The 69,577-nt window shown below is 54.6% G+C and overlaps 2 protein-coding genes across 5 annotated transcripts; both read right to left on the reverse strand.

The window, feature by feature from the left end:
* Positions 1-9,632: 9,632 nt before the first annotated feature.
* On the reverse strand, positions 9,633-32,102 carry CFAP45 (cilia and flagella associated protein 45). 4 transcript variants are annotated; one of them, XM_034756627.1, is made up of 12 exons: positions 31,936-32,101; positions 31,280-31,355; positions 25,375-25,517; positions 21,315-21,459; positions 18,193-18,363; positions 17,406-17,584; positions 17,067-17,196; positions 16,495-16,641; positions 15,732-15,845; positions 13,929-14,122; positions 12,976-13,200; positions 9,633-9,848 (listed from the first exon to the last, which is right to left on the reverse strand). In XM_034756627.1, exons 4-12 carry the CDS (start codon positions 21,420-21,422, stop codon positions 9,773-9,775), a joined length of 1,344 nt encoding a protein of 447 aa, XP_034612518.1. In that variant the 5' UTR covers positions 21,423-21,459; positions 25,375-25,517; positions 31,280-31,355; positions 31,936-32,101; the 3' UTR covers positions 9,633-9,772. The 4 variants fall into 4 exon arrangements, with proteins under 4 accessions (XP_034612518.1, XP_034612516.1, XP_034612517.1 ...); XM_034756625.1 differs by having other exon boundaries at positions 31,280-31,405; XM_034756626.1 differs by lacking the exon at positions 18,193-18,363 and having other exon boundaries at positions 31,280-31,405; positions 31,936-32,102.
* A 19,210-nt stretch (positions 32,103-51,312) lies between these two features.
* Positions 51,313-66,281, reverse strand: TAGLN2 (transgelin 2). The gene is made up of 5 exons (XM_034756529.1): positions 66,133-66,281; positions 54,412-54,604; positions 53,831-54,005; positions 53,048-53,150; positions 51,313-52,491 (listed from the first exon to the last, which is right to left on the reverse strand). The coding sequence occupies exons 2-5, from the start codon at positions 54,586-54,588 to the stop codon at positions 52,350-52,352; spliced, it is 597 nt and encodes a 198-aa protein (XP_034612420.1). The 5' UTR covers positions 54,589-54,604; positions 66,133-66,281; the 3' UTR covers positions 51,313-52,349.
* Between the last annotated feature and the right edge of the window lie 3,296 nt (positions 66,282-69,577).

Raw genomic sequence — 69,577 nt, forward strand, 5'->3', positions numbered from 1 at the left:
TTCTTCTTTTAGCATCTGGATCGTCCAGTGGCCCCACTGATTGTTTAGCAGGCTTCCTGCTTCTGATGTATTTAAAAAAAAAATTGCTATTACTTTTGAAGTCTTTGGCTAGCTGTTTTTCAAATTCTTGGTTTTTCTAATTATATTTTTACACTTAATTTGCCAGAGTTTATGCTCTTTTCTATTTTCCTCATTAGGATTTATCTTCCACTTTTTAAAGGATGCCATTTTGCCTCTCACTGCTTCTTTTACTTTGTTGTTTAGCCACGGTGGCTCTTTTTTGGTTCTCTTACTGTGTTTTTTTAATTTGGGGTATACATTTAAGTTGAGCCTCTATTATGGTGTCTTTAAAAAGTTTCCACGCAGCTTGCAGGGATTTTACTTTTGATGCTGTACCTTTTAATTTCTCTTTCACTAATCACCTCATTTTTGTGTAGTTCCCCTTTCTGAAATTAAATGCTACAGTGTAGGGCCGCTGTGGAAATTTCCCCATTACAGGGATGTTAAATTTAATTATATTGTGGTCACTATTACCAAGTGGTCCAGCTATATTCACCTCTTGGACCTGATCCTGTGCTCCACTTAGGACTAAATCAAGAATTGCCTCTCCTCTGGTGGGTTCCAGGACTAGCTGCTCCAAGAAGCAGTCATTTAAGGTGTCAAACCAGATTCTCGAACCAGGCAACCCCTCCCCCGCACATCTCACCTGTAGGCCGGCTCTGAGCACACCTGACCCACACAAAAGACAGCCATGGGCAGCAGAATGGGAATGTTTCAGGCAAGCAGCCTGGGGTATAGCAGAATAGCCGGATACCCAGGGGTCAGGGCACTCCCATTTCAAATCCCCACCCCTCCAGGAGAGGGTTCACAGCTGAGAATCCCAAGAGAGCTCCGAACTCCTGTTGAGGGGAGGGGCTTAGGCCTCTCGCTATTGGCAAGCTTGAGCAGCTCCCTGCTCTCGTGTTGGTTTCTGTGAGCCCCAGCCTGTACAGGGAGCCTGGCGCTCAGGCAGGCAGGCACCTGAACGCCAGGCACTGCAACACCTACGTCCCTCTTTGGATTTAGCCCTGAGTGACTCAGGTCTGGTCTATACTACCCGCCTGAATCGGCGGGTAGAAATCGACCTCTCGGGGATCGATTTATCGCATCCCGTCGGGATGCGACAATCGATCCCCGAATCGGCGCTCTAACTCCACCAGCGGAGGTGGTAGTAAGCGCCGCCGACAAAAAGCGGCAGAAGTCGATTTTGCCGCCGTCCTCACAACGGGGTAAGTAGGCTGCGATACGTCGAATTCAGCTACGCTATTCATGTAGCTGAATTTGCGTATCTTAAATCGACTCCCCGCTGTAGTGTAGATGTACCCTCAGTGCCGGTGGTGCAGTGCGGCTGTGGCTGTGCAGAGCAGGGATGCGAACGCAGCTCTCCCCATAGCAAGGGCCCTCTAACCACTGCACCCTCCTGCCTCCCCAGTGAGGGCTGCAACTGACAAGATGGACTCATGCTTGGAGGTCTCTCCCTATCACCCCAGTCTGTCTCCCCCCATCCCTGCTGCATGTGGGAGGCTGGTGGCTGCTGGGGGAGTAGGAGGGGTCTGGGCTGTAGTGCTGCTGCTACCTGGATGACGCTCAGCTCTGCAGACCCCAGTGTCTGGGGCCTGGGCAGCCTCCCTCTCCCCGGCCTGGCTGAGTCAGGGATGGATGGCGTGAGCTGGCTGAGCTGGTGTTGGGAGTGTTGGTTGGTTGGCTCCCTCAGGCACCCAGTGGCTATCTCAGATGGGGATCTGCACCCAGCCACAGGTAGCGGCAGAGGTTTGGGAGGCTGCGTGTCTCCTCTCCTGAGGCTCTGATGGGAACCTCAGAACTTGCCTATGCTTTGGCTCGTGGAGGCAGGACTCCTGTCACGTGCAAGCACATGGATAAATAAATCTAAGCTCAGTGGTGGAGGCAAGAATAGAACCCCAAAGCCTTGGGGCCCAGTCCCCTCTTCGCACCACTCAGCAACATGTCCCATGTCATGGGATCTGCGGAGAGGCGCAGCGTCCTTTAGGCTGCCTGGATCCAGTGGCCCAGCGTCCCTGTAAACCCTAAACCAAGATTCAGCATCTTTGTCCCTTAGGTCTGTTCTCACCCACAGACAGCGGCACTATTCCCCCAGCTCAGCGCTCTCCTTGGGACCTGGGCTGGCAGAGCCATCTCATTTCAGCCAGGAGTGTCCCTTCACTGAGCTGCCGGATCCCGTTCCCAGGGCGACGGGAGCAGGAGTGGGTGCGAAATGCTCTTGACTCAGCGTGGGGACGCTGCAGCCAGTGCACTGGTATAATTGGCTGGGCTAGGTGCAGAGAATTGGCACCAGCATGACAGGTGCCTTAGGAGCACCAGAGAAAGGCAGCAATGACTCAGAGCAAGCTGCCGAGCAGCAGATTCACTGCTTTTCTCTCTCCCGCCTGGGCAGGTCAGCAGGGGTGGGGGAGCAGACCCTCGGCTCTCCTGGGCTGCAGTAGGATAAGGCTAAGGATGGGGTTCTCTGCGCCCCAGCAGCAGGAGAGGACTGGAGCTGCAGCAGTAGGACACAGGCTGGCTGGCCAGCAGGCAAGGCACAGAGCCTGTGGGGAGCAGAGACTGGACAGCTGAACAGAAGGGCCAGGAGCATGGGCTGGCAACTCCCCAAAGGGCAGGGCCTGAGAATCAGCTGTTGCACCCCTGGTGCTGCAGCCTGGGAATGTGGCAGGCGCAGAGTACACATAATGGGGCTGGGGGGTGGAAGTTGCAGCCTAAGGGTGGCTCACAGTACAAACAGCCTGGGCAAGGGCTCCGGGAGAGTCCCTGTGAGGCAGCAGTGTGGGAACAGACCCCGCCCAGGGGAACCTGCAGGCCAGGACGTAGGGGAACGGGGGGCGCAGAAATGGGACAGGGGGCTCCCTACGGGGCAGGGCTGGACATATGGATGATTATGGGGGTGTGCGTAGGGGCGAGAACACAGTGTGCGCACTGTGGGGGCGCACACGAGTGAAGCAAGAAGTGGTGTCCACCCTAGAGGCCTCTGAGAACAATGGTGGAGCCCCCCGTCACGGAGTATGGGGGACTCAGGGCCCTGCACCCCCGGCTTCCTGCGATTCACCATGACTCTCAGCCAGCCAGTAAAGCAGAAGGTTTATTTAGACGACAGGAATACAGTCCAAGACAGATCTTGCAGGCACAAACAACAGAACCCCCCTCAGTTAGGTCCATCTTGGGGTCCCAGGGCACCCCAGCCCCCTTGCGAGGTCAGAGCCCCGTCTGCCTCCCAGCCATATCACCAGCCAGCTCCTGAAAAAACTCTCTCTTCAGCGACCCCTCCCACAGCCTTTGTTCAGTTTACCAGGCAAAGGTGTCACCTGGCCTCTAACCCCTTCCTGGGTTCTCATGTTACATGCTCAGGTATTCTCCATCGGTCAGTCTCCCATCCCCCAATGCAGACTATCCTAGCCACACTCCCCTGTCAGCATTTAAAGACCACAGTAAGAACAGTCCCAGTTCGTCACACCCCCCTTCCCTTTGCTGCCTGAGCTGGGCCTGCTGCCACAAGCCGGTGCTTGTTTCCGGCTGGGGTTGCCAGTGCTGGTTTAATTAATTAATTAAAGGTTCATCTTTACTCCTGGAGACTCCAGGATGATCCTGAAGACTGGCAGTCCTATTTCCGGATGGCGCTGTCTGCCTCCCCTAGGCCATGGCAGATACCATGGGACATGTGCCCAAAGGCCCCAGCCAATTTGACAGCAACCCGCAAAATCACCGAAACTCTGGCCCCTATCCCTGCTCCTCCTCTTCCCCTGAGGCCCCACACCCTGGCCAGGCCAGAAACAGGAGCCCGGCTGTGGTAGGATGACCATATTCGCTCCCCTCTCCCACCGTGAGGAGCTGGCCCAAGCTACTCACCCAAGCCCCTCCCCACCCCCTGAGCAGAGCTGGTCCACTGGGGTGACCAGATGTCTCGATTTTATAGGGACAATCCCAATTTTTGGGTCTTTTTCTTATATAGGCTCCTATTACCTCCCACCCCCTGTCCCAATTTTTCACATTTGCTGTCTGGTCACCCTATGGCCCAAGCCCCCTTGCTTCCCTATGTGGGGTTGGCCCAAGCCCCACTGCTTGCCCCCCTTCAATCCCCACCACTCACCCCCACCACCACCAAGCCCTGCCACTCATCCCCCCGAACCCCTTTTTGGCAAAACTGGGCATTTGTCCCATTTGCTCTTGCCAACTGATTATCTAGTTGGCAAGAGGCCCAACTGGGGCCAAAATAGGACATATGGTCACCCTAGGCCAGTGGTCCCCAAACTTTTTGGTCGCCCCCCCTTACCCAGACTGGATCCCGTTCCCAGGCCGAAGGGAGCAGGAGTGCGTGCGAAATGCTCTGGACTCAGCGTGGTGACGCTGCACCTGTATAATTGGCTGGGCTGGGTGCTCCCCTGGTCCAGAGCTCGGAGTGGGGGCTGGGAGCCAGGGGCCAGGAGTGGGGCTGTAGCTGCAGCTGGGGGCATGGTCAGGAGCGAAGCCATAGCTGGAGCTAGGGTGCACTCCCTCCCCATGGGGGCTGACCCAGGCCCTGCTGTGCCCTCCCAACATACTCCTCTGTGCCCCCTTAGGGGACATGCCACACATATTGGGGACCACTGCCCTAGGCTGTGGCAAGAGCCGCCCAGGGAGCCCAGGCAGCTGTGGGGAGCCCCAGATCCTCCACCTGCCCTGGGCAGCGGTTCAGGGGGGCTGAGAGCAGCCCCTGGCCCATGTCCCTGCCCTTCAGGGTGCACTGCCCCGGGCAGGTGGAGGGTTCAGGGCTCCCCAGGCAGCTCTTACCATGGCCCTGCTTCTGGCCGTGGCCTTGGGGGGGAAGGGGATGTGCCCAGGGCCCCAGTAAATCTTAATCCGCCTCTGCCCATGGGCGTGTGTTGCGGCAGAGAAGACTCCATGAAGCTCAGCTAAAGATAGGGAGCCTGAGACCTGCCCGCTCTCGCAGTGCATCCCCACGGGCTCTGCATGCTCCCCTCCCAGACGAAGGGCAGGCCTGGCTGGAGTCCAGATTGCTTGGAGGAGTCCCTGCTGGCTGAGACATGTAGAGCATTCCCAGCTACCCTGGCTATTCCAGCACAAAAGAAAGTTTTGGAGATACTCTCTCCCTCCCACCCCCCCCACCCCTCCCCCGAGTGCAACCACATATCCGCATGCACACGTTTTCGTCTCTGTGTCAGTTTTAGAGGATAAATATTGAGGGTGGGGGAATGGTCACTTTTTGCTGTTATTTTTTGTAACTGAAAGTTCGTGAGAGGTTGCAAAATGAAATCAGCTTCTGAGAAACGACACTGGTGAGGCCACATCTAGAGTATTGCATCCAGTTTTGAGCCCCCCACTACAGAAAAGATGTGGACAAATTGAAGTCCAGCGGAGGGCAACGAAAATGATCAGGGACCTGGGGCACATGATTTATGAGGAGAGGCTGAGGGAACTGAGCTTGTTTAATCTGCAGAAGAGTAGAGGGAGAGGGATTTGATAGCAGCCTTCAACTACCTGAAGGGGGGTTCCAAAGAGGATGGAGCTCGGCTGTTCTCAGTGGTAGCAGATGACAGAACAAGGAGCAATGGTCTCAAGTTGCAGTGGGGGAGGTCCAGGTTGGATATTAGGAAACACTATTTCACTAGGAGGGTTGTGAAGCACTGGAATGGGTTACCGAGGGACCTTAGAGGTTTTTAAGGTCTGGCTTGACAAAGCCCTGGCTGGGATGATTTAGTTGGGGTTGGTCCTGCTTTGAGCAGGGGGTTGGACTAGATGACCTCCTGAGGTGTCTTCCAACCCTAATCTTCTCTGATTCTATGAAGAATGGCCCTCTTTCAAAATGGCTCCGAGCTGCCATTGCTTCCAGCATGAGTGAAACCGAGCTGCATTCAGTGAAAACGGTAGCAGCATCCTGTGTTGCAAGGAAGCAGATTCAGGACCCCTGCAAAGAGCCAGCAAATGGAGGCAGTGGACATTTCTGCTTAGGGCACCTGGCATTTCGGCCTCATTGAGAACAATAGAAGATGGCAGCCCATTTTGAAATGGGGCAGCTCATGGCATTCTCTGACCAACTATAGGTCAGCCTCTGCTGAAGGAGAAACTTTCACTCTGACTAATGTCAAAAATGGCCATTGCCTCTAAAACGTGGCTGGAAACATGGTCAATGTGCAGGATTTCAGTGGGAAGCTGGAAGAGTTAGGGTTATTCTGTTCAGATCATCGCAGACAGAAAAGGTCTGACGTAGGGGTCTCAGAATTTTAGAGGATCCATTTTTAATTAGTTTTTATTCAAACTAGTTAACAGATGTCCTGGTACATTCTCAGAAAACCCATTCCACACTCAGAGCACGCACGGTCATGTTGAAGGCTAATTCGCACTTTTCATAGTAATAAAGTGGTTGAATCCCTGCTGTAAGTGCAAAACTTGGCCCAAACTGAGCTGCGGAGCCCAGACAGGCACCTCCATGATCCTGCATCTGCGCAACTTGAGGCTGGGTTTGGGTGGTGGGGATACGGACTGTTGCTAATGGTCCCTATCCTAATGTGCTGCTAATGGTCTGGCTGAGACATCCTCCTTAAAGAGCTGGCATTCCTCCACTTCCCCACCCTCCAGTTTACACCACGCCCCAGTGCAGAGCTGTGTAACCTGGGCTCTGCAAATGAATGTCACGACTTCTCTCCAAGCTGTACCATTTACAGAGTTCTCTACAAACGCCACCTGGATGCAGAAATAGCCTCCTGGAGAAAAGCCAGTGACAAGCGTCACACCACTTGCTTCCTCCCATTATCTTAGCAAACCATCGCTGTGGCACAGGGTTAGTGCGGCTGGCTCTTAGTCAGAGGGCTGAGCCTATCCAGGGAGGTAGCTGTTTCCTCTGGGTTTCCTTTGAGAACGCTTGGTGCATACGTCTCTGAGCATCTGGCTCTGACCTCTCTGACAACGTACAGGGTTGAGGGACTCTCCTACTGAGAAATTACTTGATGCACAATTCCTGCTAGGTTTCAGAGTAGCAGCCGTGTTAGTCTGTATCCGCAAAAAGAACAGGAGTACTTGTGGCACCTTAGAGACTAACCTTAGTCAGACTAACACGGCTGCTACTCTGAAACCTGTCATTATGCAAGGCACTGCATTTAGCCGTATGGAGTGGAAATCCATCAACCTCATGAAAAAACTTGTATGTTAGTCTCTAAGGTGCCACAAGTACTCCAATTCCTGCTAGGGAGAATCTGCTTGTGAGAGGTCACGAGGTGGTACGGGGCCTGTGGCTATTCAAACATAAATGCTTCTGGAAAAGCATTTAGAGTTCCTAAGGGACAATGATACAACACCCAGCACCACAGAACATATTCTAAAGCCACGGACCTATCGACAGCACCTCTTCTATGATACACGGTCCCTACCCTCCTAGCCCAGACAACCTCAATGCTCTCCTCTGTGTGGCTGTCAGTCAGGCCTTATTCCCTGTCCCATTATAACAAACAAGTCTGGGACATTTTGGGCTAGGGATTGACCCTCGCTCTGGGGACACGTTGCCCCTGCTAAGCTATGCAAAGAGGCCTGGATCTCCCAGCTCTGTGCCACCACTGCAAAACCACTGGCACAGGGGGCGTTCAGGGACAGGAGGAGACATGGCCTACAGAGTCCTGCACCCAAGCTAAGCTCTGCTGACACAACACTTAGAGAGCCTATTACTTAGGGCAGCCCTCAGGCTGCTCTAGCCTGCACCAATCTGTCCCATCTGCCTCAGCACAGGACAGGCACACAGCCTCTCCAAGGCCCCTGCGCTGATTGAGGCCCACAAGGCACTGTAGAGATTCACACGCTCTCAGATCTGTTGTGACCATCACTCTGCTCTGAATTATTCAGCAGAAGAAACCCTGAGCTCCATGACCAATGCCATCCTCACCAAACGTCCAGAGAGGGAGAGGTAGGCCCACCAGCTGAGATCTCAGCACCACCCTGATGCCATCTACAGGACCATGCTGTTCTGGGACATGGGAACAGAGCTGGACCTGCAGGAGCCAGAGGAGGGAGGCAAGCCAGCCTGCGCCTCCCTCTATCAAAGACCCTCAAATGATTTTTCTCATCTTTCCATTCCCTGCTTGCTCTCTTTCTCCTCCTTTCCCCCTCCTCCTCCCGGCCTCGGCCTCTCTGTAACAGCAAGGGTTTATCACCTCTGGGGTACAGGCAGATGCTGTTGTAGGAGCTGTGAGGAGCAGCTGGAGAATCTTCTGTCCCAGGGACATGGGTGCCTGGAGCCTTCACTTAGCAAATCTTCCTGCCTCAATCCCCATCCTTTCATGTATTTATACCTCCTCCTGTATTTTTTACTTCATACATCTGATGAAGTGGGTTCTAGCCCACGAAAGCTTATGCCCAAATAAATTTGTTAGTCTCTAAGGTGCCACATGGACTCCTTGTTTTTTTTTTGCTGATACAGACTAACACGGCTACCACTGAAACCCAACCCCTCTGTCAGTGATTCTTCTGGAGAAAGTGCTCCACGGGGTACGCTGCTGTGCCTGAGACACTGGCTCTTGGCACTCCTGAACAGCACAGCTGGGAGCACTCTATCTGCACTCAGGGATTTTCTGCTGTTGCTGCACTTGGCGCCAGTCCGTTTCCCCATGCAATGTGACTCCCTCCAGTACATCCGTTCTCAGAACATACGTCAAGAATTTGTTCCAAAAAACACTGATGGCAGAACAGAACTAGACTGCAAAGGAAAATCCAGTTTCAACTTTAACTCTAGTGCTGCTCTCAGCACCAATCCCTACAGCACTACAGAGCCAATACTGCACACAGGACGGGGGGGTGGGAGGGCTGTGCAGGGACTGTCAGCCATCCAAGTGGGAATCGGGAGCCAAGGACAGGGTGTACTGGGAGAATGAGCCTGTTGAGAGTTCTTGATGGTATTCTGGCAGCTGCTACACTGTTCATTCAGTTTTAATGACAAGGGTTATTAAAGCCCAGGGTTATTAAAGCCCAGGGAGCGCGATCTGGAACTGAGCTGAAAGCCATCAAGTCACAGTCAAGCCACGGAAGGGACCCACCTGTGCTGTATCTAACGTTGTCCAAAGGATTGTTCGGGGTGACGTTCCTGTATGGATTTCTCCCTTGGAGCTGATGCCATCCGGAGGGCAGGGGCCCAGCAGGATTTCCAGGGCTGCCTCAGGACCGTATGGATTCTCTTGCCCTTCTCAGACATCAGAGCATGACTCCAGCCTTTCCCATTCTCTACTGATGGACGTGGGGATATGGGACCAGTGACTGGCTGGTCTGGATCTGGCCACAAGCCGGCTAAGGAGCCCTTTGTAACAGAGCTGAGGACTGTAGCACAGTGAAGAAAATTCCCATGCACCTTGCCCACAGTAACCCAGGAAGCCTGCGGTTGGACCACCCATGTGCCAGTCCAGGACCTGACACAAGCCCCTCCATGGAAGTGGAGGGGAGGTACCCACTAATGCATCCCTCTCACCTGGGGAGCATGGGTGAGCCAGTCTCCACAACCCATAGAGGTGGGCCGAGCTGGAGAGGAGATGCTGTTCCCTCCTTCCCTGGTGGGGCTGGTTCGGGGACACAGCAAAGCGAAGGACACCAACTCCTCCATAAATATCTCTATTCATAAAACACTCTCAGAAACTAACAAAATATACAATCTAGGCCCCTAGTGAGGCTGGGCTGCGATTCCTTGCCATGCGGTGCAGCCAGGTTGGGCTGGGCTATGCTGCCTTGGAGACCCTCAGTGCACAGAGGCTGGCTCAACAAGGCCTCGGCGCTCTACCTGGGCACAGTACTTCTCAGGCAGGCCGGCAGCTCTAGAAACAAAGAAAACAAGGGAAGAGACGTCAAGCCCCAAGGTCCTGCTGCAGAATGCTGGGGTATGGGCCTGGCCCACGGCCCGACCCCATGCTCTCCAGGTCCCACAGAGCCAGCTGGGAGGGACACACTGGACTTGGCACTACCACCCTCCTTGCCATGGTCACTGGGGCCTTGGGCTGGTGAGGCAGGGGGCCTCTTCTCCATGGAATTTAAATCTGTCCCTCTGGCTGCTCCCCCTGGCGCCCTGCTGCCTGGTCACCATGAATATGGGGCTGGTTCTGTTTGACCAAGAGGTAGGGGGCTGGCACCAGCTGGAGGGAATCTGCTGCCTCTTCCGCGGGGTGATCCATCCCCACGTGTGTATGGTGGAGGAAGTGCTGGGGGGCAGAAAAGAGGGCTGGAGGGGAGGCTCCGAGTGTATTGAGGCAGAAGAGGAAGCCTTGGGGGCAGCCCTAGGCACCTTTCCTGCTCTTCCCAGCTAACACCAGTGAACTGTTTCAGCCCTGCTAACCAGCTTCCTCTGCTGGCCTGCCCAGCTCTGCTCAGCGGCTGCTCCTCCCCGCATCTCCCTGCCGACTCCATCACCTGCTCCCCATCATCTCCACAGCCCCCATCTACCCTGCTGGGCCCAGAACCAGGGAGTGGATTGTGACGTTGCACTCTATATGATTTTATGAAAATATGCTAATGTAACTGGAATATGCTTCATGCAAAAGGTCTCTTGTAAGGTAAAATTTACAAAGCTTATAATCTACTGAGTGTCTTCATCCTATTTGTATAAATGTATCACTCTTGTATCTGAAACTAGAACTATGAAATATAACTCTGAGGGCCTATTGTAATTATGCAAAGTGTGGGCCATTAATGGTGGTTTGGAATCTTGATGACTCCCATTAACCAGGACAATTGACTGCAGATGGCTCTAGGGTGACCAGATGTTAAGGGGAAAATATCGGGACCACCGCAGTGGGGGCGTTTTTTGTTTTTGTTTTTTTACACTCACACGTTTAGGAGTTCGGCAGCAATTCGGTGGAGAGCCCTTCAGTCGCGGACGGTCTTCAGCGGTATTTCGGTGGCGGGTAATAAACCTTGCCGCCAAAGACAGAAGCACCCACTGCCGAAATACCGCCGAAGACCATCTGTGACTGAAGGACTCTCCACCGAATTGCCGCCGAAGACCAGGAAACAAAATATCGGGACAAATGGTGTCCTGACTGTACTCTGGTCGGGACGCAGGAAAAACTCCTCAAAATCAGGACAGTCCCGATTTTATCGGGACGTCTGGTCACCCTAGATGGCTCTGTTTTACCTGTAAATCTTCCTGTATATGTGTGTGCTGGCAAGTGGGTAATGAAGTCTTACAGTGACATGTGATCATGTCTCTTGAACTGGAACCATCTTTAACCTGGTGCTTTTCCATTGTGAAGGGGGTGGGGGGTTGGGAACCCAGAGGGACAAAGGATTCCCGTCTTATGCAAAAGATATATAAGTGGGTGAAACAGAGGAAAGGGGGAGCCATCATGAGGAATCCCCTAACTACCACCTGAGCTGGAACAAGGGCTGTACCAGGGGAAAGAATTGTGCCCAGACTAGGAAAGAAATGTATTGAAGCATCTCTGAGGGTGAGATCTTATCTGTATTCAGTTTCTTACTGCATTAGACATAGACTTGCGTGTTTTATTTTATTTTGCTTGGTAATTCACTTTGTTCTGTCTGTTACTACTTGGAACCACTTAAATCCTACTTTCTGTATTTGATAAAATCACTTTTTACTTAATAATTAACCAAGAGTATGTATTAATACCTGGGGAGGGGGGAGGCAAACAGCTGTGCATCTCTCTCTATCAGTGTTATAGAGGCCGAACAATTTATGACTTTACTCTGTATAAGCTTTATACAGGGTAAAACAGATTTTTTGGGGTTTAGACCCCATTGGGAGTTGGGCATCTGAGTGTTAAAGACAAGAACACTTCTGTAAGCTGCTTTCAGTTAAGTCTGCAGCTTTGGGGCAAGTAATTCAGACCCTGGGTCTGTGTTGGAGCAGATGGGCGTGTCTGGCTCAGCAAGACAGGGTGCTGGGGTCCCGAGCTGGCAGGGAAATTAGGGCCAGAAGTAATCTTGGCACATCAGTTGGCAGCTCCCAAGGGGGGTTCTGTGATCTAACCCGTCACATGGATATGGGGAGAGAAAGCAGGGATGGGGTGGTGACCCTAAACACCCCTGTATTCACACCCTATGCCCACGACAATGATCAAACTATCCTTGTGGGGTATCATTTGAAAAGCTACTAATACACAGGTCAATAATATCATTGTGGAATATATGTGACAAGTCCTTTGGGACTATGTTTTAAAGTCTGTATTTGAACAAAGTAGACATATGTCTGCCCAGGGCTGGCATACCAAAGAAGCAGGTGATTGGTAACAATGGGATGCAATTTACAATTGCGGTAAACAGAACCATTAAAGCTCACCAGGTGGTTGGGGAGTCAGCAAGTCTAGGCTATAAACAACTGCGTGTTCACTTGTCTAACCAGCCTCATCGTCAGGCAGAGACAATGAAGCTACATTTACATGAAAGGTAACAAAGCCATTCAGTGAACAAGGGGAAGATACCGCATACCTGTCTGCTGGCTGTTGGTGTCCGGGCTGTGAACTATGGCAGCAGAGCATTTACGGCATTCAGGGTTACAGGCACAACCCCTTACTGGTCTGGATTGTAACCGTAACGGGGTATCCTGCTGGACTGTGCTGCGTGAGCAGTGACCCTCTAAACCAGTGGCTCTCAAACTTTTTTACTGGTGACCCCTTTCACATAGCAAGCCTCTGAGTGCGACCCCCCCCTTATGAATTAAAGACACTTTTTTATATATTTAACACCATTATAAATGCTGGAGGCAAAGGTTTGGGGTGGAGGTTGACAGCTCGCGACCCCCCATGTAAAAACCTCACAACCCCCTGAGGGGTGCTGACCCCCAGCTTGAGAATCCCTGCTCTAAGCCCTTCCCACATCCCATGGCCTTTCCCCAGCACTATGAATGGGCTGATGTCATGCCAAGCCAAGCCCATCCCAGAAGCCCAGACTCCCAAGGCACAGGCCTCCTGCTTAGCCCTGCAACCTCACCTGAGCTCCTCAATCTTCTTCCTCTTGATCTCACTGATGCGCTCACTGCGCCAGCGTGCCTCTTCCTTCAGCCGCTTGCCCTCCTCGAAGGTAGCGATTCGCTCCTGCACCTGCTTCTGCTGGTGCTCGCGCACCTGGCGCCGCACCTGGTCGGCGTGGTTCAGATGCAGGGCTGCGCGCCGCTCCTGCTCCTTCCGCTCCTTTTCAATCTGATCCCGCTGGGCTCTGCAGGGCGACATTGTGCTGCATGACCCCTGTGCTCGAACTGCTGCCCGCCCCAGCAGCGGCGCTGGAAGGGCAGATAACGCTCTGTCCAAGGCTCTGACCCATGCCTCAGCCGTAAGTGCCTCCTGATGCATTCCAGTTTCACTTCCCCACTCACGCTAAGCACCCTCCCATGCTGACAAGGGTTTCCTTGTTCCTGATGCCGACTGCCCAGGCTGTGTCCTCCCACCGTGGCTTCAAGGGGAAAGCTGGGCTCCCCAGACAGGTCTGTAATGGGTAGGCTCCCAGTGTGGTCCAAAGCTGATTGCAGTCTGAGCAGGCAGCTCAGGCCCAGTGTTTTGTCTGATGTGCCCGCCCATCTCCCAGGCTGAGCAGCCAGAGAGCAGCGTGAGCCTGGCGTAAAGAGGGAGATTTTCTACAGAACCCCGCTTCCCACTATGCTGCTCGAGGGGCAGAAATGACACAGTGCATGCTGGGTAGAATTTTCTGATCATGTGATCAAAGATACACAAAACCATCGTCCATCTAAAGGAAATCCATGGTGTGAAAAGCCTCGGAAGGAAGCCCTGGTGCTGAGGGGACAGGAGATCAGCCCCAGTCCCTTCAGCATTGGACGGGGCAGAGGGAAGGTGCAGCATCACTGGGAACCCGGGCCCTGAACTACCTGGCTCTCCAGGGCTGGATCTCAGTTACTACATCAGTGACCCCACCAGCGCCACCCGTTCTACCTGAGGATCCTCTCGAATTCATTGCGGTCCCGCTGCACCTGCACAGCCAGGCTGTGCTCCTTGTGGGCTATCTGCTCCAGCCGACTCTTCTTCAGCATGGCCTCAGTCTCCACCTTCCTCTGCGCAGCTTCCTTCTCCTTCCGGCGCCACTCTCGCTCGGTGGCCTCTTGGTTCCGCTTGGCCCTCAGCGCGTCCTGCCAGAAAGGGAGAGCACTGACTCCCGCTGCGAGCAGAGCAGGGACCCTAGCTGCACTGTGTGCACGGCTCCACACGCCTGACTGCTGCTCAGGACCTTGAGCTCCCTTTGTCTGGGCTACAGAGGAGCCAGCTGGGTTCTGTCCTGCCTCCTGCCCCCCAGCACAGCGTCCAGCTATGTGCATGCTCCTACTAGTGATGCAGGACGGACCCAGCTGGAGTTGCTGAGCATGGGCAGAGGCAGCAGTGCTGGACGTTACAGAAACCCTGTTAGATTTGGGATCTGAGCTGAATGGAGAGAAGAGAGATACAGAACAATGGGTTGGTGCCATCTATGAGTTCTGCTGGCACCTAGCTCACAGCCTCAGGGTCCTCAGGGTCCTTCAGAGCCAATGATAATCTATAGCAGGGGTAGTCAATAGGCAGACTGTGGGCCAAATCCGGACCCCCAGACGCTTTTGAACAGACCCTGAAATCTTTTTACTTACTTATTATCATTATTATTGTTATTTTTTTAACTTTTCCCTGGAGTGTGGACCTGGACTGTACCTTGACCAAGAAATTTAGACCTTGACAAAAAATAATTGACTAGCCCAATCTATAGGATGCTGCAGCCACTCGTCTAATGCTGAGCCTCTGCAGCCACCTCCTGAGCAAGGCAGGCTGCTGGGAGTGCATAACACTAGGTTCTAGTGGGTCCACCACAGGGTTGGTGAGATCTCCACAGCTCTGGGCTGGGACCACCTGAGAGACCTGCCTCCCACCCCATCATGGCAGCAAGGCCTGGCTGTGCTCCTGAGGTGGCCTCTCCAGGACAAAGAGCAGAGCTTTCTCAGCCAGGGGCCCTTGCCCTGCCACGCCCACAGCCCATGTTAGAGCCTTGTGGACACGGGTTTCTCATGTCTCCCTTGCTTTGCTGTGAGACCCCCACGAGGTGCGCGAGGCGACAGCATCATTCCCGGTCCCTTGCCAAGGCGAGGGATGGGGTGAGACCTCCTCTCAGGGCAGGGGAAGGGAACACTGCTCTACACCATGATGCCTCAACAGAGCAACACAACTGGTTTAACAAGGTCCATTTCTCAGTGCATTTCACTGAAATATCTCCCTCCTCAGAGCAGCGTGAGTGGAGTGAGGGGCTCACATAGCTCCTGGCTGGACAGCCAGCGGAGAAGAGAAGCTCCAGCTTCTCCATCTTACCTCTGTCCCAGCAGCCCTTGCTAGCCCCTTGCCAGCTCCGGCAAGGGGGACAGACATCCTGTGTGAAGGGAAGCTGCTAATTCCTTGGAGCTGGGGAAGGAGTTTGCTCAGGGGAACATGCTGCTAGATGCAAGTCTGTTGTAAAGAGAATGCAGCATCTCCCCTGGCTCCTTCTTTGGTCCCTTTGCCCACTGGCTCTGGAGAGTGCAGATGTAATGCACTCTGACCCGGTGTCCCACCCAGGCCCCCTACACTACTAGGGCTCTAGGGACTGGTCTAGCAAGAGGAACCATTCCCCTGCTACTCCCATTGGGTTTGTTGAGGTTTTGACTTGGCTGGGATGGAAGCAGGGGAGTGAGAGGCAGGGAGGGAGATGGACTGGCACGGAGGCAGGCTTAGCGAGCATGTTACCTGCTCTGCTTGGTAATCCTGGGCCTTTTCCTGCAATGCCCTCAGACGCGCCGTCTCCATCTCCTTCTCCCGACGGATCTTCTCCTGTTCAGCCTCGAACTCTGCTTCCCGTGCCTGGACCAGGTAAACAGTGCCGGGTCAATGAGCTGCACCCGGGCTGTTAACAGGTAAACCTTCCCCATCGCCACCACATGCAGGCGCACAGCATCATACACACCCAGTGTCCCTGTCTCTCGCTCACACACACATTTCTGACCCCCCTGTATAACACTGGCCAGAGAACTTCCCCCAAATAATTCCTAGAACAGATATTTAGCTACACATCCAGACTTGTGATGGAGAATCCATCATGACCCTTAATAAATTGTTCCCCTTCTTGTCTGGACTCCTTACAGGAGCCAGCATCTAGCTAGCCAGACATTCTCCCTCTGTTCTTAGCTGAACAACGCTCACGCACCAGAAAACGTGGTTCATACAGATGTGTGTTTCTGCCTGCGGGATATGGACATGCCAGCATCCATCAGCCCAGATGGATCTCGCTGATAGATTCACAGATATTAATGCCAGAAGGAACCATTATGATGATCTAGTCTCAACTCCTGCATAGCACTGGCCAGGGAACCTCACCCCTCACCCAATAATTTCTGCATCTTGCCCAGAACTCCTGGCTGAACTAGAGCAGAACCTTCACAGTGACATGCAGCCTCAGTTTACTGGGCAGGAATGCCACCTGGTCTCTTGTCCCACTGCCCACAGAACATACCATTTTCTGCTTCTGGTACTCCAGCACCCGCTGGTCAGCCATCCTCTCCCGTGCCAGCTGCTCCTCCTTACGCTGCTGGTTTTCATCATTGATACATTTAATCTCAGCCTGAATTTTCATCTTCTGCTCATGTCTGTGCTCCATGTCCTGAGAAAGGTACAAGGCAAGGTGGCCATGAGAGAGGGACCCCAGGAAAATGGCCCCAACACAGACCCTTTCCCAGCCCATTCTTGCTTTAGCATTTGCCTGGAGCCTTCTTGGTACCATGTACCAGGAGGGACAGAGGAGCCAGCTACTGGGCTGGGGTTGAAGAAGGGCCCCGTTGCTAATTGCTCACTTTCCAATTGGGCTCCTTGTCTGCTTCCCATAGTCCTCAACCGTGAGGAGATTAACTAGCTCTGGGCTGCCCCTTCCCCTGGCCCCAGGGGATACTAGAGAGCCGGGGTCTGAGTCTCCTCTCACATGTGCTGGGTTGGCAACAGCTCCTCCTTACTTACACTGCTGGGAGCGAGAGGAGAGTGGTTGGACGGGCTCAGAATCAATTTCTGACACCTCACCTGTCTCTCTCTTACCCTCAGGTCTTCCATCTGCAGCTGCTCCAGATAATCCAGCATCTCCTGGGCCTCCTGATCCCGCTGCTCTGCCTTCATAGCCCTCTCCTGCTGGTTCTTCTCTATCTGCTTGATGAGATGTTGCCTCCCTCTGGGAACAGGACACAACAATATCTCTGGCAGGGAGACATGAGTGGCCCATCATAGTGTCCCCAGCACAAATGCCTGCAAAACCTGCCTTGAGGGCTGCTATGCTGACCAGGCCCCATGGCCATACAGGCAGGTTTCCCCTGGTTTCCATGGGAAGTGCTGGGAGAGGGGCTGCACTATGACTAGCTCTGCCCAGTGCTGCAGAATCACCTGATCAGCTCCTGTTTCCTCTTCTGCTCCAGCTCCTCCTGCATCTTGGTGGCTTTCTGCCTCTCCACCTCCATCATCTGGTCCAGGCGCTTCTCCTCCTCCTCCAGCTCCTTTTCAATCAGCTGCTTCTCCAGCATCTGTGCATCGCGGATCGCCTGGCACTTTGCATTCAGGATCATCTGTGGGGATAAAGAACCGCACTGGCTCAACCTTGCAGATGGGGGAGGGGCAGGGAGAGACAGTCCAAGAAGAAAAAAACAGAGACGGTGATCTAGTGGTTAGAGCAAAGAATTAGCTCTATTCCCAGCCATGCCACTGACTCACCCTGTGCCCTCGGGCAGGTCTCTTAGCATTTCTGCACCCTGGTTTCCTCACATCTGAGTACAGCAAGGACAGCACGGCACAGGAGGCTGGTAATGACCCAAAGAGCTTCCCCACTCAGGTAACCAGGTCATATCCAGCCCAGGTCAGTAGGGACCGTAAGTCCATGCTATCAGATGGCTGGTACCATGTGGAATGAGTCTTGGTCCCACTCCTCGTAGACAGGTCATGATCTGCACCATCACAGCAGGCACCTTCCCTGACAGCCATTGCACAGGGGCCAAGAAGACTCAGCTTCCCTCTCCCTGTACAGGGTCCCTCCAGGGCAGTGCTGAGCTTGCCCTGCTTTGGATAAACCTGGCTCTGAGTGCCATGGGTCAGTGGGTACAGTGCTGACCTGCTTCGCAGAAGGGCCCAGTTACTGGGGAGAGGGGCAGACTGCAGAGCAGAGAGCCTGAGACCCCACCTCACTGAGCTCCTTGACCTCGTCCTCCTGCTCCATGCGCATCCTGTTGGCCCGCTGCAGCAGGTACTGGGCTCGCTCCTTGGCCTCCTCCTCCAGGTCGCTCAGCTTCTCCTTCTTCTTCTGCACTATCCCCTTCTGCTTCATGGTGTTCTTGCGCTCATTCACCCCGGCCTGGAGGGGAAAGGCGGGCTGCTGACAGGGATCCCCACACCACATTCCTGGCACTGGAGAGCCTGGCTGACTCTGCCATAGGAGCCCTCGCTACAGAGTGCTGCCACAAGCCAGAGTCTTCTGGGCCAGCACCACCATGACACCATATCTGGGTGGGGTCGACCTGCACGGGGGGTGCTTCAGGGATGCAGCACTGCTGAGGGAGACGCTCAAATCCTATCGTGTCCGAGACAGGAGAGCTGCCTGGAACCATGGCCTCTGCGATATTCCCCCCGATCCTGTGCTCATGAGCCAGTGGCTTTGTGCAGAATGCTCCTTCCTACATGGGATCCCTGAGTTTGGTACCAGCCACCCACGCCCATTAACTGAGCCACTCTCTCCCCTGCCAGAACTTCCTGAGGTTGTAGCACTGCGGTCTCCCCACCCCCACGGGGTGAGGATTCTCACTGGGATATGAACTGTGGGGGCTGGGCAATCCCTACACCCCTCCATCAGAGAGCCTGGGCTTGCTCCCTTGGGTCCCAGCGTAGGGTAGAAGTTCCATGTCTCTGCTGCTTGGAGCATTGGGTGGAGAGCTCTTTCCAGCGCTCGGCCAATCGCTAGGAGCCACCAGGGGTCACTCTGGAGCACAATGACCCCTCTCCCCTGACAGTTTGGGAAGCAGTTTGGGGTTAGCAGCATAAACAGTTTGCTGGCCCACAGACATGAGCTTACCCAGGGGCTTCCTCTGTAAAGCCCTACATGGTTTGGGGCCTGGCTGGTCAAGAACCCCACCCCATCCTTGCAGTCTGCACCCCACTGTGACACGCGGTACCTCGGGGGAACACCCTACACCCCCACTTGCATCTGAAGAAGTGAGGTTCTTACCCACGAAAGCTTATGCTCCCAATACTTCTGTTAGTCTCAAAGGTGCCACAGGACCCTCTGTTGCTTTTTACAGATTCAGACTAACACGGCTACCCCTCTGATACTCTACACCCCCACGTTCATCTTTATAAAATGACTGCGTGGTATCCAATGCAAAGTTTGTCATGTTGGGTGTCTTCGGAAGAATCATAATGCACCGAGCATGGTTGTTATAGTGATGTTATAGTAATTGTTACAGTAATGATATAGTAAGGTTATAGGTTATAATTTCATGTATATAGTTATGAGGCTGAAAATGTATCCTCATGGTTTAAAGCAAGCCCAGGCAAAAACTTTCCAAAAGCAGAAGAGGCAGTTCACGCCTCGTCAGAGTATGGATGGGACAAATCCAGCCCAGTCTCACAGGAACAATGGACACTGGCTCAGGCAGCAACAAAAGAATCTGTTAGACCAGGGGTGGGCAAACTTTTTGGGCTGAGGGGCACATCTGGGTGGGGAAATTGTATGCAGGGCCAGGGCAGGGGGTTGGGGTGCAGGAGGGAGCGCGGGGTGTGGGAAGGGGTGTGGTGTGCAGGAAGGGGCTCAGAGCAGGGGATTGGGGCAAAAGAGGGGTACAGGGTGTATGAGGGGGCTCAGGGCAGGGGGTTGGGGTGCAGGAGGGGTGCAGGGTGCAGCAGGGGGCTCAGGGCAGGGGGCTGGGGTGCACAGGGGTTCAGGGTGCAGCAGGGGCTCAGGGCAGGGGGTTGGGGTGCAGGAGGGATGCGGGGTGCAGGCAGGGGGCTTAGGACAGGGAGTTGGGGGGGGCGGGATGCAGGAGGGGTTCGGGCTCCAGCCCGGCGCCGCTTACCTCAAGCGACTCCGGGGTGGCAGCGGCGTGCACCGGGGCCAGGGCAGGCTCCCAGCATGCCTGCCCTGTCCCCGGCCCCGCGCCGCTCCAGGAAGCACTGCGGCCCCTGGGGGACAGGGGGAGGAGGGCTCCGCATGTGCTGCCTTTGCCGCGCTTCCAGGTACCTCCCCCGAAGCTCCCATTGGCCACGGTTCCCTGTCCCCGGCCAATGGGAGCTGCGGGGGTGGTGCCTGCACCGCAGGGGCAACGCATGGAGCCCTTTGCCCCTTCACCCAGGGACCGCAGGGACGTGGTGCCAGTGACGCCGCAGGCCAGATCCAAAGCCCTGAGGGGCTGCATTCGGCCCGTGGGCAGTAGTTTGCCCACCCCTGTGTTAGACCCTCGAGGGAATCACCCCCTTCCTTTGGGCAGTATGGGACTGCGATGAGGTAATGCTCACCTGACTCTGAAGGGGTAAGGGGGCAAAGCCAAGATGAAATGCTGATCAAAGGGGAGAGCCTGACTGAAAAGTAACCAGCCAGCCTGTGGTGAGAAGCATCTAAGTTTTTAAGGACACTGAAAGTGTTAAGATCAACTTAGAATGCGTTTTGCTTTTATTTCATTTGACCAAATATGACTTGTTGTGCTTTGACTTATAATCACTTAAAATCGATCTTTATAGTTAATAAATCTGTTTGTTTACTCTACCTGAAGCAGCGCGTTTGGTTTGCAGTGTCAGAGGCTCTTGGGATAACAAGCCTGCTACATATCAATTTCTTTGTTAAATTGATGAACTTATGTAAGTTTGCAGCATCCAGAGGGCATAACTGGACACTGCAAGACGGAGGTTCCTAGGGCTGTGTCTGGGACCGGAGTTACTGGCTAGTGTCATTCGCTTGCAAGTAGCTGGGAGCAGCTTACATGCCAGAGGCTGTGTGTGAACAGCCCATGAGTGGGAGTTCTCACAGCAGAGCAGGGTCAGGCTGGCTCCCAGAGTCAAGGATTGGAATGGCCTAGCAGATCACCGGTCTAGACAACACCAGAGGGGAACGTCACACTCACCTCCCCATCTCTCTAGCCCAATGGCCTCTGGCAGGCAAGAGCTGGACCCAGCACACCAGGAATGTCTGGGGTGGCTGCCGTAGCCCCTTCAGTGAGCCTTTCCCCACAAAGTCAACCTTACATGGCCATTTCAAACAGCATCCTGGAATCTGCCTACAAACCAGCTGACAAAAAGGAAGTGACAGGAGACACATACTATAACAGCTTCCTTCTCTGCCTTGAGGGCTGCTATGCTGGCCTCGCGCTCCTCCTTGGTCAGGACTCGGGATGCTGTCTTAATGCGGTGGAAATCCTCTGGGCTCATAATGAGGGATTCTCCCGACGGGTCCTCTGCAGGAACACTGGCAGAACAAGTGAGCCGGGCACAGAGAGCAGAGTCACTGACATGGATTCTCCCTACCCCCACCTTGCACACACTTCTCCATAACCACGTCAGCCTGGGAAATGCCTGGTGGCAGGGCCGCCCGGGGAAGGATGGGGGGGGAGGGCAAATGGGGCAATTTGCCCCAGGCCCCGGGCCACACAGGGGCCCCACAAGGGCCCCCACAAGAGTTTTTCGGGGCCCCTGGAGCGGGGTCCTTCACTCGCTCCGGAGGCCCCGGAAAACTCTCACGGGGCCCAGGCCCCCAGAGCTTCTTCCACTCCGGGTCTTCGGCAGCGGCGGGGGGTCCTTCCACGCCGGGACCCACCACTGAAGTGCCCCGAAGACCCGTGGCGGGGGGTCCTTCCGTCCCGGGACCCGCCGCCAAAGTGCCGGGTCTTCGGCGGCAATTCGGCGGCAGACCCTGTGGTGCTGCCTGCAATAGGGGTTACCGGATCCATGGAAGGACAATGTGAGTGACTGAGCAAGTCAGCAGACACACACACAAGAGGGCCCAGATCCACAAAGGACATTGCCACGCTGAGCATGGCAATGCCTAAGATCTGGCACCCTACCACCCAGTGGAATCCCCAAAGCCTGAATTAGGCTCCTGGGCTCTCTACACAATGTATGGGGAGAGATAGGTGCCTGAGAATGAGATCCGCCAAAGCCAGCACACTAGGCGGGGAGCTGCCTAAATCAGCCAATCACAGATACTGACAAGAGGGGTGTGTTCTAAGCCCCGCCCCTCTCCAGGACTTAGGATCCTCAGCCCAGGCTAGCGGAAGGCACCTATTTCTGCTTGGGATCCACATCTGGGTTCCCTCTCCTGGAGTCACGTGCCTAACCCACTTCTTCCAAGAAGAGTAGCATGCGCCCCACTCCATACAAAATGGGAGGGGAGAGAGGAGGCCTCCCTTGCAATCTTTAGCCATCCTGTGCCAGAGGTGGAGAAGGGATTTGAGTGTAAAGTCATTGGCACTGCCTTTGGCCTGATGCCTATTTCATTATTTATACAAAGTGGAACACCTTCATCATGAGATATGGAGAGCCCTGCCCCAGAACACCCCATAGCCCTGTGATTAGGGCACTCACCTGAGAGGTGGGAAACCCCTGTTCAAATCTGTTCTCCTCAACAGGCAAAGGAGGGAACTGAATCAGGGTCTCCCACACCCCAGATGGGTACATAATTGCTGCACTAAAGGGTATAGGGGAGTTCCTCCTTGTCCCCTCTCCCAGGCCAGTTAGGCATGCTCAGAGCACACCAATCAGAGCAGGTCCCACAGGCTAGATTTGAGGATCACATTAGGAAATAGACAGGTGCCCAAACACCTATGGGAGCGGTGTCCATGCCCAGAGGCAAAAACTTAGGTGCCTTGGGGACTTTTTAGGTGTCTACAGGGTTAGGCAGCAGCAGAGCAGGGATTTGGTGAACTGCCGTGGTACCCAAAACTGGACCTTTGTGTATATGGGTCAAAATGCCTGGGCCTAGTGTGGGGAGTAGGCAATGGTGCTTCAGGAAGAGCACTGCCAGGTTTGTGGGGAAGGGAGAGCCCCAAACCCCAGTGAGAGCAGTATGATGCTATCACACACTGGGCAAACTGACCTCACTCCAAGAGTGACGGTGGTTAGACATCTCCAGTGATACTGTGTACGTGCGGAAAATCAAAGACTCCCCTTCATACGACTCCAGGGCAAACATCCAAACCATCGAACACATCATAATGCAGAACCCCAAATACGGATTCAAAGGTGAACTGGGTGATATCCACAATGTCACAGAGGAGGCCTTGAAATGGCTTATCGACCTGCAAGTGGATCTACAGAATGTTGCTCTACAGATGCCATACATGCACATGAAAGAGAGGGGCAGTACTGTACAAAGACAATCATGACTAAACCCAATCCCAAAGCCTATAGGCCAGCTTTCCTCCAGGGACTGGATTTGATCCATATGGAAGTTGGATAGAACCACATGGTACCGAACAGCACAAGGTGCATCTGTAACAGCATGATGCCAACAGGTCATTTCCTGTGGACTCCCCATGAGTTTGAATGGAATCACAAAAACACTATGTGTGGAGCTATTTAGCCCCTGGTAAAAGAAGTTCAAAACATTTCAGAGTCGGACTTGAATTTCCCAGCTTTTTGTGAAAGCAGCTCAACTGTCATCCTGGTGCTTTCACCAGTTTCAGTGGGACATGATCGTCTTCACTGCCTGTCCTCAGCGGCAAGTCAGCACTGCTGTGCACTGTCAAACAGCTGTTGTCCTCCACTCCAGTGATGTTTGCATTTCAGAAATGGATGATGTAATCCCTGTGCCTAGTTTGTATGGCAGTTTGTTGAGCTTGCAAAGTGTATTGAGTCTCTAGGGATAGAAGATACCAGGGAAATATAAGGACACTGTCCTAACCAGGAAACAGAAAACACCTGCATGCTACACACATTGCTCACAAATGACCCTTAAAAGGTTAATATCTTTATATAAGGCAGTATAGTTTCCTGTAATGAGCACAGAATGAGGAAACAGAAGCAACTGAATTCTAGTCCCAGTTCTGCAGTTGACTCACTGCATGACCTAGGGGAAGCTGACCGTGCCCCCATTTTCCCAGTTGTAAAATGTGATAATATGGGCCTATTTCCCAGAGAAGTTCTAAGAAATAAATGACTCTGTGTACTACTCAGATACCATGGTGATGGGCGCGGTATAAGAACGTGAATAGAAGAGAGTATGTAAGGCACTTTGAAGATGTTCAGTGCTAAGTATTTAATAATTATTAATTATATGTTGCCTTTCATCCACCCACATAGTGATACCTGCTTAATGATTTCTTCAAAGACGACAGCAGCAGACTGGATTTCAGAAACACTTCAAAGAATGGTTAATAGTAATAATAATAATATCATTGCTGTACTTAGAACCTTTCATCCCAGAGGATCCCAGAGCCACCTTGTCAAATGACACATTAACCTGAGGTGCCTCAGGGTTTGGGTGCCCAGCCTGAGTCATCTTGGGCCTGATTTTCAGGCACTCCCATTGACTTCTATTGGAGTTCTGGCTGCTCAGCGTCTCTAGAAGTCAGCTCCCAGGGGTCTCAAACTGGGTGCCCAAAAAATTGGAGTGCTCAACATCAGTAGTCACCCTTGAAAACATTAACCAGAGTGCCTTGGATCATTTCACCTACCACAAAAATGAACCCACCTCTGGAGTGAGACGGGATGGCTGTTTAACAATGCACAGTAACACTACACAACAGCTCAAGCCAGGAGGTGAAGAAGAATCCTGCATGCAGTTAAAACGGCAGGGAAAATTTAGGGAGGCAGAAAGTAATTGTGTGAACTGGTATTTGGCCAGGACAATAGCCCCATTCTTGCAAAGTGCTGTGGGTTCTTTAATGAGTACTCATGGCCCTTCTTTTACATTTCAGTCCTGCTTAGAAAACATTCCTGGAGCAATCCACAGCCCTGCCTGCTGGGTGTTGACAATGCACTATTTTCTGTACTTAAGCTGCCTTTCATACATACGGGGACATATAGGGCAGTGTTTGACCAATCACTGCTTATGTCCTGAAGGTGCTCTGTGCTGCTCCTGTCCTCCATATACTATTGACTGAACAAGAGGGGCCTGTAATGTGGCCACTGAGGGAGGGAGCTTTATAGAACAGGGTGCTAACAGTGCTCTCTGACTGGCTCTCAAGAAGAGTCACTCCCCTACACGATGCCTAACTCACTTCACACCTCAAACCAGGCATTCCAGGGGATTGCCACTTGCTTCATCTCCAGGAGGCTATACAGTAAGGGCTAGCCTAGCACTGTAGCGCTTTCATAGGACAGGAATGCAGCCCCATGGGGTCCCTGACACAACCTCAAAGCAGAGGCTCAGGTGCTGGCTTACATGAGATCACGGATGAGGTCCCTGGTGATGAGGCGGATGGTCTCAGGTTTGTGGCCCCAGCCACAGGCAGAGGGTGATTTCTGGACAGTCTGCACATCCCGTAGGATCACTAGGGGGCTGCCAGAGCATGATCGCTGCAGGTTCTGAAAGAAAGAAAGAAAGAAAGAAAGAAAGAAAGAAAGAAAGAAAGAAAGAAAGAAAGAAAGAGGGTCTTCTCAGGGTTGCTCATTGCTCACCACACAAAACACATCTTTGGAATCCTGATGTATTTCTCCCCTGGCTCCTGTGCATGGCTGTACCATTGTGAGAGCACTGATCCCAAGCACTAACTTACCACAGAACATTCATGACCCTTTCTGGCAAACATCCTGACAGACTGCTGGGTCAGGGAACAGGAGCTGAAGCCTTTCACCTGGTTCTAATCCAGGCCAAACACCAGCCCCTTTCTAGCCCTAGTCACCAGAACCTGAAGGATATTCTCTCCTAACAGCTGTTTAGGTGCCAGCATCAGCCCTGGTCCATGAACATTTGGTTGAACTGAGCTGACAGTAACAGAGGGGTAGCCGTGTTAGTCTGAATCTGTAAAAAGCAACAGCTTATGCTCCAATACTTCTGTTAGTCTTAAAGGTGCCACAGGACCCTCTGTTGCTTTGAGCTGAGTGTTCACAATCCACCTACCTAATGCCCCAGGAATAGCTGTACTTACTTTGGGGGGGCTGGTGGCCTATCCCCCTCTCTAGTTCTGTATGGGGCCTGGCAGAAGCAAGAAGCTAAAAGCAGAAAGGAGTGAGGACGAGTTGGCCCAGCTCTCCCAAGGGCAGACAGTGAGTAGGAGGGGTAGTGGGAGATCCTTTGGAGGTTTGGATTCTGTAGGAGCCAAGGACCCAGCCCCTGTCACAGGCACTGGATCCTGCAGAATAGATTAATTCAGCCCTAGAAATGAACCTTTCAAAGAATAACTTTCCCTAAAGCTGGTCCTGTCCCCATTCATTTGAGCTGACATTGCCACCTAGTGAACAATCCAGCACACTCCAGGGGTGATTCGGCTAGACCAGCCTGAAGGCTCTTGTGCTGTCTTCTGATACAAAAACAGGTACCAGTGCAAGATGTATGTTAAAGCACCATGAAGGTAAAAAGTTCAAATGCACAAACCCAAGAAACTGAAAGGTGATGGTCTCCAGAACAGTGTTAACTGAGCCATGTGGAGATTAGAGATGGACTGTGGTGCTGGGATGGACCCAGTGCAGAATGGTCCCAGGGCGGTGAATGCAGCGTACTGAATAGTGCTGCGTCTGCAGTACCTCAAAGCTCTTTGCAAACCTTGACTAATTCATCCTCATGAGGCAAAGCAAACATTATTACGCCCATTTTACAGATGGGGGAAACAGACCCAGAGAGGACAGATTGGGTCCTGTGACACCTGCCTAGAAATAGATGTGCAATGTGGCTAAGATAATGTTGCTCTGGAGACTGTAACTTTGGACTGACTTGTCTGTGTCTGAATTCTCAAGATTAATATAATCTACCTGTCAATGTAGCGTCTAAGTGGTGAATGATGAAATAACAGTGTTAGCGCTGAATTACCTACCCTTTAACACAAAGAAAGTTATTCCTATCTATGACTGAGTCAGCCAGTCCTCTGGTTCCCATGGAACACATTGGGGGTGGCTGTGTTTACTCTGTGTTGTCACACATATCGAGGAACTCAATTAATGCTACAGTGATTACTACAATAAACTCCCCACTGATAAACAATATCAGCCTGGAGGCTTGTGTGATATCAGATCATAAACCTGTCTAGGGCTCTTCTGGCACTAGTCTGGCCTTTAATACAGCAAGTCCCAGACTTCAGGCCAATACTCATTCCCCAGACTCCTCCTCCTTGTGGACCAGCCTCTTGAGAAACCTGAAGTTTCAAAGGGCAGTTACTGTTCATTTACCCACATTTTCTATCTCTGCTCTCCTAACCCAGAAATGGCAAAAGGGTTTTACTCAGTTTTCTCTGAAAGAATCATCTTGGGAGTGAGGCCCAAATAGGAAGTTTTAGCCCAAACCAGCCATTTTGGATAAATGAATGGAACACATCCTTCACAAGTCGCTAGAGTGCAGCAACCAGCATTTATGGGACTGGGAGCCAACAGCAGCTCCTGGCTTATACAGCTCTTCCCCTTGTGGCTGAATAAAGATGTTCTCAGTCTGTGTTGACTGAGTAGCCACTAAAGTAGGGATGGGCAAACTACAGCCCGCGGGCCAGATGCCGTTTTAAGCCAACCCGCAAGCTCCCACTGGGAAGAAGGGTCGGGGGCCGCACCACACGGCTCGGCCCTGCTCCGGCTGGGATGCTGGGTCGGGGGCCGCACCATGCAGCTCGGCCCCGCTCCAGCCGGGGCACTGAGTCGGGGGTCCCACCAGCGGCTCGGCCCCGCTCCGGCTGGGGCGCAGGGTCTGGGGCCGGTCAACGTGGCTCCCAGAAGCCGCGGCATGGCCCTGCTCTGGCCATGCCGCGGCCCTGGTGCCCAAGGAGCTGTGGTTATTGTGGATCACAAATTGAACACGAGTCAGCAATGGGATGCAGTAGTGAAAAAGGCTAATGGTGTGTGGTGTATTGACAGCAGTGTCATATGTAAGACATGGGAGGTGACTGCCCACTCTGCCCAGCACTGGGGAGGCCTCAGCTGGAGTAGCGTGTGCAATTCTGGGTGCCACACACTAGGAAAAATGTGGACAAATTGGACAGTCCAGAGGAGAGCAACAAAAATGATAAAAAGGTTCAGAAAACCTGACCTATGAGTAAGGTTAAAAAAACTGGGTGTGTTTAGACTTGAAAAAAGACAACTGAGAGGGGAACTTAATAACATACTTGAAGACTGTTAAGGGCTGTTATAAAGAGACTGGTAATCGATTGTTCTCCATGTCCACTGAAGGTAGGACAAGAAGTAATGGGCTTAATCTGCAGCAAGGGAGATTTAGGTTAGATATTGGGGAAAACATTCCAACTATAAGGAGAGTTATGACTGGAAAAGGCTTCCAAGGGAGGTTGCGGACTCCTCGACATTGGAAGTTTTTAAGAACAGGTTGGAGAAACACCTGACAGGGATGGTCTAGGCCAGAGGTGGGCAAACTACGGCCCGGGGGACTGGACTTGATGACTTCTCAAGGCCCCGTCCAGCCCAGTGCTCCTATATGACAGTGGTTCTCAAACTTTTGTACTGGTGACCCCTTTTACATAGCAAGCCTCTGAGTACGACCCCCCTTATAAATTAAAAACACTTTTTTATATATTTAACACCATTATAAATGCTGGAGGCGAAACGGGGTTTTGGGGTGGAGGTTGACAGCTCACGACCCCCCCATGTAATAACCTCGCGACCCCCTGAGGGGTCCCAACCCTCAGTGTGAGAGCCCCTGTGCTATGAATATTTAATTATTGAGAATATTCAATAATTTCATTACAATAGGACTATTTCAACAGGAGAGATGGAGGAACCCACATCAGAATATCCCATAGTTCAATGGCTAAGACACTTGAGAGGGGAAATCCCTCCTCCTCATACCTCCCCATCCCATGTGCCCTAACCACCAGGCTATAAAGCAAATCCTCTCTCTGCCCCAATGACTATTTAATCCAAAGTGGAATAGCTTAAACAGGAGAGATTGAGGGATACCCACATCAGACTATCACATAGCCCAGTGGTTAAGACACTCTCCTGAGAGGCGTGAGACCGGCCCCTCCCCAGACCCCTTTCAAATCCTTTCTCCACATCAGACAAAGCAGGAAATTAAACTTGGGTCTCCTAAATCCTAGGTGAATGCTCAGTAGCATAGCTAGCAGGGTGCAAGGGAAGCAGCCGCTTCCCCTTACCCCTTTTCCCAAAAGCGGCGCCTTTCCAAAGGCGGCCACCGGCCGGAGGAGCAAGGGTGGGGCGCAGGCTGGCCGCCTGCAGCATGGCTGGAGGAGCGAGGGGGGAGCGCAAGCTGGCCGCCCTCAGCACAGCCGGCAGCCATGGAGGGGCGGCCGGCGCACGGCCAGAGGAGCAGGGGGGTGCAGCACGCGGCCCAGCCCCGCAGCCGCGGCCGGAGAAGCGTGGGGGTGAGGGGAGGGGCGGTCTGCGGAGGAGAAGCCAAGGGGGGGGGCGTGGCCGGAGGAGGAGCCAAGGGGGGGGCATTTTTAGGTTTGCTCCCCCTCCTCTTAAAAGCTGGCTATGCCACTGTGAATGCTCCAATTACTGGGCTAAATGTTACAAGGGAGGAGGCTAGGCTGACCATACAGCAAATGTGAAAAATCAGGACAGGGGGTAATAGGAGCCTATATAAGAAAAAGACTCAAAAATCGGGACTGTCCCTATAAAATCAGGACATCTGGTCACTCTAGAGGAGGCAGCAGCAGCACCACCGCTATTTAGGAGCCTAACCCACCTGACTCCAGGAGACAGATTCCCATTTGTGAATTGCTAAACAGAGTTAGGTACTTCCTTGTTGTCTGGACTTCTATGAGAGCAGTGGGACTTAGGACACACCTTTCTTGTGACTTGCAGCATCTCCCACTGGCTTGCTTAGGTGGCTCCTCGCTTAGCAGGTTAGGAGCCTGGGGACCTAACTCAGGTTTTGTGGATACCATTGTTCTTCCAGTGTTTCTAGACACCTAACAATTAGGCATTGCAACACCTAAGTATCTTTGGGGATCTGAGTCTAAATGCCAAAGTCTGGGGTTGCGGATCTGAGCCAAAGTGCCTTGTCTTCATGGTGTTTTTACTTTGGGATAACTCAGATGAATTAGTTACCTGAGCTTTAAAAAAAACAAAGACAAAAAACACCCCACACCTTTTTTTAATCAGTGAAAACAAGGCTTTAGAAGCAAGAAAGCCCAGGGGCATGACAAGACTTAGGCGCTGCAATACCTACATTTTAGGCATCCAGGAAATCACTGGACAAACCCATGGGGACCTACAAAGCCTAAATTAGGTGTGGGGAGAGACAGAAGCCTGAGAATGCGAGCCACAAAAGNATCCGCAAAAAGAACAGGAGTACTGTGGCACCTTAGAGACTAACAAATTTATTAGAGCATAAGCTTTCGTGGACTACAACCCACTTCTATGCATCCGAAGAAGTGGGCTGTAGTCCATGAAAGCTTATGCTCTAATAAATTTGTTAGTCTCTAAGGTGCCACAAGTACTCCTGTTCTTGATATGGTAGACATGCTCTAAGCACATCTACTGGATCAGGCATGGTAGGTGGAGGAGCAACTATGTTCCCCTGGTTTTTTTTGTTTGCAATGGGGCTCAGACATCCAGACACCTAGAGTGAGGCAGCAGTGTGCATGCCCAGAGGCAGGTAGATTCATAGGCATCTAGGAAATCTTTACAGTGAAAACAGTGTCAAGGGAGTTTAGACGTCTACAGGGCTAGACAGCAGCTCAGCAGGTGTTTTGTAGATCACAGTGGTGCCCAAAATTGGGGCACAGGCACCTAAATCTGGGGTTTAGGCACCTAAATCCCTTTGTGACTCTGGGCCTAAGAAATTAGAACACAGTTGCATTTAATTAGGAACAACTGATTCTTTCAAAGCCAGACTGCAGTGGAGCCATGAGTGCAAGCTATGGGCCACCTGCAGGCTGACTACCCCTGCCTATAATGACAGCACAGGCTATAAAAGCCTCTTTCTAAGAGCCCTCAAACAGTCCCTTTCCTGAGTCTCATCAATAAAGGAGCTGGAAAGGTGCTTTAGCAGAGCTCCTTTATATCCAAGGAAAGAAGGGAGTTAACGGGGGTATATTCATTTTCGTTTCTTTCTGGGGTGTTTATACATGATGGTTGTGCTTTTGAAATATTGTTTGCATTGTGTAGCATATCAATACCACACAGACTGAAAGGGTGAGGCAGTTGCCTATACAAGCTCCTTTCCTTACCTTGGCAATTCCAAACAGGCTCTCGTCGACCTCTGAGTTCACGGCCTTGGTTCTGTAACGAGTGCGGGCCCTGGACCTGTTGGATGCACTGGATGAAGCGCTCATTGAGCCAGACATGGTGGCCGGCTGGGGAGCAGTGAGAGAACCCAAGCCCTTGTTAGTGACATCCGCTCCCAGCACGGGGCCAACACAAGACTAGAAGCCAGAGGTTTCAGCCTAGGTGCGGACGTGCCGCTGCCCTTAGAGCGGGACTGGAACAAGGGGGTCGCCCAACATCCACGCACCGTCCAGCGGGTACTTCCGCGGGAGCAGTGGGGGCTGGGGGGCCTGGCCCGCGGGCAGGGAGGGTGACACCACCCAGCGGGGGCAGGATACGCGGGCACAGGGAGCGGAGCAGAGCGTGCGGGGGGCGCTGGGCTGAAGGCTCCGCCTGGGCGAGACCCGGGGTCCGGGCAGGGACCATCCCGCGGATGTCGGCTGGGCTCGGGCTGCGGGGCGAACCCGCCACCGGGGAAGAGGCAGGACAAGCCCTGAGGCCTGCGAGGCCCGGGGCGCTAAGCGCGGCCCGTCGTTAGCGGTCAAAGGAAAGGTCCCAGCGCGCTGCGGGAGGAGCCGACCGGGATGGCGGGACCCGCGGGGCTGGGCCGGGCTCTCACCATTATTCCCCGCGGCCGCCCCTCTTCCGGCTCCGCGCAGGCACTTCCCCTGGCTGTTGACCGGTCGCCATGGCAACCGCAGAGCCCGCGGCCTCTCCTAGGCAACCGGAGTCACGGGGTGGAACGTTACGGGTCAACCGGAAGTGACCAACCCAACCCCTCTCCCCCTCCTTCCCCCCGCTGAAGGGAGGCTGCTTCCGCCTCAATCCGGGCAGGGGCTGCACTTCAGCGAGACCGGTACCATGGAGGCGTCGGAGGAGCTGACGCTAGAACGGCCCGCTTGGGGGCGCGCTGGGCAGAGGGAGCCTCTGGCGAATCTGGGGCGGTGAGGCCAGGCCAGGCGGGGTGGGAGTCGAGGCTGTGCTGCAGGGTGTGGCGGGGCCCCATGCCCCGCGCCCGTCGGGAGGCGGCCAGTCCCTGCCCTGTGCCCAGCCCTGCCCTGAGCCACAGGCTGCCCAGGGCAGGGGGGCTGGAACGATCTGTATAGTGGGGGGCTGGGAGCCATTGAACCAAACTAACCCTGGATATGATGGAAACCACTTCAAACCAGGGTTCGGCAGCACACACAACCCAAGTTCCCGCACCTATAGCCCAGGGCCGGCCTGAGCCCTGCCTAGTGCCCCCCGGTGCTCCCTGCAGCCTTTGGCCTGAGTGCAAGCGGCACTGGGGGTGTCTGTGGGCTCGGCTCCTCTCCTTGGGGCAGAGCAGACTGGGGTTGCCCCTGGCTATAGCCCTAGGCACTTTGCAGTGCCCTGGCTGGCCCGTGGGTGCTGGGCCAGCCCCCCTCAGAGCTCCACAGCTGGATAACTTCCCTCCTGTTGCCTTGAGACCTTTCAATTTCTCTTGCAGCTTTTCCCTGGCTCCCTCCAAGCCCTTACACCCTCCTGGGGTGATCGCTTGTTTCTCCCGCCCAGGGAGCGCACATTAGCCGTCCTTGGGTCTAGTTATTCCCAAAAGATTTTTGCTTAAACCACCCTGGCCAGTTAGTAACCTGAACCAAAGCACATGGCTTTTCCTAACCAGGCCTTGAAGTATTTTGTTATCCTCAATTCTAGGGCACAATTCAGAAAAGCTGCTTCCTCTTTTTTCCTTAACCCAGCCAAATCTGATTTTTTTCCATTCCTCTTTTCCATTTTTCTATAAGAGACTTTTGAATTCCTGTTCGTTCCCGGGTATTTCTACGTCAGTCTTTCCATTTTTACAGCATTTTAGCAGCGTTGTCTGCCATTTCGTTCCCTGCTATCCCAGTATGTGCTGGGATCCAAGCTAATGCTATGTGTATCCGTCTCTGTACTAATGCTGTTATTAGGAATATAATTTCTTTGATAAATAACTTCTACCTGCTGAGACACATATTTTATCACCCTAAAGCCTGAGATCGTAGGTACAGAGAACAGGACCCCTCAGCTGGGTCCATTTTGGGGGGCAGTGAGCCAGGCACTCACATCTGCACTCACTCCATGTCCCCAGCCAGCTCCAAACTGAAACTCTCCAGCCCCTCCTCTCCCTTTGTCCCTTTCCTGGGCCAGGAGGTCACCTGATCCCTTTGTTCTCCCACACCTTCTGCTGGCACCTTTGTAGAGGAGGGGCCCAGATCATTAGGTGCTAGGAGACAGAGTGTCGGCCATTTTCTGTCCAGACAGCATCACATCTGCCCTCTAGGGCTCTACAACAATCACACCCCCTTTTCCCACCACTTAGATACTTAAGAACTGCATAGGGGAAACTGAGGCACCCACACAGTATTCAGAGAAAACATTAAGAACAGTCCCACTTAGTCACAGAGTTCATTTAGTTTTTCCCTGTGTTTCTGCATCCACACTTTAACTTGAACAACATGTGGAGTTCTAACACTGTAACATAGAATCATAGAAGATTAGGGTTGGAAGAGACCTCAGGAGGTCAAAACACAAGATTGGCTATACTGGGTCAGACCAGTTGTCCATCTAACCCAGTATCCTGTCTACTGACGGTGGCTGGTGCTAGATGCTTCAGAGGGAGTAAACAGCTCAGGGCAATTACCAAGTGAACCCATCCCCTGTTGTCCTGTCCCAGCTTTTGGCAGTCAGAGGTTTAGGACACCAGAGCAGAGTGTTGCATCCCTGACCATCTTGGCTAACAGCCATTGGTGGATCTATCCTCCATGAACGTATCTAACTTTTTTTTTTTAACCCAGTTATACTTTTGGCCTTTACAACATCCCCTGGTTGGCAATGAGTTCCACAGGTTGACTGCGTTTTGTGAAGAAGTACTTCCTTACGTTTGTTTTAAACCATTTCATTGGGTGACCCCTGGTTCCTGTGTTATGTGAGGGGGTAAATAGTACTTCCTTGTTCACTTTCTCCACACCATTCAAGTCATCTCTTTTCTAAACTGAACACACTGTCTTTTTAATCTCTCCTCCTGTGGAAACTGTTCCATACCCCTAATTATTTTTGTTGCCCTTCTCTCTACTTTTTCCAGTTCTAATATATCTTTTTTGAAACGGGGTGACCAGAACTGCATGCAGTACTCAAGGTGTGACAGTACCAAGGATTTATATAGTGGCATTATTATAGTTACCATCTTATTATCTATCCCTTTCCTAATGGTTCCTGTCATTGTTAGCTTTTTTGACTTCCACTGCACACTGAGCAGATGTTTTCAGAGAACTATCCACGATGACTCCAAGATCTTTCTTGAGTGGTAACGGCTAACTTAGACCCCATTATTTTGTATGTATAGTTTGGATTATGTTTTCCAATATGCATTACTTTGCACTTATTAACACTGAATGTCATCTGCATGTTGTTGCCCAGTCACCCAGTTTTGTGAGATCTCTTTGTAACTAACTGTTTGCAGTAAGTTTTGGACTTAACTATCTTGAGTAATTTTGTATCATCTGCAAACTTTGCCACCTCACTGTTTACCCCTCTTCTGGATCATTTATGAATATGTTGAACAGCATTGGCCCCAGTACAGATCCTTGTGGGGGCCCCACTATTTACCTTTCTTCACTGTGAAAACCACCATTTACTCCTACCCTTTATTTCCTATCTTTTAAGCAGTCAGTGGTCCATGAGAGGACCTTCTCTTATCCCATGACTGCTTACTTTGTTTAAGAGCCTTTGGGGAGGGAGCTTGTCAAAGGCTTTGTGAAAGTCTATGTACAGTATATCCACTGGATCGCCCTGGTTCGCATTCTTTCTGACACTCTCAAAGAATTCTAATAGATTGGTGAGGTGTGATTTCCCATTACAAAAGCCATATTGACTCTTCCCCAACATATTGTGGTGATCTGTGCATCTTATAATTCTGGCTGAAACTATAGTAAAGTACAATCTGCCTGGTACTGAAGTTAGGCTTATGGGCTTGTAATTGCCAGGATCTCCTCTGGAATCTTTTCTAATACTTGGCATTGCATTAGCTGTCCTCCAGTCATCTGGTACAGAAGCTGATTTAAGTGATAGGTTACATGGTAGTTCCGCAATTTCATATTTGAGTTCCTTCAGAACTCCTGGGTGAATATCATCTTGTCCTGGTGACTTGTTAGCTTGTAGCTTCTCTGCAACAGCCTTGTCTTCCTTTGAGTGCACCTTTAGCATCTTGTACATCCCATGGCACCACTGATTGTTTGGCAGGCTTCCTGCTTCTGATGTACTTAATGGTTTTGTTTTTGTTTTTGTTTTTGTTTTTTGCTGTCAGTTTTTGTCTTTTGCCTATGAAATTCCTCACAATCCTGATATTTGTTTGATACTGACATTGCAATTCCCGTTATTTCTGGTAGTTTCATTCCCAGTGTAACTTGCATTTCACTAGAAGCTATCTGTAGTTCGCATATAGATTCTATAATAGATGTGCTGCATGCAATTCATAGTGCCTGGGTTTGAATTAAAGCTCATTTTTTAAATTCTGATTTTGATGCTGACCCAAAACCTTGGCAGCCATAGTCAATATCTGCTCAGATTAAGGCTCTACCTACCTTCAGCAGCGTTTTCTTATCCATCCTCCGGGTAGTCCCAGCAAGACTCTTATATAGGTTAATCTTTCCTGTATATTCATCTTTAACATCAGCTATATGATCATTCCAAAGTAATTTAGTATCAAATATTACCCCATATGAATTTAAACCTTTTAACAATATTTGTTCTCCATACAGGTGCAGTTTCCATTCCTTTATAACTTTCCTTTCTTGTAACGATCAGTCCTTTGCTTTTAGCAATGGAGACCTTCAAACCCCAGGCATTTCCTCACTCAGAGGTCTCTTGTAACACTTTCCCTTTTCTGCCATGCCAACAGAGCACAATCAATCATCTGTAAACAAAATGACACCTACCCCAGTACTTATTCATTTTGGGAGATCATTTATCATAATATTAAATATCAGGCTGATAACACTTCCCTGTGGTGTGCCATTTTCAATATTATGTACTGTGACAAAGTTCCTCCTCTATCTTGGTGGGGCCTGCGCTTATTGGCAGATTTGTTCACCTCAGAGATTCACCATGGGGGTCAGGGAACAGCCCTGAGAACTTCCCCTCTGGTAGAACCCACAGTCCAGGTCTATTCCTCCTGTGTCTGATCAGGAGTTGGGAGGTTTGGGGGGAACCCGAGCCCGCCCTCCACTCCGGGTTTCAGCCCAGGGCCCTGTGGACTGCAGCTGTCTAGAGTGCCTTCTGGAATAGCTGCACAACAGCTACAACTCCCTGAGCTACTTCCCCATGGCCTCCTCCCAACACCTTCTTTATCCTCACCACAGGACCTTTCTCCTGGTGTCTGATAATGCTTGTACTCTTCAATCCTCCAGCAATACACCTTCCCACTCCCAGCTCCTAGGGTTACCATATTTTAATTTAAAAAAAGGAGGACACTCCACGGGGCCCCGGCCCCGCCCCAACTCTGCCCCTTCGCCATCCCTTCCCCAAAGTCCCCTCCCCTGAACGCTCCCCCCCCCCTGCTCCTCCCCCTCCCCTGCTTCCCGCGAATCAAATGTTCACGAGAAGCCTGAAACAGGGAGGCAGCAGGTAAGCTGGGGCGGGGCGCGGCACGGCCCAGTCCGGCCCCCTCCCCGGCCGAGCGGCTCCCTCTGGTGGGCGGCCAGCCCGCCCATGCCAAGAGGCTCTGGCCCTGGCGTCTCCCGCCCGGCTCGGCTCGGGCCCTGGGGCGCCGGCCCTGGTTCCGGCCGAGTGGCTCCGGCCCGCCCTGGCCCCAGCGGCTCCGGCCCAACGGCTCTGGCCCCCAGCCCAGCACCGCCGGCCCCAGCAGCTCCGGCCCCCGGCCGAGCACCGCAGGCCCCTCCCTCCGTATTTTCCTGGACGTGTCTGGCTTTTTGGGATTTCCTCCTGGGCGGGGATTTGCGGCCCAAAAAGCTGGACATGTCCGGGAAAATCCGGACGTATGGTAACCCTACCAGCTCCTCACATGCTAGAAACTAAAGTGAGGTCCTTTTTAAAATCAGGTGCCCTGATTAGCCAGCCTAATTGATTCTAGCATTTTTTTCTTAATTGGCTCCAGGTGTCCTAATTAGCCTGCCTCCCTTAATTGGTTCCAGCAAGTTCCTGCTTGTTCTGGAACTGCCCCTGTTACCTTACCCAGGGAAAAGGGATCTAACTTAATCTGTGACTAATATATCTGCCTTCTAACACTCTCCTGTATCCATCTGGCCTGACCTTGTCACATATCTCCCAACCCTCCCGCTCAATACCACGGGGTTGGGCAACTTGGGACGTCAGGCAGTGTACACGTGACAAGCCATCTGCATTGCCAGGGTGGCTTCCAGATCAGTGTTGTATGGTGAATTGAAAAGGTTGTAGGGACAGGAACAATCTGGTCACCCTTGTGTTCTTCTCTTTATTTCGCTGCATCCACTGGAGGGGTGCATGGTGGGTCACAAGGGTAAACTGTCGTCCCAGAAGGTAATAACGTAGTGTTTCCATGGCCCATTTCACAGCTAGGCACTCTCTCTCAACCACGGCATACTTCTGCTCTCTCGGGAGGAGTTTCCTGCTGAGGTAGAGGATTGGGTGTTCTTCATCTCCGACCATCTGCGATAGGACAGCTCCCAATCCTACTTCAGATGCATCTGTTTGTAAAATTAATTCTTTGTTGAAGTCCGGGGCTATAAGCATGCGGTTACTGCAGAGGGCTGTCCGTAGAGCCGTGAATGAGTTCTCTGCAGCATCAGTCCACTTCACAATGTCTGGACTCGGGGCTTTTATCAGGTCTGTCAGGGAACTTGCTCTGGTAGCGAAATGGGGAATAAATCGCCGGTAGTACCCCACCACACCCAGGAATGCCTGAACTTGCTTTTTACTTCTGCTTTATCCTTCTGCCTTGATCTCCTCCTTTTTTGCCGCTGGGCCTTAAAGTTACCTTTGCCCCAGGGTCTGTGATAATGTGGTGATATGCTTCGGTGGTCCGGCCTGGTTTGGTTGAAAACACGTCCTGGTACCGGTTGATCATCTCAGTTACCTCCTTCTTCTGGTTTGGTGTCAGATCAGGGGATATCCTGATCTGCTCATGTAGGTTATTTCCCTGGGTCGGGGCCTCTTGGGCCACCACACATGTCTCTTGCTGGTGCCAAGGTTTCAAGAGGTTAATGTGATAAATCTGTTCTTGTTTCCAGCATCCTGGCTGCCGCACCCTGTAGGTTACTTCCCCCACAGGTTCAACCACCTCATAGGGCCCCTGCCATTGGGCCAGAAGCTTGCTTTCTGACGTGGGTACCAACACCATCACCCAATCCCCTGATTGGAACTGTCGCACTTTTGCTTGGTGATTGTAATGGGTTCGCTGGGCCTCCTGTGCCTTTTCCAAATGTTCCCGTACAATAGGGGTGAGCCGGGCTATCCAGTCTCGCATCTGCAATACATGTTCTATTATATTTCTCCCCTCATTGGGTTCCTCTTCCCAGATCTCTTTGGCGATATCTAGTATGCCACGGGGGTAACGCCTGTATAATAACTCGAAGGGGGAAAACCCAGTTGAGGCCTGAGGTACCTCCCGGATAGCGAACATAAGGTAAAGTAGTAGGGTGTCCTAGTCTTTCCCATCCTGACTTACCACCTTCCTTATCATAGCCTTGAGGGTTCGGTTAAACCTTTCTACCAACCCATCAGTTTGCGGATGATAGTTCTCAGGGTATGTATATGGAGCAGCATACAGAGGTCCTTCATTAGCTTTGACATAAATGGGGTTCCTTGGTCTGTTAATATCTCCTTCGGTAGCCCCACTCGGGCAAAGATCTCCACCAGCTCTTTGGGTATCATTTTAGAGGCCATGTTCCGCAAGGGGACAGCTTCTGGGTAGCGAGTAGCATAGTCCAAAACAACAAGTATATATTGGTGGCCCCGAGCCATCTCCTCCAGGGGTCCTACTAGGTCCATGGCTATTCGCTCGAAGGGGACCTCTATGATGGGAAGGGGTACTAAAGGTGCCCTCAAGTGGGGACGGGGACTGTGCAGCTGACACTCTGGGCAGGACGCACAGTACCTCCGCACTGGGAACAAGGGAACACTACTGAGGTAGCAGCAGGTGTAGTCCCTAAACTCCCATACCCAGTGCTCATAGGGAGGGACTTCCCAGGGTTTGGAAACTTACTCCCAGTAGGGGTATTGGAGAAAGATGGGAACCCTGAAATTAGTGAGGCACCCACAGCAAACTGTCAACCCCCAATCTTCTCTGAAATATCCCCAGATTTGTTCCCCACTCCCAGACAGGGTAGAAAGACAAAAAAGGAAAGAAGGGCAGGTAAGGCCTTGGGAACCCGAATACTGACCCAAAGCCAGAGGGTCGCTCTCGTAGGTAGGCGGACCTGAGCAGCTGAAAAGGAGGCCACCCAGGAGGGAGAAGCATCTGAGTCTGACCCACAGCCTAACGCCTCTGAACCAGTAGAGGCAACAGAAACTGGGCTGCTAGATCTCGGGCAGATTAGCCCCGGGAGAGGAAATTTTGGACGGGACCAGACAGAAGACCCAAGGTACGACAACATTAGGAAGGAGGTGACCGAAATAGATGGGGTCCCCGTGGAAGGGAAAACCCAGGGACCAGTACCCTACTTCATAATGAAGAAGAATCTCTTACACCAGGTTGCACCAGTACAGGAGCAGAAGGTACAGCAGATCCTAGTCCCTCAAAAACACCAGAACGCTGTATTAAGTCTTGCCCATAGTCATCTTTTTGGGGGGCATTTGGGGATAGAGAAGACCCTGGCATGGGTCCTACGACAGTTCTTCTGGCCTTCTAACACCTCCTGCACGGGGCTGAACTGCATCCCCGTGTTGTGGGTGTGGTGTGGAACAGGGCCCCCTGCGCTTCAGGCATTTCGGGCTGTGAAATTAACTTCCAGAGTGCAAGAGCCCTGGCAGGAAACAGCCTCTGAGCAGCTTTGGTTACCAAGATGCCTGGCTGCTCCCTGAGGGCTCTGTAGGCTGCATGCAATGCTGCCTCCTGCAGGACAGATTTGAAAATGTGTGTCCATTTAAGAAGAGAGGCTAGAATGGGTGGCTCCTACAGGAGATTCCCCTTCACCTCAGTGGGTGAGAAGAGGGTTGTGGATTCTCTCCCACACCAGCCATTCTGTGAGGTGAGCGCCTATATAGAGAGCTACAGCAAGAGCTGAAGGGTGGTGCAAACAGGTTTCCTGGGAGAGCAGCAATACCAGGTTAACAAGAGTGCCCTGGCGCTGGGCCCACACTCAAGAAGGGGCCCATAATCCCTCCCCTGACTACTCACAGCTCTCCCTGAGGCTGAGGGGGGTAGGAGGGGACGGTTGGGTCAGATGTGCAGGGGAGAGGCTGGGGGGAGCCAGGGGATGTCTGTCTGTCTGTCCCTCAGCTGAAGATGGAGCATGTCAGTGCCTCACACCGACTGAAGGGCTCAGGGGAGCACAGCGGCTCTGCCACACCAGGCCCGGGCTGTGCAGAGGCAGCAATCGGGAGGTGGTGCGGTTTGTCTGGCCCTCTCTCCCCCCAGTGGCTTGTACCCCCACAGTGGCTCAGCAGGCCCAAGTCAGGGTTTTCTGGCTGCTCTGCAGACAGCTGGGCTCCTCTGTGTCACCAGTGCGCAGATCGCATGGCCCCCGCCCAGCCTGGGACAGTGCTGGCAGGAGGGCACTGAGCATGTAGCTCCCCCCGGTGCATCCACCCTGGCCCTGCCGTTATTTGAATGCAGAGGCTGAACCAAGTGGCGGGGAGCACAGGGGTCCCAGACCATGCTGGTCAAGGCGTGGCGCCTGGTGCATAGGAAAATAGTGGGTGCTAAGCACCCACCAGCTACCTGCTGATCAGCTGTTCGGCGGGCCCCACCTGCCCGCCGTGGAGCATCCCTGGGAAAAGCTGAAAGTCTCCGCCTGTGGCCTGGCGGCTGCGCACTCCAACCAGGGAGTGCTCGTTGCACGCGGTAACCCCCGCGGGGAGGGATGTGGATCGGGTCTGGTCTGATTTGGAGATTTGGCACGGTCTTGGAGGCACAGTTGGTCCCGATCCTAGTCTCTCTGCCTCTCTGCCTGACTAGCAAGCCCAATATGAATAATGATGCTGTAAATAAAATGTATTAAACTTTGTCATTCATTTTATTTGTAAAATGTTTTAAACAGTTTTAAATCTGCCCCAATTTCATACAAAAATGTAATTCAAGCCCTGGTAGTTCAGATGAGAAATGTGAAGGCTCCCTTTTAGTGACAGCAGCACATGGCTGGTGTTTTCGCTGCTTTGGCTTTTGTTACATACTGCGTTTTATTTTGTATTTTTTTCTTTTATAATGGATTTGATGTACACTTGTGTGTGCGCTTTTTGCTCTAGGGCCGGGGTTCTCAAACTTCTTTGCACTGCGACCCCCTTCTGACAACAAAAATTACTGCAGGACCTTGGGAAGCATAGGCGCCGACTCCGTGGGTGCTCCGGGGCTGGAGCACACATGGGGAAAAATTTGCGGGTGCTTAGCACCCACCGGCACCCAAGCTCCCCCCAACCCCTCCTCGCCTCCTCCTCCCCCAAGTGCACCATGTCCCCACTCTGCCCGGCGCTTCCTGCCGCCCTGCCACCTAACAGCTGTTTGGCGGCACTTTGGACTTTCCGGGAGGAAAGGAGATAAGCGGCGATGTGGTGCGCTCAGGGGAGGAGGTGGGGCAGGGGCGGGGACTTAGGGGAGGGGGGTGAAATGGGGGTGGGGTGGGAAGAGACAGGTCGGGGTGGGGGAGAGACGGTCGAGCACCCACCAGTCAAAGGGGAAGTCGGTGCCTATGCCGGGAAGGGGGACTGAAGCCTGAGCACCGTCACCCTGGGTAGCAGGGCTAAAGCCCGAGCCCCACCGCCCTGCAGGGTAGGGGGCAAAGCTTGAGGGTGTCAGCCCTGGGCAGGGGGGCTCTATCCTGAGCCCCACCACCCAGGGCCAAATCCTTCTGGCTTCAGCTTCCATTCTGGGCTGTGGGACTTGGACTTTGGCTTCAGCCCCGGGCCCCAGCAAGTCTAATGCCAGCCCTGGCAACCCCATTAAAACAGGGTCGCAACCCACTTTGGGATCCTGACCCACAGTTTGAGAACCACTGCTCTAGGGCTACCATGGCTGGAGCCCTAGTGGCAGCCACCTCCATCTGCAACTTAAACTTGTAAATATTGTAAATAAAGCCTGTGCCGCTGTATGAAAGACAACTCCTGTGTCGCTCTGCTGTCTTATACAATCGTTCCCCATGGGGGCCCACAAAAAGTTCATCTGGCCCTGGAGAGCAGGCACTCCAAGAATGCTTAATCCCCAAATCCTTGCATCTACACCTGGGGGCTGTTAGCCCAAGTACCTCCTCTGATCTTACCCATGCAGATGGTATCACTGCTGGGTCTTGCTGGCATATTGGGGGAGCGGGAGATGGGTATGAGGGAGCCAGCACCTGAACCCTAAAGGCTTCAGGAATCCAAACAAATATCTAGAAAGGAAGGAGGGGGTGGCAGAGTAGGCTCTGAATCCTGGAGAGTTCATGTGCCTAAGGAGAGAGGATGGTCTTGTGATTAAGTTCCTTGTCTGGGTTGAAATCACACGCACCCCACACCTTCCCTTCAGGGAGAAGAATATGGGGCCCTCAAGCTGCACTCCCTCTGTCCTGCCAGGCCTGTTGAGATGTCAGCACTACCTGTGCTAGGTTACAGAGAGCTTAGCAGCACCCCTACTCAGACCCACCTTGCAGAGAGCTCCCCACACTTTCCACGCCTGCCTTTCCTCTTAGGGGCAGGGAAGTGGCCAGAGGTAAGAGAGGAAGGAGCCTAGATTGTGTGTTCCCAGTGTGAACAGGGCCTGCCTGGAACAGACTTCATCCTCCTTGCATGAAACAGCTGCGCTGGGGCCTTGCTGTGGCTAACTTTGTCCTGATTGCTACATCCCAACCCCCTAAGTGAGCTGTTCTGGTCTGTGACAGGGTCTGGCTGATGGAGTAGGGCTGCGGCTATCATGAGGGAGTGTCCTGCTGCTGGGCTGGAAATCCTCATTCTCCAGCACATGCAGCCCTGGCTCCACTCCCAGCTCAGCTGCTTAATTAACAAGAAGAAGGTTCTTGGTTACAATCTGTAAGAACCTACATGGGGACAAATATTTGACACTGGGCTTCAGTCTAGCCAAAAAGAGTGTAACACAGGGATGCGCAAACTACGGCCCAGGGGCCGCATCCGGCCCTTCAAACATTTTAGTCTGGCCCTCAAGCTCCTGCCGGGAAGCAGGGTTGAGGGCTTGCCCCACTCCATGTGTACTGTGTCTCCACGCGGCTCCTGGAAGCAGTGGCATGTCCCCCTCTGGCTCCTACATGTAGGGGCAGCCAAGGGGCTTCTCACACTGCCTCCACCCCAAGTGCCACCCCTGCAGCTCCCATTGGTCAGGAACCACGGCCAATGGGAGCTGCAGGAGTGGTGCCTGCGGACGGGGCAGTATGTAGAGCTGCTTGGCTGCACCTCCACATAGGAGCTGGAGTGGGGACATGCCGCTGCTTCTGGGAGCTACTTGAGGTAAGCGCAGCCTGCACCCCTGATCCCCTCCCACGCCCCAATCTCCTGCCCCAGCTCTGATCCCCCTCCTGCCCTCTGAACCCGTTGGTCCCAGCACAGAGCCCCCTCCTGCAGTGCAAACCTCATCCGCAGCCCCACTCCAGAGCCCATACCCCAAGCCAGAGTCCTCACCCACCCCCTCATACCCCAATCCCTTGCCCCAGCCTGGAGCCCCTTCCCGCACACTGAACTCCTCATTTCTGGACCCACCCCAGAGCCCACACCTCCAGCCAGAGCCCTCACCCCCTTCTGTACCCCAACCCCCAATTTCATGAGCATTCATGGCCCGCCAGACAATTTCCATACTCAGATGTGGCCCTCAGGTCAAAAAGTTTGCTCACCCCTAGTCTAACACAACCCAATGGCTGGAAATGGAAGCTATACAAATTCAGACTGGAACTAAGATGTAAATTTTTAACTGAGACTAATTAACCATTGGAACAACTTACCAAGGGTCATGGTGTATTCTCCATCACTGACAAACTTTTCAATCAAGATTGGATGTTCTTCTAAAAGCTCTGCTCTGGGAATTATTCTGGGGAACTCCTATGGCCTGTGGTGTCCAGGAGGCAACAATGGTCCCTTCTGGCCTTAGTATCTATGAAAAGTGCAGAGGCTAGGGCAGGGGTGGGCAAACTACGGGCCCCTCCAGCCATTTTAATCCGGCCCTCGAGCTCCCGCTGGGATGCGGGGTCTGGGGCTTGCCCCGCTTCAGCCAAGGAGCAGGGTCGAGGGCTGCTCCATGCGGCTCAAGGAAGCAGCAGCATGGCCCCCCTCCGGCTCATGCACATAGGGGCAGCCAGGGGGCTCCACTCTGCACACTGCCCCTACCCCAAACGCTGCCCTCACAGCTCCCATTGGCTGGGAACCACAATCAATGGGAGCTGCAGGGGTGATGTCTGCGGACGGGGCAGGGTGCAGAGCCACCTGGCCGTGCCTCTACATAGGAGCCAGAGAAGGGACATGCCGCTGCTTCTGGGAGCCGCTTGAGGTAAGCATCGCCCTGAGCCTGCACCCCTGAGCCTCCCCCTGTGCCCTAACCTCCTGCCCCAGCCTGATCCCCCTCCTGCCCTCCAAACCCCTCAATCCCGGAGCACCCTCCTGCACCCCCAACTCCTCATCCCCAGAGCCTGCACCCCCCTGCACCCTATCCCCCAGCCCGGAGCCCCCTCCCGCAACCTGAACTCCTCATTTCTGGCCCCACCCCAGAGACCGCACCCCCAACCGGAGACTGCACCCCTTCCCACACCTCAACCCCCTACCCCAGCCCTGATCCCCCTCCCAGGCTCCAAAACCCCTCAGTCCCAGCCCAGAGCACCCTCCTACACCCCAAACTCCTCATCCCCAGAGTCCTCACCCCCCCCCCCCACACACACACACTCCAACCTCAATTTTGTCAGCATTCATGGCCCGCCGTACAATTTCTATTCCCAGGCTAGGGAATTCAGTTCCTGGGTGATGCCTCATAAATGCCCATAATTGAGGTTCCCTGGCTCCTGGGGGGATAGGGTGCAATGCTCTGGGTTGGGGCAGGGCCATGGCATTTGGTTCTGGAGAGTCTTATGAAGCTTGCGCCCTAGAAGTAGGTTGAAAACAACATGGAGTTTTTGTTCCAAGGGGAAGTGGAGGATCTTCCCGAACAATTGGATCATAGGGTCCTGACTGACCCAGACAGAGCTGCCCGGTCTCTCTTTAACTCCTTGGGTCTTGCATGGCCTTAGCTGGTGTCTGCCTCCTTGAACATATCACAGGCATGAGGGGCAGGTACCTAGCGATGGGTGACTTGGGACCCTGGCTTCTGTGCTCTGGCTGAGTGCTCCAGAGCCCCTGTGCTGACGGCTCTCAGGAGGGAACAGGGTGCACTGTTAACCCTTCAAATGCTGGGGATAAACAGGCTGAGCTCTCCCCACAAGAGGCTGACTCCATCCCATCTCCTTCACCTTCTTGCAAAGTGTCCCAACATGAGACCCCCCGCCCCTGTCAGCAAGCAGTCAGGCATGTTCACCCCAGAGCAAGGGGGTATTCCTTGTGTCCCCCGGTCTGAGACCATGGAGGGGCACCCTGATCCGCAGCAAGCTGCTGTTCCCTAGGCATCCCAACCACTGCTTTGCTGAGAGGGCTTCCCCCTGTGAATGTGCCAAAGAGACAAGGGTGGTGTGGCCTAATGAGGCCAGTCAGGTCAATGACTGGGACCAGCACAAGATGCTGCTAAAGAAGCCAAAGAAATGTCAGCCCAAGCCAGGAAAATTCCCTGCCAATCCTTGTCCTGGTTCAGCAGGGTTTGCGACTTCCCCCACCCCGGTTGTAGCTAGCTTCTTAAAAGGCCGAATGTCTAAAACCAGCAAGCGCAGCATCCCCTGAAAGGCAGCTCAGCCCGAAGCAGCGGCTGTGCAGATAGCGCCTCCTCTGGCCAGTGCAGTGGTGCTGTGCTGAGGCGGAATGGTTATGCAGCGTAGCTATTGGGCGAACTCCTGGGCTCTGAGACCCTCCCCCACCATGGGTCCCAGAGCCCTGAGCCCAAACAGCCTCACTGCAATGCTATAGCCCTGCAGGCCTGAGTCAGCTGATCCGGGCCAGCTGCAGCCTTGCAGTGGGTCTTTTATTGCAGTGTAGAGGTAGCCAGGGGGACCGCAGGGTAACGCCAGATCCAGCACAACTGAGAACAGGGGCTCGTCCCACAGCCCCTTGCCAAGAGGCAGAGCCGGTTCTTGACTGCAGGGGATGAGGAAACCTGACAGCCCTATGAGGTGGGAATATCAGCCCCTCTTCTCCCTGGGGCCGGAGACCCAGCCCTTTCCCAGGGTCCTTGGGAGAATGCTGGGTCACGGTGTGTACGCACATGAGCACACACATGTAAGCTGGAGCTGTGTCCTTTTATATCCTCCCTCAGCTCCCCACCCTCCACATTCTGCACTGGGAATGTCTCATTCGCTCCGATATGCTCAAGTGCCTCTGATCTGAGGGCCCGCCCCGGACACAGCCCCTTGACAATGATTTTCCACTACGCGAATGAAGGGAAATGACTCACTGGGATATTGTGTCACCTCCTTGCGCTGCTCCTGGCCTCACACCCAGCCCGAATGTTGGTTCACACCAGTGGCTCTCTAGACAGGATTAGGAGCAGGTCTCCTTGTCTGGCCAGTGTGCATAGGTGAGCTGACGTGCACCAATGACAGTAGAGCAGACACATCCTGACACCCACCACACACACACACACCCCCTGAGTGCAAACACCCTGCCCTGTACTCATGCTCCCCCACCCTGTGTTGTTCATGCTACCCCCTGGCCTGTTTCCCCCCCGCCCCAGCCCTACAGTCTTCCTGTCAGCTGTTCTGGAGTTGGGGGGTCTCACTTCAGCCAGGGGAGCCTGTAAGGAGGGGGTCAGCTCTGTGCCTGTCCTGTTGCTGTGACCCTGCAGGTTTCTGTTCCCTTCCACCACCACCCCTCATCCCAGCTGGGTCTCTCCTCCCTGCTCTCTGCGCCCTCTCCAGGGCTGGAGCAAGGGTCTGTCAGTCTCAGGACAGGCCCGCACCCCGGTTCTGGTTCCATAGGGATGGCATGATGGTGGGTGGGGTGCGAGTGTTACTGAGTGAAATCGGCCCAGCCCCCATCGGACTTAGTTAGACTCAGCTAAAGGGGCCGAGCATATGCTGCAGAGGAATAGCAGGACAGCTGCAGCCACACCAGAGGCCGGCCTGGTCCAATGGTGCTGGGTTCAGTTATAAAAACAGTCCAAACCCTGCCTCGCCCCTTGCCATCACCCTTGTCTGCTGCAGCATAGGGCCGTGTCTGAGCCTGCCCCCCCAGCACACACTCACACATGTAGCGGGTGCAGTCTGCCAGCCCAGACGCTGCAGCAAAAGCCCCATGTTAGCACATAGAGTGACCAGATGTCCCAATTTTATAGGGACAGTCCTGATATTCAGAGCTTTGTCTTATGTAGGTGCCAATTACCCCCCACCCCCTGTCCTGGTGGATCAAGATCAAGATTTCACCCTTGCTCTCTGGTCACCCTATTGGCACACGAGTCCCTGGAGTCAAGACTCAAAGTGAGGGGAGGAGCTGCCCCACCCCCAGGTCTGGCTCTCTACTCCCCTGCATCTCACAATGGGGCCTGGGGCTGACCTCCTCCTCCCCCTGGGCCACAGCCCTGTTCCCATTGAGCCCTCCACCCACACCATGTGCAGGTATTCACACCCATGCAAAGCACTGCCAAGTCAGCAGGATGGTGCTTTGCATGCCCTTGGCACTGATATGACAACAGGAGCAGGGCATCAGGCCAGCATGCGAACATCCTGCCTGACCCACAGCTGAGCGATGGGCCTGCCTGGCACAGGTGATGCTGATTGCCAGGCCACAGCCACTGCAGCCAGAGTGCAGTGGTTTAACAGTGCTGACCCAGAGCAGGCCTTCTCCATGGCTAGCCTCTTCCTCAGCACCATGCCCTAGGGCCAGGCTACACCAGTCCTAGGGGTGGCCTTGCCTAGGCACCTACAGAGAGAGCCTTCCATCAGGGGCTCTTGCTCAAGCAAGTTTTGGCTGATGGCTGCAGGGATTCTGGCCCAGGCTGGTCAGTTGTTAAGGCAACACGGCAGCAACAGAGAGTAAATATTTGTTCTGGGAGGTGGCTCCACGTTCAGCCTGAGCCTGTGGTTTGAGAGGGCTGCAAACGCCTTTGGTATCAGAATCTACAATTAGCACAAAGCATGCCAGCAGGAGGGTGCAGTGACTGCAGGGGCTGATGCTGGGAGGGTGCACTTGCCCCAGATTCAGGGAACTGGAACACAGGTGTATGGTGAGGGGCACATAGCCAGCTTGACTTGGGATCCCCTCTAGGTGTGGCCACTGCAGCACCTCAGGGGGTGGGGTGCCTGCATTCCAGGGTGTTGAAGGCATGTTCACTGCTGCTTGTAAAGGCCCCAGAATGTGCCCAGTGTGTGAGAATGGGCCAGCCTGCCTGCTCTCTCAGGGGAGTGGGGTGTGTACCCATAGCATGTCCCATGAGAGTTGGTGTGTTCACTGTGCCTGGCTGAGGGATCAGGGGTGTTCCAGCTGGAACTCCTGGACTGGCTGGGCATGGGCAGGGCCAAGGGCTGCCTAGTGTTACATTGCAGCATAGGTGCAGACAGATTGGATCAAGGCAAATGCTTTTTGGGGAGTGTTGCAACTTTGCAAGCCACTTTGCTTCCTAGAATTCAGACCTCCACACCCCGCCCGTAGAAGACAGAGAACCCAGGCTGCCAGCTTGTGCCAGGGTCCCCCTGGTACCCACTCCTGTTCAGCAGAGGGTGGAAGGCAGTGAGGCACAACTCACCCCACCTTGCTTCAAGTTAACTTTTTAGACTGACTCTGCTCGTGAGCCTGCAAGCAGGACCAGGTGCCCCCACCATGCCAGTCTTAAAGTGATAGCTTGCAATTCCCACAGTGCTCAGTACACTACACCATGGTTGGGGTGAGGCCCAGCACCCACCTGTCTTTGAGGAGGCCTGAGCCATAGTGGGTAGGTGAGGGCTGGCTCCACTGGCTGTGGGTGAGTAGGGCCAAGGGGCTGCCTGTCTGTCGGGAGTAGGGTTAAGAGCCTGTGTGGGCCCACTTTGTTCTCACCAACTGCTAGGAACTCAGCTCCCAGACAGGTGCTGGGAGAGGCAGCCCTGCTGGTGCAGCACTCAGCTCCAGGCAGTGCATGCGCTGATCGAAGCAGGCTTTTGGCAGCGAGCTGGGCCTGCCCTAGCTACAATGCAAGCCTTGTTCCCACCAGAGCTGGGGTGTGGGCAGCAGTTCTACTAATATCATTAACCTTCCGCTCCCCAACAATGGCTGGGGCTGCCCTTCCGAGCAGAGCCCTGCCCATGCTGGGCCAGGCCCTTACCAGGGTCACTATTGCCTCCATTATACAGACAGGACATGCAGAGCTGGGAGGCACTACATCTCCTGCTGCCCTGGCTAGGACATTAGTGAACCAGATTCCACTCTACCCAAACCCAAGCTGCTGCTTTCAGCAGTGCAGAGCAGGCTACTCCCAGCTCCAAAGTAGAGCCAGACCCACCAGCTCTACTGCCCAAGATGGGCCAGACCCACCAGCTCTACGCCTACTGGCTTCTGCTCTGAGCAGCCCATCTTGACTGCAGCAGCATTAACTCTGCAGCTTCTCTCACAGCTGGGCAACCCCCAGACACCAGGGAGCAGAGTGTCCCAAGGGCAGAAGAGCCTGCCACACACTGCCAGGGCCTCAGGTGACTGGCTCCTCCTAAGCCAGCTGCCCACTGTAAAGGTCAATGAGACCTAGTGACAGTAGATGTGCCACCTAGCACCCCTAGGTCAAAGCAGCCCAGAGGGGAGAAGCAGAAACAGCTCCAGGTACTTTGGGAGCAGAGCTGATGCCCCACCACAGCTAGTTTCCACACCTCGTGCTGAGCAACCCACCCAGATGAACAGCCCATGAGAAGTCTGAGGACTACAGCCAGACACCCATTCTACCACCAAGAGCATCCTGCCACTTCAGGGACCCTACAGTCACCCTGCCCCTCCAGCCCTGTGGCTTCAGGGGACCCCGTGTCAGCAGAGCTGCTGCCAGCAGGCTGAGGAGGGGGTGACTCCTGTCAGGAGCTACCTCATTATCCAGGGGCCCCAATAGGGGCTTCCAAAACTAGGGGCCCTGATTTCTGGATTCCCCAGAGTCCTGGGAGGGGATGAGCAACACAAACCATGCTCAGCTTGCTGCTGTCTGGCCATTATTGTAACAGTGATTGGGCAGCAGGCTGCTGCTTGCAGCTCCTACAGCCGCTCAAGTAATTACCCCATTGCCTCCTTTGCCCATTTCATCCTCTTAGAGGTCACAGGCCATGGCACAGCCAAGGCAGAGGGCCCACCCCTGACCTGCCAGCCTACCCACTCAGTCCAACTGCTTAAAGGCACAGGCTGTTCTGCATGGACATGCCTGATCCTTTGTGGATTGCCCCTCAGTACAGGAGGGGAGGCCCAGCTCAGTACAGGAGAGGGGGCCTAGTGCCAGCAGGCCACTCCCACCAGTGCAGGTCTGGCCTCACTCCCTTTCAGGGGCCTCTGGTGCCATCCCAGACAGGGGAAGTTGGGCCAATAGGAGCAGCCAGCTGGTCTCCACCAACTCATGCTCCCTCCAGCACAGAGGGACCCGAGCTTGAACACAGCCCAGGCACTATCCCTTTCTGTGCTCTCCTTTCCCACAGGTTGTGGGGGGGGGGGACGGGTGCCTGTTCACTTGCACTGTCATTTCACTCTTTGCTGCCCCAACAGCATCTGCAAGAATTGCCAGCTGAGCCAACCCTGCATGAGCTGCCTAGTGCCCCTCCCCCAACTGCTTTGTGCCAGGCTTCTCATCACACACAAGGACTCAGGGTTATAAACAAGATTTGGGTGACCTTTATTCTGATTGGTGACCTCAGAGATACATTCCACAGTCAAAGTCATCAGAGCACAGGTGACAGCTATGGCCCAGCTCCAGAGCTGGTCATGTAGCACTGCTGGACCAGCTAGGGTTAGGGTCAAGCCACAAGTCAGCCAGGAGCAATGCTGTTGTAACAGTGGGGCTAGCTCCAGGTGCAATGCACTTCCTAGCTCCTCCACCCATGGTGAGAGCCCAGCACACAGCTGCTCCTAACCTTGAAGGCAGACCATCAGCTGGCTGACAATGCCCTGTCCCAAGGGCGACAGGGCAGGGTATTGCAGCCCTTTCTTCACAGCCCCAGCTGGGCAGCATTCTGCCTCCATCCCAGCTACTGGAGCCTGGATCATGTTACATGTTTCGTTACTAGCACAGGAGAATTACTCTGAGACAATACAGAAAGCTCTGCAGCACAAGCACAGGATTAGACACAAGACACTTGCTAGCAGGTCTTGCAGCTGAACAGCTAGACTGAGCCCTGCAAGGGAGATTTTTGGTCCTAAGACTATTGACAGATCAGCAAGAGCCACTGGCCTGGGTATCTGGAATGCAAGAAGTGGGTTTGCTGCTTCAGACAGAGCCCCAAGCCCCAGGGAGGAGAGATCTGGCTAGCAGCCATGGCTTTGGCACTCTGCTTTGATGGAAGGGTGGGAGGGGGTAGCCTTGATTGGTCCCAATGTCAGTCTAGACTGTCATTTGGTCTGTATGGAAATGGAGTTTGGTCCCTACACGCTAGTTCTGTAACAGTTTGGGGGAGTTCTGGGTCTTGTCCCCAGTGTTGCACACTGGGTGCTAGGGCCCCCCAGTGCTGGGATGGGGAGCTTTGAATGCAGACTTTCAGGGCACGAGGCCCTGGCAGGTTTCACTGTGGTGGTTTGCAGGGGGTGTTCAAGGCACCACTCCCCAATTTTCTAGACTGTAGACAAATATATTAAACCCTAGAGAGGAGGGGGAAGGGATGGTGGAGAGGGAGTGCTGCCAAGCTGGGCTGATCAGAGGATCTGGCGTGGCATCCCATAGCCTGTCATGCCTGCTTGCGATGCACCCCGGTTGGTGCCCATCTGCAGCCCAATCACATTCTGACCCTCCTTCAGCTTGTCTTTAGAGAAGTCGCGGCGGTTCTCCTGGGATTTCCTGGGGGTGAGGAAAACATGAGTCAGACCGGAGAGGTCACAGGGAAAGCACCTGGGTGGCACCTAATGGCTAGGCAGCATTGAAGAGAAGTGGCCCACACTGCACTGTGGAAGGGAAGCTGAGTGGGGCCCAGTGACAGCTCTGCCTTCATTGTATTGGCTACACCACACGACCTTTCAGGACAGTCAGACTGGATGAGCTGACATCCTGTCCCTCTGTAGAGTGACAGAGACCTAAGTCACTTTGCTTCCATGTAGCCAAATCCCCAAGCCAGTCACAGTCTGAGCCCCAGAGTCCCTCTTGCAGGCTGGGGGAAAGGGGGCAGCAGAGCACTGGAAGGTGCTTGCATCATTTCGAGTCCTCCTGCTGGGAGAGGTGGCTCCTGCACAGCGAGGCTGCCCAGCTCCACTTCCAGTGGCTTCAAGTCAGCTAGAGACAGGAAGACCCAAACCCGACTGCACCCTGGGCTGGGCCACGCCTGCTTGGCCTGACCACCCACCACTTTGGCCTGAGGGGCTGGTTTTCTGTTACTCCCAGAAGTTCAAGAGCTACTTACTTGGGGAACCAGTTGGGGTCTCCAACAAACAACCCATCTTGCTTTGTGACAGCCAAGCCCCCCAGGTTCATCAGGGTCCTCTGCACACAGGCCATGTTCTTTCCTGGCAGGGCAGAGAGCCTGTGAGTGACGTGCTGTGGTCTGACCTAGGTGTATTCAGCACAGAGCCCAGCCTCTGCAGCGAGCCCAGGCAGCACTTGGAGGGGGTCAGTAACCCAACCCTACCTGCCAGTGGGGCCTGCTGCTCATCTCACCCCCACGCTCTCTGGCCCAGAGCCCTGGCCAGGATTCAAGATAAGCAGCTATTCCAGAGAATGGTGGCAATACCATCCCCCTCTCCTGGGTCCAAGCACAGCCTTTGGATGTGCCAGGCTGGCTGCATTCAGCAGAAGCATCTGCTGACCCCCGCTAGCAGCTGTGGAGCCTGCTGGGAAAGGGTCAAATGAGCTCTGCTAACTCAGAGGCAGGAGACCCACTGCCCCACCCAGATACAAGGGATGTGGGCGAAGATCTAGGGCATGGGCTGAGTCACCTTGGAGGAGGATCCCCAGGATAAGCAGAATCTGGGGAGGCAGCTTTCTGCTGATGAAGCCAGACCCCATGAAGGGGGAGAGTTTGGATTTCTGCACAGTACAAGGGCTGGATCTAGAGCAGGCTGCTCATGTGGAGCTTCTAACTCAGAGGTTCCCTGCTCATCCCCATGCTAGGGGTTAAGCCTACCACAGGAGCCAGGACAATTATGTGCCAGGCCAACCCTTCCCCCCACCCCCAAGCTCTCCCTACCTTCCCAGAGGTCCACAGTCTGGAAGATGTCAGTGGGTGCAATGCCATACTGCTCAGCAGCCCGCAGGAACTGGGAGATCTGTTCCATCTGCTTGAAGGCCTTGTTTGAGGGATCAGTGTTGGCGACAGGCCTCTGGCCCTTTGGGTAGAGGCTGTTGATGAGTTTGCAGAGCACCTGGGCAGGAAGGACAAGGATAAACCCAGGACTCAGCCAGTGTTCTAGGCTAGTCTCAATAGCAGTCTCCACAGCACCCTGTATCTGGGGACAGGACCATCTGCAGGAGTTCCTTCGGGGCAGAGTCATCCCTTGTTAGCTCAGCATAGCCAGCGTGTGCCCTGGAGTGCTCCAGCCCTGCTGGGGGAGGCTCAAGGGGCAGTAGGGAGGACCTGGTGCCTCTGGTCTGTAAAGCTGTGCTGCCCCCACAGAGATCCTGGAGGATGCTTGTATCTCACTGCCACATCAAGGAGGGGGAATTGCCTGGGGCTCCAGCTCTCTGGAGGGGAAGGGACACTCCAGCTCATGTGAGAAAGCCCAAGCTGGTGGGGCACATGGGGGATCCTCCAACCCCAGTGATACTTACTGTGCCATCTTTCAGCCACTCCTGGAATTTCTCTTTCCCGGGCTCAGGTGACTGGATGTCCCCACACTGCGCCAGGATCCACTGGGTGAGCATCTGCTCCAGCTCTGGATCGTACTGCTTGTCGATCCTCTGCTGAACCTCCCAGCTGAGTCCATAGGCTGGTCCCCTGTTTGCCATGGCAACGGTGCAGTGTCTGCAGGGCCAACACAGACAGGGCAGGTGAGTGAGGTGCCCTCTACAGTCTGAGCCATGACATGGCAGCACAGGCTGGAGGAGCCAGGAGCCATCAGCCAGACTTAACTGGCACCAAGGGCCCAGCCCCTTTGGCCACTGTTTGGCATCTCAGGGCAGAGTTGATCCTGGCTGTGGATTAGAGGCTGCCCAGAGAACATTCCCCCCGCTCTGAGTTTGGGGGTCTCTACTACAGTGGGGCACACCTGCCAAAGGCCAGGGAAAGACCTCCCCTGCTTGCAGGAGGCAGCTCTGTTCTGCAGTCCCAAGGCTAGGTCTCCCCAGAGCAGGAGCAACATGTGCTGGGGCTGGTCAGAGGGGTTGCAGCATCCTCCCCACAAGCCAGCTCCACGAGCAGTGGGCACCCAGGCCAGGCAAGGAAGGATCTGCATTTGCACCACTCTACACAGGTACAGCTGGAAAGCCCTGTCCACTCCCAGCAGAGGCACACATGCTCTAGGCCCATTTCCTGGTGGGGAGGAGAGCCCTGGGCCTGTGATTGTGGTGCTGAGCATCTCCCATCCAGCTCAAGACTTCATCAAGCCAGCAGGGAGGAGATCCTGTGCTCATTGAGCTCTTGAGCCTAGTCCCCAGCACAGCATCCTGCATGCACCCCCACACCCTGTTCTCTCCAGAGGGGAGAGCACAGCAGTGCTCCTCCCTCCCCTGCAGCTCTGAGCCCCAGTGTAAGTGCTGCTGCCAGGCTGTGTCCCCCTTCCCCAGGGTCTGCAAGGGGCACACACCATGACAGGGCTGGCCCCACCTGGTGGACCTTCCAGATAGAGGGAGCCCCATACATCCCCTGGCTGGGAGCAGACAGCAATAAGAGCTGGGGCCAACCCACCCACAGCCCATCCTGCATTTAGTCAGATTGGGAGTGGTCTGAGCCTGCAGAGGGAAGCCCAGCACCCAGGTTCCACCCGCAGACCAATCACTGCACACAGAGAAACACTCCATGGAGCCACCCACCCATCACTCTGCCCAACACAGCACTGCAGTGGGTCACTGAGCACCCCCCAGTGCCCAGCACCAGCCCAACAGGGTCTCTCCAAAGACACTCCCAGCAGCCAGCTCCCCACAGCATGGGACATGCCAGCACCAGTAGCAAGAGGGAGGCTCTCCTACAGTTCCCTGGCTGCTGATCCAGTGTACAGCAGCATTTCCCAGCCCCAGGGAGGCCCCACCCTAGAGCTGACTGTCAGGGGCATTGATTGGAGACTTTCTGCCTTCTGGCAAGGTGCAGGGCAGAGGGATGTGCTCCCTCACTCAGTATAGCCCCTCCCCCAGCTCAGGGCTGCCTTTTCGGAAGGCCCTTACCCCAGGGGAAGGAAGCTCTGCTGGAATTTCCTTTGAGGGATGGTCAGACTTCACACGCTATGTGGTGGGGATGGCTCCAGACATGGCTTCCCCTCCCCACACCCAGTGCCTGCTTCTGCTATTCCAAGACTGGATCCCTTCAGCTTTTGGGGCACTGTGGGGTCAGCTCTGGTCAGAGGCATTCAGATTCAGCATGTCAGCCCCTCCCTACCCCACCCAAACCCCCTCCCTGGGCCAAAGCCCATTCTGCATGGTCAGGGCAGTTGGATTTGGGGCAGGAGAGGAGGCTAGACGAGAACATGGTGGGTCAGGATTGTAAAAGAAGCTGCTGCTGCCTTGGCTGCAGCTGGGGACCAGGCTCTCTCCAGATGGTGGGAAAGAGCCTGTCCTGGAGCCAGTCTCTCCCACCCACCCCATACACTGGGTGCCGTATCAGGAAAGTCAACAGCCCTGCCGTCCAAGCACATTCCAGCCCTAATCTCTGGAACGCAGCTATGTGCTGGGGCCAAGCAGGACGTGCCAGGGCCTGAGCCCAGCCCCAAGCTGCCTGAGGAGCCCAGCAGCTGTTCGGCAGGGGCAGGGCAGCTGCCCAGCCCCACAGGCTGCTATATGGACTCAGACTTTAAACCAGGGCCCCAGGACAAATGCAGCCAGGCCAGGGCAGAGCCTCTGGCTGGGGCTGCCAGTCCAGCCCTTCACTGACTCTCAGCTGACACCCCATGTAAGGGGATAGGTGCTGCCCCCCTCCCTACTTGCTGGGATGGTCAATCTCAATTAGGGATTTTTCACACAGCAAATGTGAAAAATCAGGACGGGGGTGGGGGTGGCGGGTAATAGGAGTCTATATAAGAAAAAGACCCAAAATAGGACTGTCCCTATAAAATTGGGACATCTGGTCACCCTAATCTCAATTCCACTTGTTCTGCTCCCTCTGCCCAGGCCTGCTGGGGGCAGGCTACTGTCTCAGATGGGACCAGGCTTTTGGGGAGGAAGAGGGATGAATGAGCTGCAACTCTGATACAATCCACCCCATTGCTCCACCTCTCACCACTGCTGAATCATGCTTGCACTTCTGGGTGATGCCTGGGCTGGAGTTCTCAGCCAGGAGACCTCATCGCCACCTGGAGCAGGGGAGTGTTGCTTGGCCAGGCAGTGACAGCTGCTAGGAGCAGAGGGAGACTGCACATGGTGCCATACAATGTTGCACTCAGCCAAGGGCTCTCCTGGCCAGGAGAGACTTAGGATTCCTGCCTCACAACATGGGAGTGAAGCCGCAAGCTCTGCCCCAGGTGCAGGCTGCAAATGGAGCAGCTGCTGGCCTTCAACACAGGACCCAGGCATCTGCAGCACATGGGCAAGATGGAGGCAGAGGGGGCCATGCCCAGGAGCTGAGGAGAAGGCTGATGGTGGTGCTGGGCAGGCCCCTGCAGGGATGTGAACATGGGCAGTTCTGCTGACACTCCTGGAGGGAGCAAACAGCAGCATTTGGTATGCCAAGCCTGGGTACCCATCCATGCCTGCAGGGCAGCTCTAGCAGAGTCACGGGAAGAGGGCACGCAAGACACCAGCTGAGCTGGTCCTTGCGGGGACTTTTGGCCCATGCTGGACACAGTGGAAAGGACAATGGCCACCACCCTCTAGATTAAACCAGGAGCTGCCTCTGGCTGAGATCTGAGCAGACAAGCCCCAATAAACAATCCTGCCAGGCCAGCCTCCCCTCCCCAGCCCTGAGGCAGGGCTGAGCCAACAGCCCCCACCATGATGCTGCACCAGCACTTCCTGGACAGCAACTTCTCACCCTTGCAGGGCATTTCCTATCCAAGCAACCCCTCGGCAGTGTCCATGGCAGGCCCCACCCTGGGAGCAGGAAGTGGTGGGGGGGCAGGGAAGGTGTTATTTCAGCTCCCCCAGCCATTCTGCAAGGAGAGGCTCCGAGGCAGCTGGCTGGGAAGGAAATAGTCAGCATTTGCTGGTCCCTGCCCTGGTACCAGATGGGAGTGAGGCCTTTCCAGGGATCCCCATTATTTATAGAGCCCCACTGCTCCCTGCCCACTTCCCCAGCAGCTCAGTCAGGGGGAGCTCCTTATAATCCTGACTCTCAGCTGGTTGAACAAGGGAGCAGCACAACCCAGAGACACAGGGGCACCCAGCAGCTGGCTCCCCACCCCACCCATCACTATGGAGTGGGCCTTACAAGGCCCCTAGTGGACCCTGCACCCACTCCTCCTGTGGAATGTTTGCAGGGTTGGGAAATGGCTCTGGGGCCCAGACTCAAGCGGGGGAGGGGAGGGGTGAATCACTCCCAGCCAGGGACAATTGCTATTGAGCAACTTGGCGATTTAATCAAGTCTGGAGATTGTCAGTAGTTTGGCTCCCTCCAGCCTCCCGCCTTATCCCTCAGTGTCACTGTGAGACTAGTAGCTGAGAGGATGCCACAAGCCAGGGATGCTGCAGCTCTGGGCACTGTTCCTGGGGCAGGAAGCAGGCCCTCCCCCAGCAGGTCTGGTGCCAATATAGCATGGGAGGGGTGAGAGTGCTCCCCTAGACAGAATGGCACATGCACCCATCCAGGCAGGGGCTCCCAGGCACACACAGGAGGGAGGGGCACTATTCCAGAGCTGAAAGCCAGTCACTCTACCCCCCTCCCACCACCAGGCTACAGATGCCTGGGGAAGGGGCCTGAGCCTCTGTGCTAAGGTGGCCTGAAATGCTCTTTCCAGAGGTACTTGAGTAGGCAGGGTGGGGGTGAAGCCAGTAATCTCCTGAACCCCCAGCACTGTGGATCCCATCAGGCCTGGGGCTGTTGGGTTTCACTATAGCTCCCCGGAGAACTCACCCAGCTAGCTGGGCACAAGGGAAGGTCTGAGCCACCCCCAAAGTGGTCTGAGAAAGCAGCTGCAGTACAAGCCTGCCATCCCACTGGCTCTGTTCCCTCAGCACAAGACTTACCAACCCTCCTGATCGATGGCCCCTGCCTGCCTGTCCTCTGCAGTCCCCTAAACCCCAGCCACAGTCAGTGCTCACCCCTGCATCAGGTGCATCATTGGCTGCCATCCACGAGCACAGAGCCAGTGTTACTGAGGCAGAGACCATCTGCCCCCAGCGAGGTGCCTGCATGGCTGACAGGTTGGAGGGGGAGACCCAGCTCAGCAGCAGTGGAATTGCTGCTCTGGGTCTACACCCTGCCTCTGCAGCTCCCCACAGCTGGCAGGTGTGAGGCAGGAGAGCCAGTCTGAGGGGGTGCAGACACACCCAGCTGGGAGCCCTTCACAAAGGAGCCAGCCCTGAGGGCTCCAGCCCCTCCCTGCCACATGCCAACTCCCAGCCCTCTATGCTGCAGGCAGCTCCTTCCAGTTCAGTGCAGCTGGCCAGAACCACCCACACGGTGGGAAACAGACGTGGCTAGTCCTGTCACAGCCTGTTCCAGAAGCTCCTCAGGTTGCATTGCAGCGGGTGGGTTGTCTCCCCCTTCCCCACCACCCTGTGCAGGAAGCCCAACTCTCTAGGCAGGTCTCCCAACCAGCACTCAAGACAAGGAGTGGGCTAGCTCACCCCTGGGTCCCAGCCTGTTTAGGGGGCAACAGCAGCCAGTTCACTCAGGATGGGCAGAGCCATGATCTTCCTCCCAGGTCAGCCCTAGCCAGGCTCCAGGCAGTCACTGCAGCCTGGTGTCCACCACACTCCTCTGTGGCATGCAGTCCAGGAGCACAAGTGTACAGCTACCATTGGTGGGGAGGGGGAAGGAAGAGAAGAGAGAAAGGAAGACCTGGGGCAGCGCTGCTAGGAGGTGACTCCCTGCCATCTCCAAGACTGGGAATAGACACCTTCCCTATTAGATCAGCTCTGCAGAGAGCATCTCATGCCCACACTTGCACCATGCAGGTTAGACTGTCAGGCAGTATTCCTAGGAAGCCAGCACCTCCTCAGCCCTTATGCAGATCTAGCTCCTTTCTAGCACATGCTTGCTGAACCATGAAGGGGCCACTTAATGGGAGGCCAGATGCTGCCTGACTCACTGCTCATCACCCACTCACTGAGCCAGGTTTAACTTCTGCACCCCCCCCCTCCATTAGTTTCACATTCTCAAGCTCAGGACAGTCCAGGGCATGTGGGAAGTCTGCCCAGTCCAGCCCTTATATGGATACTTTTCTGAGACTATTTCTGCTTAGACAGGGTTTGGTTTCCCTACAGTAGGGGTTACATCTGTTTGGTACATGCCAGGCCAGCAGTTGGCCATAAACTGGACCTGAGCCAGGAGAGGAGCTGGTGCCACCAATTCTCCAGTTCATCCTGCCAGGTGTGAGAGCTGACAGCACAACGCAGCTTTGTCCCAGCATGTCAGGGAAGAAGGAAACCTACATCATCTCATTTCCCAGAATAGTCCCTACCTGTGAGCCATCACAGCCATGTGAGTGTGCCCACCGGTGTAATACAGGCAGGGTTAGAGCCAGGCTGCCTCAGCCACGCAGCCAAGTGCATGGTCATATCTAGGACCAGAGGATGTGGTGCCCTTGCAGGCTGGGCAGCTGGCTGGTGAGCAGGGACTTGGTTACTCACCAGGCTCGCTTCCCAAACATGTACTCTCAATGTGTACATGGGATACACACACAGGAGGGTCATGAAGCATGATGAAAGGGGGTGCTACCTCTGTACATGGCCTATGCCCCCCACCTCCTCCTGCACCCCACCCCTGAGCCCCCTCCCACACCCAGACTCCCTTCCTTGGCAAGTATAATTCTTAGTTAACCAGAATTTGACTAACTGGCACACACACACCCCAACATGCCAGATAAAGCTTTACTGTATTTAGCTTCACAAAGTGCTCAAACACCGACAGAGGCAACATCCTGTACCCAAAGATCTAACCAGCCAGATGAGCAACCTCAGCCAATGACTGGAAACTGAAATCAGCAAAGTGCTAACGGAAAAGCAACAGCAGATTAAGTGAAGGTAATTAGCCACTAAGTAAACTGGCAAGGGATGTGGGGATTTGACATCACATGGAGATTCTAAATTGAGCTCAGCTGGCAGTTCTGGGTTGGAGGCAGGAATCCCTGGCTGGGAGGCTCTGGCCTGTGCTAAGCAGTCACTCAGACTGGATGATCACAACCATCTCTTCTGGTCTTGAAATCTAGGCAAATGTTGCTTTAATTGGGTCCCAGCAGGATCTTGTTGTCTGGAGAGCATCAGGCTACGCTAGCTCATTGTTCTCTCAGTCTGGACATGGGCAGCAAACTGGACACTCTGCACAGTGGGACTGGGCCAGCTGCCTCCAAGCCAGCGTGCTATGCCACACCCTTCACTGGCAACATGGGCAGAGGAGGCAGCACCTGTCCCATCCAGGCAGCAAGGTAGCTGCAAGCAGCCACTGCTAGAACCCACAAGCTGGCTGGAGATTTGTTTGCATCATTTACATTCTCTGGATACAGACATGCCCTCACTCACTTATTTGTGCTTCCACCTGCCCCCAAGTGGGACCTGCAGGCACTTTGAGAAGCTGATTGAGGAGGGCTGTCCCCAGAGCCCCCCACCCCCATGCCAAGCCTTGGATCAGTCCTTGGCAGACAGGAGGGGTGGCCGAGCACCCTAAAGGGTCAGAGCCCACTTCTGCTCACCAGCGGCAGTGAAGCTTTGCAGAGTTGGAGCAACATCAAGTGGGGCCTGGCCTGCACCAGGGCTCAGACAGCAGCAAGAGGGCTGAGAGGGAAGGAGAGCACCCCACTTCCCATAAGTTTAGTGGGACAGACTCTGGTGCTTAGCCAGAGGCTCTTGGCAAGGATTCTCTGAAGACAGGCCCCAGAAAAGCCATGAAGGGGAATTGGAAGGGCCCATGTCCAGGTCAGTGGCCCTACCTGGAAAGCCACAGAAGAGGTAGCTGAGCTTCTGGAGAGTGGTTGCAGAGAGGCAGCCATCAGGCCCAGCCTGGAGTGGCTGTGAAAGGCAGCTCCCCAGGAGCATTAGCAGCACTGGGCTCTGGGCCAAGGATCAGCAGTAACTGAAATTGGTGGAGACAGGCCTGATTTCCTGCCACAGATGGAGTCGGCTGGAAGACAAGAGAGCCAGCCCTGGGGGAGGGGAGAGGATGCTACTGAATCCCACAGAGCAGAAAGCAGCCACCAGAGTTTAGCACCCAGGTGGCCAGGAAGCGATAAGCCCTCAGAGGAACTGATCCCCCCCCCTCCCCCCCACAATCTGAGCAGGGAGGGGGAGTTGCTGCTGTTGAAATCCCCACAAACAGGAAACCCCCTGGAAGTGTGGGCAGGTCCCCTGGGGGTGTTGCCATGGTAACAGAACACAAGCCAGCCACAGACCCAAGGGCACCAAAAGTGCAGGGGCACTGCCATGCTTGGGTCCCACGAGGGCAGCATGTTCATGTGGGCACACCAGAGTACAGGGCTCCACAAGGCATGTGTCTGTGCAGAGACACCCCACATGAAGGGCTCTGGCTAAGAGCTGCCAAGGAGGGGAGCAAGCCAGCAAGAGGGTACAAGCCCCATGCTGGGCCCTTGGGCAGAGAGCCTGGCTGGGGAGCAGCAGCTCAGGACAGGGAAGGAAAGCCACCCCGCTCTCCTCCCCAGGAGTTTGGACCAGCTCTGTTTTAGTCTGTCACTCCCGCACCCCCAAGAGCCCAAGGGGAGGAGCTAGGGTTACCACCTGGTTGGTGCCAGACTGGCTTGGCCGGTTTTGTAATGGATTTGCCAGTTGCCCCCAAAAAAGCAGCAGATTAAATGAAGTGTGGGTCTAAAGATTAGCTATTCCACAGTACTGTCAAATGTGGACAGTGTCTGTGTGCAGCTAAGGATGCTCAGTGTTCCCACTTCTGCAGTTTAAGTAAGAAATTGATGTTATCAATCTTCTCTGTGTTCTCTCTAGATACTATAAGTGGCAGTTAAAGGGAGGGGGATTGCGGAGTTGCCTTGTGGTTAGGGGTGCAGCAGGCTTACTTGGAGGATGCTGATATTTTTGCAGTTCAAAGGTAGTAACTCCAAGAGGAGCCAACAGAGTCTGCAGCTTCAGCTGTTGAGACTGCCAAGGGGAGGAGGGGGGGCGGGAAGAGATCAGGAGGGAGAAAAGGTCCCACCCTAGAAGCCACACTGCTCACACCCCTCCTCCTGCCACCCCCACATCCACTCACTTCCAGCCCATGTTCTTGAGGGCACGGACCTTGGCTCCAGCTGGGAGGGCCCACAGCACCCAAGCAGGCAAGCCATAAGGAGACTCAGCCATGCACACTGCAGCTCTCTTGGCTTTCAGGTCAGCTCTTTGGAGCCTATTGGCTTGAGGGGGAGCTGCAGATGGACTAGTGGGGGAGGCAGTAGGGATTACTGGGGGGGGGGAGGGGGTAAGAGTCTCTCCTCCCCCTGCTGCAGATTCTCCCTGCTCAGAGCTGGGCTGCCCAGGATTAGCACCTCCACCCAGCAGAGCTCTTCTGGGACCCTAGACAGGAGCCACTCCAACCTGCAATTTCCAGAACTGAGCACCCTGGAGGCAGAGGAGGATGTGGTGAAGGCAGGAGGCACAAGCCAGATCGGCATCTCATGAAACTTTAGACGCCCCCCCCCCCCCCGCAATTCAGGGGCTCAGTCAGCTGCAGAGAGATGCTCATTACAGATGGGAATAAAAATGCCAGCTCTGCCTGCCCCTGGAGTGGTGCCAGCAAGCAGCAGGTCGATTCACATGAACAGCAGCTGCTGTTTTATGGGGTAGTTTCACTTTATGGAGGCCCTCAATTCAGCTGTGAGCAGATTCCCATAAAACATTCCAGCCCAAGAACACAGGCTGTTAACACACTATTAATCTGCTGCCCCAGGACATGCTGCCGCCCTCCCCCGAGCCTTCGCAAGCCCAGACCTGCTGTACCTTGACACTGGAGCTTGCCAAACTGGGAGCTGGACAAGGCCTTTTCCTTCTGCTAGCCATGCCAAAGGCAGGGCTGGGACCAGAGAGCCCATCCTGCTCCCAAGCACCCATCTGGATTTGCTGCTGTCCCACAAGAGGGGCCAATAAAGGGTCAAAGTGATTGCTCTAACCCCCATTCATCCATTACCTGCAATACCCTCTCCCTGCCCCCAGAATCCTGCACAGAGTGCTGGAGAAGGACAAACCCTGGAGCCAAACACCCCCATGCTAGGACCAGTGCAATTCCACAGCAGCTTCATTGGCTCAGGAGGCCATTCCACAGGAGCGATCTACACAGCACTGGAACCACTGCCACTATGCAACCCCAGTAGCTGCTGTTCTACTGATAACAAGGGACAGCTGCAGCCTGGTCATACAAGACTAACTATGCCAGCAGGGGAGGCACCTCTAAACCAGCAGCACAGCATCCACAGCTGATTTAACTACTGCAGAGCCCCACCCTATCCAGAACAGCTATATTGGTACAAACTGTCTGCTAGACCACTGGTTCTCAGCCTTTCCAGACTACTATCCCCCTTTCAGGAGTTGGATTTGTTTGCATACCACAAACTTCACCTTGCTTAAAAACTACTTGCTTACAGAACCAGACATAAAAACGCTAGTGCCACAGCCAGACTATTACTGACTTTCTCATTTCCACCATATAAATATAATTCTACTTACATTTCAGTGCATTGTATATAAAGCAGTATAGACAAGTCACTATTTGTATGACATTTTAGTCTGCACTGACTTCGCTAGTGCTTTGTGTAGCCTGTTCAAACACTAGACAGATATCTAGATGAACTGATGTACCCACTGGAAGACCTCCGCATGCCCCCAGGGGTACACGCATCCCTAGTTAAGAACTACTGCCTTAGACCAGGCCTTCCTTGCCTCTCATCCAAGCTCTTCAGTGAGGAATTTTCACACCACAGCCTGAGAAAAGCAGCCTGGAGGCTATGGATGAAGTTCAGCCACCTCACACCACAACTGCCCAAGAGTAGGCTACGGAGTGGATGCCAGGCATGGCCACACCCTGACCAGCCACGGCTGGAGGGAAAGGACTTAAGAGCTGGGGAGCTCACCCATTATTTGCACTCTGGGTCAAAGCAGCATTAGCCTGCCTGAGGGACCAGCTGTGGCTGTTCTAAGTGGCAGGTCCCTCAGGGGAGGGCAAAGGCCTCACATGTCTCCGCTGCTCCATTTTAGAAGCAGAGTCCTGGAAAGGGACCAGCGTCCAGGGAATTGGGTCAGACCCAGAAGCACTGCTAGTTTTTCCTTTTCTGGAGAGAAAAGAGCCCAGGCCGGGAGACTGTTTTGAGCATGAAGTCGTCAGCCCCGCACCGGCCTTTGTAACCACTGTGCTGCTTGCCAAGCTGGGGAGCTCATGGCAGGGGGAGGAGAGCAGGCCTGGCGCCAGGAGCAGCAGCACAAGCAGCCAGTTTGCAGAAGTCCCCTGATTTATAAGTTTGTTGTAGCAACACGCTGCTAGTGCCAGCCGGCTGCAGAGGGGTCACGATCCCCGATGAGACAGCAGTTTCTGCACTAGCGACCCAGACTTTCCCCACAGCACCCTAGCGCCTTCGCCAGTGGCCATCTCTGGGAGGGCGAAGCAGCTACCACACCCATCCAGCTCCCCTCTGGTGCGCTCGCTCCAGCGTGACAGATTTAACAGCACCCTCCCGCCCAGAGCCTGCAAACAGGGGGTCCTGGGGCAGCCTTCGCTAGCAGCGGCACCGAGCAAAGCCACCACTTTTAAGAACCCACCTAGTGGCACGGCCGAGCTCCGGGTCCCAGGCATACCAAGCCAGGGGCTCAACCCAGCTCCAGACCCGGGGCAGGTCAGCCAGCTGCTGGTCTGACACGTGGGAAGCCGGGGCCGCACCCGCTCGATCAGCCCGCGGAACTGCAGCGTAACACTCGCTGCGCACGAGGGGCAGGCAGCGCACCTGGCCCTGCTGCGCGGCCCGGCACCGGCTTCCAGCAGCCGGACGGGCAGGACCCACTAACAGCCCCGCACGCCGGCCGCTTTCACCGGTACCCAAACCCACCCGGCATGCCCACGGGAACTCCCCAGTCCCGCGGGGAGCTGCCCGGAGCGCGGCACCTACAGCAGCCGGGAAAGAGCGGGAGCAGCCCCCAGTGGCCCCACACTCACCCCCGAGCGTGAGACAAGGCAGGTTCCCCCCGCGCCCGGCCCTGACCTCCCTCCATAAAGCAGCCCCGGCCCAGGGGGCACGGCACCCCACCCATCCCCGGCACGGCTCTGACCTGCTGGCGACGGCCTGGAGCTAGAGCGATGAGATGGGACCGCACCCACCCCGCGCGGCTATTTGAGGGCTGATGTCAGCGTCCGGGGACGGGGGCGGTGCCGGCGGAAGGGACTTAAAGGGCCGGGAGGCACTGGCCCCGCCTTGCAGTGAGGTGGATGCGGTGGTGCCAGGCGCCCTTCAGGGCTGGAGCCGCCTGGGTTCTGCCGGGCCCTAGCGGGAGCTAGATGCTTTGAACCTGCCTTTAGCCATGCTGCGTTCCCCTACCCTGGGTCGAGCCCAGCCGCCCTCACCCCTGCGGTACCTTCCGGGGAGCAGGGCGCTGAGTTCAGGGAGGCCGTGTAGCGGAAAGCCCCTGGGGAAAACCCACCCAGTCTCTTTGCAGTGCTTCTATATCCTGGGGAATTTTTGAGTAAAATGTTTTGAATGAAAATTCCCAATTTCACAAGTTGAAACGTTTTACTCCCAAATTCCCAGGTTTGGGGAAATTTCCCAGGATATAGAAGCACTGTAAAAAACTTTATCTGGGAATTTTTCACCAGATTTGGGAAATTTTTACCACTAGGTTGGGAAAAGTTGGCATCATGATATAGAAGCACTGCCTCCTTGCCCTGGAGGCCAGGCTGTAACAGTCAGTTACTGACACACACCTGAGAATATTGTAGTTTTTCACAGCCCCCAGGCAGGGGTCCAGCTACAATCAGGGGCAGCTCCAGATACCAGTGCACCAAGCACATGCCTGGGGTGGCAAACTACGGGCGGCCTGCCAGTTGCTGTGAGGGTGGCAGTCAGGCGGCTTTCAGTGGCACGCCTGTGGGAGGTCCACCGGTCCCGCGGTTTTGGCGGCAATTCGGTGGCGGGAACGCCAAAGGCACGGGACCAGCAGACCTCCTGCAGGCATGCTGCTGAATCTGCCTGACTGCCGTGCTTCGGGTGGCAAAATACATAGAGCCGCCCCTGGCTACAATCCCCAGACACAGAACTCTGGGAAGGGAGGATCAAGGTCTTGGCTCAGCCTTAACCTCCCCCCTATTTCCATGCTCTGAAAAACCAAACCCAGAGAATATTCTACCCAACCTCAGTTCTGCCTCTCCCCCTCCCCCCATGGAGGAGAGCGAAAAAGTACATCACCTGCCTTTTGGTGGAGGATGGTGCCCACCCTCACGGATCTGGAGGAGATACGCAGGAGGGCCAGGGCCTTCTACGTGAGCCTTTCCTCCCAGATCTGACCGATCCCGAAGCTTGCCGAGTGCTCTGGACCAAGCTCCCAATGGTCAGCGCAGGTGACCGGAACTGGCTGGAGCTGCCTCTCTCTCTGGCCGAGCTCTCAGAAGTCCTCCATCTCATGCCCACCAATAAATTCCTGGGCATGGAAGGGCTGACTGTGGAGTTCTACCACGTGTTCTGGGATGTCCTAGGCCTGGACCTAGTCACCTTCTGAGCTGAGTCCTTGAAAAGTGGGGTCCTCCCTCTCTCATGCAGGCGACCTGTGCTCGCCTTGCTTCCAAAGAAGTGGGACCCCTGTGACCTTCGGAGTTGGTGTCCCATCTCGCTCCTCAGCACGGACTATAAGGTCGTAGCGAAGGCCATCTTCCTGCAGCTGGGGTCTGTGCTGGTGGACGTGGTCCATCCCGATCAGACGTACACCAGGGGGAGGGATGGCTCAGTGGTTTGTGCATTGGCCTGCTAAACCCAGGGTTGTGAGTTCAATCCTTGAGGGGGCCACTTAGGGATCTGGGGCAAAATCAGTACTTGGTCCTGCTAGTGAAAGCAGGGGGCTGGACTTGATGACCTTCAAGGTCCCTTCCAGTTCTAGGAGATAAGATATCTCCATTAATTTATTTATTTATCCTAGGCTGGACCATCTTTGACAATCTGTATTTAGTCAGGGACCTCTTGGAGCTGGGGCATAGGAATGGTCTGTCATCACCCTCCTGTCCCTGGACCAGGAGAAGGCGTTCGACAGGGTGGATCACAGGTATCTCCTGGGCACTCTGCAAGCGTTCGGCTTCAGGCCTCAGTTTGTGGGCTTTCTCCAGGTGCTGTACGCTGACGCGGAGTGTCTGGTCAGGCTCAACTGGACCCTGACCGAGCCGGTCAGCTTCGGGCTGGGAGTACGGCAGGGGTGCCCCGTCTCGGGTCAGCTGTGTGCTCTGGCGATTGAACCCTTCCTCTGTCTCCTCTGCTGGAGGTTGACAGGGTTGGTGCTTCGGGAGCTGGAGCTGGAGCTGCAGCTGGTCCTGTCAGCGTCCGCTGCCAACGTGCTCCTTGTGGTCCAGAACCTGGGCGACCTGGTGGGGGTGGAGGCCTGCCAGGCAATCTACTCGGCAGCCTCCTCCGCCCGGGTCAACTGGGTCAAGAGCTCTGGCCTGATGATTGGGGACGGGCGGCAGGCGAGCTGCCTCCCACCCGTGCTTTAAGCCATCCGGTGGAGTGTGGGTCCGCTGCTCTATCTCGGTGTTTACCTTTCCACCAGACATCATTCTCCGCGAGAGAACTGGCAGGATTTGGAGGCCAGGGTGGGTGAGCGGCTGCAGAGATGGACAGGACTGTTCCAGTGTCTTCCTGTGAGGGAGGGCACTAGTGCTGAACTACCTAGTCCTGTCCATGCTCTGGCACCGGCTCAACACCCTGAGCCCAACCCCAGGGATCCTGGCTAGGCTCCAGAGGACAGCCCTGGAGTTTTTCTGGCCAGGACTGCATTGGGTCTCTGCAGAGGTCCTGAGTCTTCCCCTGGAGGAGGGAGGACAGGGCCTGGTCTGTCTTCGTAGCCAGGTCCATGTCTTCCACCTCCAGGCCCTGCAGAGGCTCCTTTATGGTGCAGGTAGTCTGGCATGGAGCATGTTGACGTACGCCTTCCTCTGCCACCTCGGAGGGCTCCGATATGATTGGCAGCTCTTTTTTCTTCACCCAAGGGGTCTTCTGGGAGACCTCTCTGAGCTGCTGGCCTTCTACCAGGACCTTCTCCAGACCTGGAAGCTCTTTTTGGTGACCAGATCCTTTGTGGCTACCGAGGGGACGGACCTCCTCACGGAGCCCTGCTACACAACCCCGGTCTACGTGTGCAAGTGGCGGAGTCTCCCTCGGTGCGCTGGAGGTTGGTCCTGGCAGAAACCACCAGGGTTGGAGACCTTCTGGACTACGACAGGGGGGACTGGGTGGATCCCTGGGCACTTGGTTGGTGCATGGGACTCTCCACCTTTCCGACCACCCTGCGCATACTCCAGGAGGTGGGGGTGGCCTTATCGCCCATTTCTCTTGACTTCCTGCTGCGGGCCCTGTGAGAGGGCGTTCCCCGCCCACCCGTCACCCCGGGCCCTCTCGACCTTTTTATCAGGCCCCTGTTCCACGAGCCCCTGCAGCCTCCCCATTCCCATACTTAGAGCCAGCTGCATGCCCTGCAGCCGTTTGCTTCTGAACTGCGCCCAGGGACCAACTATACATGC

The sequence above is a fragment of the Trachemys scripta genome, chromosome 24 (genome assembly GCF_013100865.1).
Source record: "Trachemys scripta elegans isolate TJP31775 chromosome 24, CAS_Tse_1.0, whole genome shotgun sequence".
NCBI lineage: Eukaryota > Metazoa > Chordata > Testudines > Emydidae > Trachemys > Trachemys scripta.

Excerpts from the sequence above, each read along its gene's own strand:
- CFAP45 (XM_034756625.1), bottom strand. Across the intron at positions 25,518-31,279 it reads GCCTGTTTGGAATTGCCAAG|AACCTGCAGCGATCATGCTC; the intron begins GTAAGGAAAGGA and ends TCTTTCTTTCAG. Across the intron at positions 18,364-21,314 it reads CAGAGAAGGAAGCTGTTATA|GCCGGGGTGAATGAGCGCAA; the intron begins GTATGTGTCTCC and ends TTTCCCCTCCAG.
- TAGLN2 (XM_034756529.1), bottom strand. The coding sequence starts at position 54,588 with ATGGCAAACAGGGGACCAGCCTATGGACTCAGCTGGGAGGTTCAGCAG. Across the intron at positions 54,006-54,411 it reads AGTGGCTGAAAGATGGCACA|GTGCTCTGCAAACTCATCAA; the intron begins GTAAGTATCACT and ends CTTCCTGCCCAG. Across the intron at positions 52,492-53,047 it reads GACCCCAACTGGTTCCCCAA|GAAATCCCAGGAGAACCGCC; the intron begins GTAAGTAGCTCT and ends CCTCACCCCCAG.